This window comes from Uloborus diversus, chromosome 8 (assembly GCF_026930045.1).
Source record: "Uloborus diversus isolate 005 chromosome 8, Udiv.v.3.1, whole genome shotgun sequence".
Taxonomy (NCBI): domain Eukaryota; kingdom Metazoa; phylum Arthropoda; class Arachnida; order Araneae; family Uloboridae; genus Uloborus; species Uloborus diversus.
Window position 1 is genome coordinate 13,609,109 of NC_072738.1, and position 72,089 is coordinate 13,681,197.

At 34.4% G+C, this 72,089-nt stretch overlaps 2 protein-coding genes across 3 annotated transcripts; both read left to right on the top strand.

The window, feature by feature from the left end:
- Positions 1 to 6,876: 6,876 nt before the first annotated feature.
- LOC129227704 (uncharacterized) lies at positions 6,877 to 34,773 on the top strand. 2 transcript variants are annotated; one of them, XM_054862306.1, is made up of 5 exons: positions 6,877 to 7,034; positions 18,859 to 18,976; positions 25,376 to 25,521; positions 30,564 to 30,735; positions 34,446 to 34,773. In XM_054862306.1, the coding sequence occupies exons 1-5, from the start codon at positions 6,974 to 6,976 to the stop codon at positions 34,681 to 34,683; spliced, it is 735 nt and encodes a 244-aa protein (XP_054718281.1). In that variant the 5' UTR covers positions 6,877 to 6,973; the 3' UTR covers positions 34,684 to 34,773. The 2 variants fall into 2 exon arrangements, with proteins under 2 accessions (XP_054718281.1, XP_054718282.1); XM_054862307.1 differs by having other exon boundaries at positions 6,880 to 7,034; positions 18,868 to 18,976.
- An 11,687-nt stretch (positions 34,774 to 46,460) lies between these two features.
- Positions 46,461 to 55,898, top strand: LOC129227705 (uncharacterized). The gene is made up of 3 exons (XM_054862308.1): positions 46,461 to 46,600; positions 51,688 to 51,859; positions 55,571 to 55,898. Exons 1-3 carry the CDS (start codon positions 46,498 to 46,500, stop codon positions 55,806 to 55,808), a joined length of 513 nt encoding a protein of 170 aa, XP_054718283.1. The 5' UTR covers positions 46,461 to 46,497; the 3' UTR covers positions 55,809 to 55,898.
- Positions 55,899 to 72,089: the final 16,191 nt, after the last annotated feature.

A 72,089-nucleotide genomic window follows, 5' to 3' on the forward strand; every position in this document is an offset into this window, starting at 1 on the left:
TTTTTAACATCATTTTCTCTTGAGCAGGAGAGGTTTGTGTTTGATTTTTATTATTAATCCTTTGGTTTGAAATTTACTATAAACTTGCCTAAATTTAATCTTGTTCGTTTCTCTTATTCGTTTTCGTTTCCTTTTCGAAATTCTTTACAATTATAATTATGTAAATATCTGAAAATATGTTTCAAATGCATATGTTCAAAATCTATGCAAATTTTCAAGGCACCATATAATTTATAAATACTGTCTTGTCAGGTATAAAGCGAGACATGACAACAAACCAATACCGGTGACAACAAATTACCATATGTTTTACTAACAAGAAAAAGTTTTTTGCCAAAATTCAGTACAGTGGAGACAAATATTTAAAGAAAATATAACGTATTACTGCAACTGATGGTTGCAATAAATTTTTTATATCAGGGAAATAGAAAAAAAATAAAAACATGATGCACAAAAACGCGATTCATCTCTCCATCCAGTAATGAAAATATCATTTCCTTTACTTTTGATTTAATGTTATTCTATTGGTTCGTGCTTTGGAAGCCAAATTTTTACATCAATCGACTGAGTTTGGTTCTGCAGCATGAAAAAAGAAATATAAAATTAAAATATAAGTAGATATTTGATAAGTTAAATTGGAAGTTCTTTCATTGAAACTATTTATTATTTTCAGCTAATACCGAAAATACCGGTATTTTGCCTGAGCAAATACCGGTATTACGAAATTGCCAAATTACAATAAATACCGGTATTGTAATCACTAATTTTATTCATTATCTTTTTAGGGAAGTTGCTACCTATTAAATGTTCATATTTTGGCTATTGGATATTGTTAACTGACCCTCAAAACTAAAAAATTCACCATCGCCGAATTTTAAAACACCGTGATTGATTTTTAATGAATTTTTAAAAATCCACTTGCAAAAGTGCGCTCTTCTGAAACGTCACGAGCTTACGTCACAGGGTACTAATGGGCAGCCTTCCGCCGAAGATCCCTTGTTTCCGCTAGGGACATTTTGAGCGCGCTGATATTTTTATTTTTTAGAAATTCAATAATCCTTTTGAACACACTATGGAAGCCGGATTCGTAAAAGCACAATCTAATTAATCTTACTCAAGTAATATCAATGATGATACTCGAATGTTTCCGAGAGAATGAGAGGTTTAATGTTCCATAAACGCGAGGAGTTAAATGCGAGGAGATAAGATAAGCCTTTTACGTTTCTTCTTCGAAGTCGAATGCACGTCCTTTGGTTTCTCCCATAGACATGGGAACCGGTTCGCTAGCGTTTCTCCCCTATCGGAAGAGCGCATGACGTCACTTCCTATGCCATTTGACGGCACAAGCGCATGAACTTTAAAAATTAATTAAAAAAAAAAAAAACTACTTATCGTATCGCAAAAATTTTTTCACCTATGATGTTCATACATGTTACTATATAATATAAAAGTAAAATTGAAAAATCGAAAACTTCCCTATTGTTTTTGTGTTCTCATCGAAGTACTTATTAAATTTATAAATATCCTCACCTTGGGACTGATTTACTATTCCGCCGTGGGGAGGTAAAGCGCAGCATCTGCAGAAATGAGTTTTTGAAATATTTGAAGAAACGCGTTTTGGACAACAGACTAAAAATAAAAAAATGTTGGAAAATTTGACGTTTATTTATTTATTTATTTATTGTTTCGTGCTTTATTTTCAGCGGAAATCAAAGAATCTAGCTTGTACCAGGACCATAACGAGACTTGTGTTTTGGAAGGTGTTTTGCCAAACGCATTCTTTGAAACATTTATATGGTCTATCAAATTTGGTTTCGTATATGTATTCTATTTTTGTTGCAATAGATTATTGATAGACTATGGAAGGAGGGGATGTTCTTACAAAACGCCATATTGTTACAAAATAAATGAATTTCTCAACAACTACCATAAACACACACTGAGTTTGTACAATTTTTCAGTCATACTAATTTCATTTCACAAATAAAATTGAAATAATAATAACAAGAATATAATTTTTGTCACAAAAAATAAATAAATAAATAAAATAAATAATTTAATAATGGAAAGCATTTCTTTGAATGAAAAATTTCGGAGGGGGTTTGAGCTCTATAAACAACCCCCTTGCATACGGCCCTGGCTTGTACTATAAAATTCAAGTACAACAAATGACAAAAAAAAAAAAAAAAAAAAAAAAAAAAAAAGAAAAGAAAAGAAACAATTGCTGATGAAATTGACCCTCGTTTATCCGCCTTCCGTTCTTCCGGATAATCCTTGTCAAATTTGTAGTTTTGTACAAATTTTAAGTTCACACAGACAATTTAAAATTATGATAGCAAGAACTTAACTATGCTAAACATTCGCTTTCTATTTTCGATCTATTAATGATTACGCCGTTTGTGTGATCACGCTTCCCTCAAACGCCACAGTTAAGAAATTATGCGGGGAAAAAATCAATGTTTTTTAACGTGTTGTGAACAATTCTATAGCATTTCGTTACAAAACATGGTTTTTACTGCAACGAAAAGTTAATCTGCTTACCTAAGGATTTGTTAAAATTGGTCAAACGGTTTTTCATTTATTACTAGCTACCTCGCCCGGCTTTGCACGGTCCACCTCGAAAATAAAAGTTATGTCAAGTGATGCGTGTTCAACACTCAGACTTGAAAAAAAAAAAAAAAGTAAAATTTTGCAGCAGATTTCGGAAAAATAACCAAAAGGTAAACATTTTAAACCCCCCCGATTACAGGAGAAGCCTTTAAAACAAAACGCAGAATTTTATTCGCTCATATTCGAGACAAAACGAGCTGATGTGTGCATCACATGACTTCCTTTTACTCCAATTTAAAGATAATAGTGCCTCGGAGTGAGCAAAAAAACATTTTAAATACTTTCATTCCAAGTCTGTTGCGAACCGAAGCAAAGAAAATGTTTTATAGAGACAAATTTTCCCACTATTGACAGTTTTAATGTGATTCAATGGTTAACTCTCTAAATATGGCCATATTAAAACCGAATTAAAAAAAAAAATCGCCAGATTTGTCGCAAGTTGGCAACTTGGCGACAAAACTTGGTGACCAAAAGACTGGCGATGTATCGCCAAGTGTCCGACAAATTATAACACCACTTGAGTTTACATCGAAATTAATAATGATTCCCCCCCCCCCCATTTCTAAAAAAAGGGGCAAAAAACCCCCTTGTAGGAACATCCGAATGCAACCAAAATTGAAGGTGCACAACTAGGCCCCACTAGGGGGTCTACGTACCAAATTTCAACTTTCTAGGGCATACCGTTTTTGAGTTATGCGAGATACATACACACATACACACATACGCACATACATACGTACATACAGACGTCACGAGAAAATTCGTTGTAATTAACTCTGGGGTCGTTAAAATGGATATTTCGGGTGTCTGTAGGTTTCTAGGCATATATCCACGTGTGGTCGGGTCGAAAAGAAAACTCAACATTCATTCGGGGGTGAGAAAAATGGAAATTAAAGCCGATTTTTGAGTGAAAATTTTTTCGCGAATACAATACTTCCTTTTTCATTGTAAACGTAATATTTACGGCAACTTTGCTGCCGGTACTTTCTCCGTTATTTTCAGGAAATTTTTTTAACAGTGTACGTACATACAGACGTCACGAGAAAATTCGTTGTAATTAACTCGGGGGTCGTTAAAATGGATATTTCGGGTGTCTGTAGGTTTCTAGGCATATATCCACGTGTGGTCGGGTCGAAAAGAAAACTCAACATTCATTCGGGGGTGAGAAAAATGGAAATTAAAGCCGATTTTTGAGTGAAAATTTTTTCGCGAATACAATACTTCCTTTTTTGTAAAAGGAAGTAAAAATGGCAACAGATCTTTCTTTTCAATGATTTTCTTCACACTACAAATTCTAATAAAAGCATTGTTACAAAAAGTTAAGTTTAAGCACTGAATAATAATTTGAATGGATTAAAGCCTTCAGAAATTAGAGATTTTATGTCGAAACTCAAGCATCATAATTAATATATACATAGTTTTTAATTGATATTCCCGCTAATTATTATCGGAGGATTGTGTTAAATAGCCAAGCATGACGTCGGGAAGATTACGAATCCATCGATACCTGGTTCGATGGTCAGTTAACTGTCGTTCGGGAGAAGAAGCTTGGACATACATACATAGATAGATACATACGCTCAGTTTTTACTTATATACGATTGGGTAAGGCGATAAGGGGCTTTCAGATGAGTAAAAATTGGTCAAACATATTGTTTTTCATTTATTGTATTTCTAAACTCTAGACCTTTAGCTGAACTATTAAAAAGGAAAAAAAAAATGGAATCGGTGGAAAACTGACGAAGTTGTGACACATTTTGTGGGAGCCACACCCCTTTGTTTACTAAAAAATGCAAAGAAAAATGTATACAAAAAATGTATATAAAATGCATGAGTAAGAAATGCATACAATGTTTTAATTTTTAATACTAATACCATTCCGAATGAATCATAACACCTTATTTGTGGTGAATTTGCATTAAAAAATTAATTATTTATTCAATAATGAAATTTTTGCAACAGTAAAACAGAAAATGATGATTTTCTCAAAACCTAATTTTCGACATAATTACAAAATTCAAACTATTTTAGTGTAATGAATTATTTTTTAAATTTGCTGAAAATTATATGCCAAGTACTTAAGAAGTTTATTAACACTTTGTTGCGAAAGAGTTTTCTGTTTGGTTAGTTTTGGGGAATGTATTTGCTATATCTTATTGAAATATGGACATATTTTACCAAAAACGCCTAATTTTTGGTTTTTCCCCCCCCTATTATTTATCTTTACCACAAAATTTTGAAAAAGTACTTCCAACATTCTATTTCCAGTTGTTTTACGTATTATATTTAGCTAGTATTCCATAATTTTGAGGAAATTTCGTACACTAGGAGTAATATGAAAAAAGGGTTAAAAAATCAAAATTTAAATTAAAAAAAATAAATTTTAAAATTTTTCAATGAAATTTTACATTTGAGCTGGTATTAGCATCATATAAATATGTTGAAAATTTCAAAGAAATTCATTAGTACTTAAAAAAAAATTGAAACTCCCTTATCTCCTCAAGATCCGTATACTGTTTTTTGATTAATTAAATATCAGTATCCTTACATTTTTTAATAACGCAGGAAGCGATAGCGATCTCCGTTTTCTTTTCTTCTGCTCCGAGAAAAAGAATAACCCATTTCCCCGTCAGAAAAATAAAAAGACCGCTTCATGGGGGGGGGGAGGGAGATAATGAAAATAAATCTCATTGCGGTCAGAAAAGAAAAAAAAAAAACACAAACGCAAAACCACAAAATTACAACTTAGTGAAGACCCTACCAAACTTTCTACGAGACGCTACCGGAATGCTCCCAGCGTTTTCAGTTTTGGAAACAAAACGATAATTGCTATTCGGCAAAAGGGAAACTGATCTACGCCCTAACCTGTTTTTATGCGGTCTTTTTTTACGCGATTTGTTTTGTGCGAGTTTTTTTTTTTTTTTTTTTTTTTTGCGCAGTTCATTAAAATTTCAATCAGATTGGGATTTAATTGATGAAATTATTTTTAAAACAAGTGCGAGGTAGCAGGTAGCATCTTCAAGTGACGACATAGGCACCCCGATGGGAAGACTTTGCCTCCTAAAAATTTCCTTATTCGGGAAATTTTGTCCGAGTAATAATCGGCAAAAATTATCTAGTTCATTTTGATTTCGTTTAAAAATTACAATTTTGTAAGTTTTTGGGTTATTTTCTGTGTAAGTATTTTTTTATGCGGTTTCTATCCACCGTATAAAAGAAATATTTTTTAACCGTGTTGCGAAGACAACTTTTTAAAGCTACTCGTCAAGTTTCAAACAATTTTTTTTTATGCGGTCCCTATCTACCACATAAAAACAGGTGTGGGTGTACTTCGTCTCACTGCGCATTAAAAGTTTCCTGTGTAGAGATTTTTCTGCAACGTCGTAGGTTTTTTTAAAATAATTTTTTAAATTTCGATTTATTTACGTACTTCTGTGCTTGTTTATTTATTTATTTATTTATTTTGAGCAATCACGAATTGCTTATTGTTTTTACTTGACCGTTGAATGACGCCCGCGTCCTGTGATTTTTCTATTTCTATGCGTATAACACATGCGTGGCTCCGAATTGAATTATTTTATAAAGGACCTCTTTTCGACTTTACACAATCTTTTTTACGCGAAAACAGCATTCAGCACCCCAGGGCCGTATACATGGAGGTGGTTTATAGGGTTCAAACCCCCTCCGAAATTTTTCATCCGAAGAAATGTTTTCCATCATTTAATTAATTTTCTTATTTTTTGTGACAAAATTTTTTTTGATATTATTATTATTATTTCAATTTTATTTGTGAAATGAAATTAGTATGACTGAAAAATTGTACAAACTCATTTATTACGTAACAATATGGCGTTTTGTAAGAACATCCCCTCCTTCCATTTAGGTAATCTATTATAACAAAAATCAATAGAATACATATGAAACCAAGTTTGATAGACCATATAAATGTTTCAAAGAATGTTTGGTAAGACCCCCTCCGAAAAAAAAAGTCTGGTTACGGCCCTGTTCAGCACACAATATCCAGCACCTAACACCCATCATCCAGCCCCTATCATTCTTTTGAATTTTGACGTCTTGAATTTGAAAAAAAATCCTTTTTTTTTTTTCATTTCAAATGAAACGTCTTTGAATTGAACGGAAAATTGCAATCTTGTAGCAAGCATAAGCTCCGCTGGTGCTAGATGTAAGGAAAAAAAAGCCGGAATTCCGGTTCAAACATTTTAATGGTGACTTAAGCCTTAATTAGGGTAGATATCAAAACTGTTTCCGCACTGATATAATATCCTGGAATGCCAAACGTGAAATAAGATCTCTTTTTACATTCGCCGTTGAAGTTGAATTATTAGCAGAATAAACTGGAATTATGGGTCTGACAGGTCTCAGCATGTTGGCTTTGATTTTCATACTGTTTCTCGCTCAAAATGGTAAGTAATTTCTACTTGAATCTGCTTCTATAGCAATACGGGAGAGTGTTGTATCTTAGGACACTTTTTATATTTTAATTTTTCACGTCAAATATTTGAATCAAAATTTAAAGCCTAAAAGTCACATTAAAATTACCCGACATACTTCTATGCAATATATTTTTTAAAAATCAGACGGTTTGAAAATAAAATATTGCCGGCCATTTTTAAAGTAAAAGTTCCAAGCTGTCCCAATGGTACAATATCCTATTGTAGCTTGGGGCACATCCTGTTGTACTATGGGAAAGTCTTCATGATTCAGGAAACAGCCATACACTTGAACCAATTTTGCACCAGAAAACAAACAAACAAAAAAATTGTCTATGGTAGTGAATTAAATCATGAATAATTAATTATGAATAATGAATTATGAATAATGAAGTTTTATATAACACATTAAATGTGTTTAAAAGACTACATGAGATTAGAACTTTGTTCCATGTTCCTAAACATATCTTAATTATTAAGAACCACGCATAAGTTACACCTTGAGACGTGTTCAAAGGCACAATATGTTTTGCTGTCCCGAGGTACAATCACCACGTGGTTTAAGAAAAACCAAAATGGTGGTCAATGTAGATGCCCTATCATTTTATTTTCTCATAACCAAAATATTTCAAGTACTTCTCTTTAGTAACAAAATAAAATACAGTTGATTAATTTTCCAACACAAAGACAGAAAATGAAATAAAAATGAAGAAAAAATTTATTTTGGAGTCATTAAATTTTCTCTCACAAAATCGTCAATTTAACGCTTTTGATGCTGACTGTTACTATGGCACCATTTAGTGGTGAAGATTACTATTAAAGATTACAAAAACACGGCTACTAAAAATAGATTCTTAGAAATAAGCAATGTCCCAAGGTACAACACTCTCTCCTACAGCTACTATTTCAATATTTTACGAAAACTATTCACCTAATGAAGTGTGTTTTTGGACCATCTCAGGGCGACAACGATGGGAAGCATCATCGACACAGATCAGTTTACTACAATTTGGAGAAGATTTTCTACGAGTATTGTTTTTAAATTCATGAAATACGGTTTTCAAGCAATTTATATTATTTAATCAAGTTTTGAGATTTTCTTTTCGGCGAAGAGAAGATTAAAACTTCTGAAAAAGTCTTCTAAAATGATAAAACAAATCGAAACTCTGTAGTCGCCGATAACCAAGAAAATGATAGATAACCAAGAAAATAATGAAGATGCCATTAATTTAATTTTGAATTTTTAAATGCACTCTATAATATATATATATATATATATATATATATATATATATATATGTGTGTGTGTGTGTGTAAGCTTTTTTTTAGTGCGCTTGAAAATGTCTACGTCTTCTAATTCTATAACGAATAAAGTTTTACTACTACTACTTAAATAGAAAGGTATTTTCGCAATTTTTATCAATGCTTTGGGACATTTGATGGTAAGTTATTTGTTGTTTTTTCAGTTCAAGTCCGATGTTGCCAATCCCGTTGTTTAGTCATAAAACATACCTAAAAAAACTGATTTTTAAAGTATTTTTTATCATGTTTTACACAGAAGTTCCAAACCAAAAAGCATAGTTTAAAGTGTTTTTAAAAAAATTATGCATTTAAGTGTTAATGAGCAAAATGTGTTTGGGAAAAAAAAATCCATTCTAAAGCACAGTAACAATATAAAATGACGAAAGGGTTAGTAAAATTTTCATGAAAATGAAATAAATAAAATTGTCGATATTTCGACTCAACTATTCACTTCTGATGTGTACAAGACTAGGTAATGTGAAAGTTAAAATAATAATAATTAAACAGCTACGCGTATCTCTGAGATGCAATCAGCAGATGGGCAGACTGCTATTGATGCCAGAAAAATCCAAATGATTATCTAAAGTAGTTCTATTGGGGTAGAGGAAGGAATGGCTAAATGCATACGTGTTCGTAGAGCTAACTGGCGTAAATCTATAAAACGAAGTTACCTTTTATTAGTGTATCTCTCAGATACGCGCGCCCGCTGGACGGATAATACAGTAGAACTCCGGTTATCCGAATCAATTGGGACGGACTCTGTTCGGATAATAAAAAAATTCGGATAATTGGATTTTGTCCGAAAAAAAGGGTCCATTTATTTATTATTGAATGCATGTTATAAATGGGAGAACAAAACAATTTTTAAAGAAAGAAAGCTTTTAAATAATGAAATGAATAGGTTTTATCTGTTAAGCGTATTTAAAAGTACTGTGCATTTGGGGCATTCATTAATTACGTTATGGTCCCTTAGGAGGATTCGGGGGGGGGGGGGGATTACAAAAATTTCTATATAACCTTACTTGGGGGGGGGGGGGGTAATCAATGCTGACGTAATATTTTCCAAGTCAATATTTTACATTAGAAATCGCGCGGTCAAGTGGTTTGGAAGAGATATTTCATTTGCTTCTCGAAGGTAAAAAACGTTTTAGGATAAGCTGTTTTTTACTTGATTTACAAAGAATGAATAGTGTAAAATATAATTAAAGAATCGCCCTATTCACGCCATATTTTATTTTTAATTAGTATCGCATGATATAATATACTGAAAAATAAAAATCTTTGATTTACGTCAAACTGGGAATTTTATTGTCACTGATCCTTTCTCTAAGAACATTTCATTATTTTGAAAAACGAAATGAAATCTTACGTAGGAATAGGGGTGAGGGGTTTGAAAAATTTTATGTACCTTTGCATGAGGAGAGGGGGGGGTCAAAAATTGCCAAAATCATCCTTATGTAATTGATGAACGGCCCCTTAGTACTGTATATACGCATCGCAGATCAGCTGAATTTGCATAAAAGGGGCCATTCATTAGTTACGTAAGGGTCCCGAGGGGGAGAGGGCGGAAAAATCTCTACATATCCTTACTTTTTTTTGGGGGGGGGGGGAGGTCAAACCCATTCTTACGTAATATTTTCCAAGTCGATATTTTACATTAGAAATCGCGCGGTCAAGTAGTTTGGCAGGGATCCTATTTCATTTGCTTCTGAAAGGTAAAAAACGTATTATGATGAGCTGTTTTTTATTTGTTTTACGAAGAATGAATAAAATATAATAAAATAATCGCTGTATATGTATGGCATGTGTTATTTTCAATTAGTATCGCATCATATGCAAAAAAAAAAAAAAGTCAAAAAAGCATTCAGTCTAGATTTTAACTTTTTAGTAGGGTAACACCCCCAGAAATTGGCACGGCACCAGTGATTGGCACTTCCAACAAAAATGTCCTAAAAAAGACTCGTATCCAATTTTTTTAAAATAGAAGGTTATATACCAACTGAATGTACATTAACTCTAATGATTATAACTTCAATTCATGTTACTAATTGGCAGCAGTACATAGGAAAGAGAAACAATTGTGGCTTGTGTCAAATCAGCCATTTTTGTTGCTAAAGCTTCTTCTCTGGCTTAAGGGAAGCATGCACATAAATCCATTAAAATCTGACTTAATTTTTTTTTATTTAAATTTTCGTTGTCAAAAGTTTTGTTTAGTTGAAACGTGTTACTTTAATTGTGTAGAAGTATATTTTCGTCCGTATTTGGAATTTTAAAATAATGATGGGTGCCATTTACTGGTGCTTTGCTAGTCCCCAGTAATTGGCATGTGTGCCAAGTACTGGGGAAATAGCGTCATTTCCGCGAAAAAGCTGAGTGAGGTGTCATTATCTTCAGTTTTTTGCGTAGATTACGAATATGATAAAGCGGAAATTGAAATTGGTAGCTTTTGTACAGTAATTGTCAAAAAAAAGCATCAAAATCATCAATTTTTGAAGTTGCGGCTTTTTGTCAATTGGAATGACTTTCACAAGAAAAAAATCCAAATGAAAGTTACTCAGTAATTAATGTCATACTGGGGGCTCCGTCCTCTGCTCGATTCGCTCGCTAACCCCCGTTCGCCACCTACGGTATCTCAATGCCGCCTGCAGCGGGTGGTTTTTCAAGAGAAAGGAAACCGACTTGTTGCATTTGATAAATAAAAAAGAGGAAAACTTATGCAAAAAAGTATGCTATATGAGTTTTTAACTATACTTGGGGTAAACCTAACTTGGTAGCATTCGTAAAATCAAAACTGTAAACCGAAGCATGAAGCAGCATTAATTTCAATATCTTTTCCATAGAACATACCAAATTTATGTTTTTATTTCTCTAAAATACTTTTTCAACATGAAGAAGAGTGATTTAGCATTAATTTATATAAAACTAGTAGTACTCTCACGGTTTTACCCGTTATAGAAAAATTAAAAGGTCTTTTGGTTTGCCTGTGTGGCGAATTTTCTCTCCAATTGGCTTGTGCCCATGTTACGGTTCCACGTTATGATAATTTCGTAATTTACTCGTCCATCTTATGATAATTTTGTTCTTAAAATTGGAACAGAAAAAGAACCACATCGAATTTTCGAAAAGTCGCTTCGAGGTGCACACCCCCATGCTACAAACCAATTTTGTGCCAAATTTCATGAAAATCGGAGGAGCGGTCTAGGCGCTATGCTCGTCACAGATATCCAGACAGACAGAGAGAGATCCAGACAGAGAGACTTTTAGCTTTATTATTAGTAAAGATAAAGAAAACAAATTCCTCCCCATATTATCAAATTTATATGAAAAATGGGCTTAAAATTGGAATAGAAAAAGAACAAAATCGAATTTTCAAAAAATCGCTTCGAGGTGCACACCCCCATGCTATAAACTAATTCTGTGCCAAATTTCATGAAACTCGGCCAAACGGTCTAGGCGCTATGCGCCTCACAGAGATACTGACACACAGACAGAAATCCGGACAGATAGAGATCCAGACAGAGAAACTTCCAGGTTTATTATTAGTAAAGATAAAGAAGAAGAAAGATAAACACATTCTTCCCCATATTATCAACTTTATATGAAAAATGGGCTTAAAATTGGAATAGAAAAAGAACCTCATCGAATTTTTAAAAAATCGCTTCAAGGTGCACACCCCCATGCTACAAACTAACTTTCTGCCAAATTTCATGAAAATCGGCCGAACGGTCTAGGTGCTATGCGAGTCACAGAGATCCTGACAGACAGAGATCCCGACAGAGACTTTCTGCTTTATTATTAACTAGTGATACCTGCAAGGCTTTGCCCGTAATAGAAAAATCAAAAGGTCTTTTGGTTCGCCTGTATATTTACAAATAATGTATGGTGAATTTTCTCGCCAGTTGGCTTGTACCCATCTTACGGTTCCACGTTATGATAATTTCGTATCTCGCCAATTGGCTTCTGCCCACGTTACGGTTCCACGTTATGATAATTTCGTAATTTACTCGTCCATCTTATGATATTTTTTTTCTTAAAATTGGAATAGAAAAAGAACCACATCGAGTTTTCGAAAAATCGCTTCGAGGTGCACACCCCCATGCTGCATATTAACTTTGTGCCAAATTTCATGAAAATCGGCCGAACGGTTTAGGCGCTATGCGCGTCACAGACATCCTACAGACATCCAGACATCGTACAGACATCCAGACATCCTCCGGACAGAGAGACTTTCTGCCTTATTATTAGTAATTAGTGATACCCGCACGGCTTTGCCCGTAATAGAAAAATAAAAAGGTCTTTTGGTTCGCCTGTATATTTACAAATAATGTATGGTGAATTTTCTCGCCAGTTGGCTTGTACCCATCTTACGGTTCCACGTTATGATAATTTCGTATCTCGCCAATTGGCTTCTGCCCATGTTACGGTTCCACGTTATGATAATTTCGTAATTTACTCGTCCATCTTATGATATTTTTTTTTCTTAAAATTGGAATAGAAAAAGAACCACATCGAATTTTCGAAAAATCGCTTCAAGGAGCACACCCCCATGCTACATACTAACTTTGTGCCAAATTTCATGAAAATCGGCCGAACGGTCTAGGCGCTATGCGCGTCACAGAAATCCTCCAAACATCCTACAGACATCCAGACATCCTCCGGACAGAGAGACTTTCAGCTTTATTATTAGTAAAGAAAGAAGATTACCTACTTTACATTAACATTACTCATGTTTCTTATGATGATAAAATTTGTATGTTACTTAAAAGTAAAAAATAAAGTGATTTTCCACTTCTATTAACATGTGCTAATTACTGGACCACAAAGTGTCATACACTGGGGTATCAGGTGCCAATTACTGGTGATTTTGGTAACTTTTTCTATACATATTTTTATAAAAGTATCGATTCAAATATTTTAGATTTTAGTGAACCAAATAGATGCACAGATGTGCACTCTCTGATACAAAAATATTTGCAAGAGAGTATTTTTTTTTCTGAGTACTGAAAACAGAGATAAGTTTAAGGACAAACTCTTAAAGTGCCAATTATGGGGTCTTTACCCTAAATACGAGTATTTCTTTACACAAAAAGGTTATCTATAATAATGAATTTAATAACGATTCCAGTAATGAAAAATTAGTTATTTTATTATTTTGAAAAACGAGACGGAATCTTACGTAAGAAAAGGGGGGAGGGGCTTAAAAAATCTCACGTTCCCTTACATGGGGGACAGGGGGGGGGTCAAAAATTGCCAAAATCATCCTTACGTAAATAATGAATGACCCTTAAGCATAGAAAAATAAAATCATTCGAACATTAACTACGGTCAAGTAAAAACAAAAAGCAATCATGGCTGCTCAAAAAAGAAAAAGAAAAGAAATGGGCGAAAAAACAGCATTCTAAAACAACCCTTGGTTTTTTGCAAAACAACGGAGTATTGCGATTTTAATGAGACTTGGGTCGAAACCAGTACTGATCGTACCTTATTATTTGACTTTTTTCATGCGTGTCGAAGGAAGAATCACAGGAAATTTCAACACTTTCCATGAATTCCGTCTGGTATACTGAAAACGTTTGAATTAAACAAGTTTCTTATCTTTTGATTTCTCCCCTCCCCCAAGCTCTTTTCCCCGAAATTGTTGCGCTAAGCTCGTGTGGTAATGTTTGTGAATGTCTTGCTGAAATTTGATGGCTAAAACAGATTTAATAGTTGAGGAGTTATTTATTTAAAGGTAACATATCCACTTTTCATAAAAATTCATTTTATGATATTTTCTAATTCTTTCAGATGACCTTTATCAAATCACTTATTAGGGGCCATTCATTAATTACGCAAGGATGATTTTGGCAATTTTGCCCCCCCCCCCTGTGCTATTCTTACGTAAACTTCCATTTCATTTTCCAAAATAATAAAATAACGAATCCACTAATCTTGTGTCCCTGGAATTGTTATTAAATTCACTATTATTAAATTAAACCTTATTGTACCAACAAATATCTGCTAGAAAGTTGGAATCTAGACTAAATGTTTTTTTGACATTTTTTTTTTGTATATAATGCGATTTTAATTAAAAATAAAACATGCCATACATAGTGAGATGTTTTAATTTTATTTTACACCATTTATTTCATGTAAAACAAATAAAAAAAAACCTCATCCCAATAAGTTTTTTTTATTTTCGAGACGCAAATGAAATAGCATCCCTTACAGACCATTTGACCGCGCGATTTCTAATGTAAAATATCGACATGAAAAATATTACGTAAGAATGGGTTTGGACACCCCCCCTCCAAGTAAGGGTATGTAGAGATTTTTCCAACCCTCCTCCCCTCGGGACCCTTACGTTTTTAAGGAATGGTCCCTTACTTTCAAGAAGTCCAAACGGAAAAAATCTCCTATTTTATTTAAGAATAAAGATGGCTTTTTGATCAAAAGGTAACAAATCCGTCCTCTGCAAGCTTTTTTTGAACAAAAAGGGGACATATTATGAATGAATATGTAGTATGAAAACTTTTAGATTCAAAGGAACACATGTCCAAAATCCTCAAATTTTAATCCACTATTTTTAGGTTCAAGTACTACTCGATAAGAGAATATGAGAAGGTGAACTATTTGGGTTTTGGTGAAATTGGAATTTTCAACATTCAGGCTTTCGTTCAAAAGGGCACATATCCAAAATTAAGATGGTGATATCTCCTTGTTTTTTTTTTTTTTTTTTTTTTTTTTTTTTTTTAAACATAAACATTTATTACTCTGGGCCATGATTTGCTGTGCTTTCCTGCTTAATTCTGTATCCAGAGAAGTTGATAAAACTATTTTGCTCGTATCCTAATTCGTTTTTCTCACCTCCTGAACATTTTGGAAAAATGGATATGCCACCTTTTGATAAATTAGTCCTCAGTTATCCAGAAGTAGTCTTAAGGAGCGAATTTCAGTTACAGCAGAACGTCGAAAATTCGAACGTTAAATATCTGAAAGTTAATTCCAAACGTTAAATATCTGAAAGTTAATTCCAAACGTTAAATATCTGAACGTTAATTCCAAACGTTAAATATCTGAACGTTAATTCCGAACGTTAAATATCTGAACGTTAATTCCAAACATTAAATATCTGAACGTTAATTCCGAACGTTAAATATCTGAACGTTAATTCCAAACGTTAAATATCTGAACGTTAATTCCGAACGTTAAATATCTGAACGTAAATTCCAAACGTTAAATATCTGAACGTTAATTCCGAACGTTAAATATCTGAACGTTAATTCCGAACGTTAAGTATCTGAACGATAATTCCGAACGTTAAGTATTTGAAACGTCAAAAATTCCAAAAGTCAAAAACCCGAACGCACCCTCATTCGTTTTTCTTTATGAGAGTCAATTTTTGTCAATCAGAGAATAAGAGTAACTTTTGTCAAATTTAGCTAAAAAATGACAGATTGTAACGCTATGTAGAGGGAATGAGGGCCAGTGAGCAATTTTTGTTTTGAAAATTACAGTGTACAAAGAAAGAAATAAGTATTTTGTAATAAAACTCGCATTGAAACATTTTTTCTTAATTTTTGCCAGTAAATTTGTTTTTTCAAAAAAAAAAAGGATTTTTTTTTTGGATGGGGCAGAGTGAAAAAAGTTTTTAATGACATATTTTCTATTTGATTATAAAAAAAAATTTGATCGAATAGAATGCGTTGATACAAAAAATGAATGAATAAATGATTAGAAGCAATAAACGAGTAAATAAATAAATGCATTACTTAATATTATAAGAAAAAATAAGTGAATGAATATGAATAAATATGTTAATAGTTAAATGAAGGAATGTAAATGAGTGAATAAATACGAAAGTGATAAAAGGCTATCTTTGGAGATGTTAGGGAAGACAGATGGACTTTGGAATGTCCCTCGGAAATGTTACGCAACTGACATTTCCGAGTAATTTTTCAAAATTGGAGTGCTAAACACACATTTTAGACTATTTTTGATGACGTTAAAATAAATATAAGAATATACGAAGAAGAATTCGTGTGTGTGTGGGGGGGGGGGGGCACGCTAAGAAAAATTCGGGTGCTCACCACACAATTATATGGTTATATCCACCATTATATGCTGATAAATTAGGAGAGGAGGCAGGTGTTCTTCTAGCCCTTCTGCTGTTGAACCTAGAAACGCACCTATAGGCAACATTTTCTGACATTAAAGGGAGAGTAAGGGTGTGGGGAATCTCCCCTTCCTGAAACTTTTCACCATTGAGGCTCTAAAAACACAACTTTGAGCTAGTTTTGGAAATGGTAGAGAAGGGGCTGGAATATTCGTGAGATCGTGTATTGAGGTCAGTAGAGCTTCCCTCCAAAAAAACTTCATTTTAAAGTTGTCACCACGATATTAGCCCGGGGAGAGGAGGGGGGTTCTAGTAGAAGCATTTTGTAACTGAAGCCCCCCCCCCCCCCCCGAAAAAAAAGCCATTTAAGCCTCTTTCATGCAAGTTAAGGGCCAAAGGCTGCGTCGCTGCGTGAGTTACTTTCCACAGGATGTTTCGTTGAAATGTAGACCTAAAATTCAAATTTTAGTTATCTTTTGCGGCATTTGTGGAGGATCATGGGAATAGGGGGCTCTCCTCCAGAAAAATCTCGAAATTAATGTTATAAAAACGCAATTTTAGGCTCTCTTTGATCTCCTGAGCTCAAGTATACTTAAAGGAGAGTAGTATTTACTGATCGTACAATTTTCTAAGATTGGCATCAAGATATGATGTAAACGATGGAGTAAAAGTTAAGAAATAAAATGGCTCTGCTTCGAAAAGAGAGACACCAATTCCCTCTCAATGGAACCTTAAATTTCTTTCAAAGAAAAAGAGATCTGTTAAATTTTTCTCGTAATATATTCTCTCTTTTCTTTTTCTTCTTAAAAAAATCTCTATACTCACAAGATTTCAGGAGGGGCCATCGCCCCTCTAGATCCGCCCCTGCAACAATGAGAAGTCTGCAATCGTGAAACTTGTAATAATTCAGGAAACTTTTTGACAAAGATACGTAGTTTTCGCAGGAAATGTAAAAACCTGGGAAGTACTGAATCGTTTCACGGAACTAACCAGTGACGTTGCGGATTTTTTTTTTAGTGCACGTTAATAAAACCAAGTACTGAAAATATGATTTTTTAAGCTCTGCTCATTATTTTGTACTAACATTGCATTTTTCATTCGTATTTTGGTTTGAGAAAAAACAGAAAAAAGGTAACAATAAGTACTATTGGATTAAAGTCACAAGAAAACTCAAAGAACGGAAGCCGAAAATCGAAATCCTATTAGTGAAAGAAGCTAACGTTGAATGCTTTTATGCCTGGAAGAATTTTCAGGAAAATCGACTGAAAACGACAGTTTTTTCTAAGGGCGACGCATACGTCGCCCTTAGAAAAAACTGTCACTGATTTACAATCATGGAAGTGAATGAATTCAGCAGTGTCACATGGGCAAGCCGGTTAAAACAGTTTCATGAGAAAATCTGATGCTCAACGATGAATCACGGTTCTGTTCTGCTGGTGGTATTATGAACTATTAGTTTTAAAACACTTTAACATTTGTACGTAGCTCTAAAATTATTAATTAAGGGGACGTCCATAAATCGTGTCACTCCTTGAAGGGTGAGGCGTGAGGGGGGTTCGTGAAATTGTGACATAGGGTGGGAGGGTGTAGCAAGAAGTACGACATCACATAATTTAAAAAAAATATATGTAATATGGCGTGGCATATGACAAGAGGGGGAGGAAGTTAGGTGAAGTGTGACACTTTGTAACTAACGTATTGTGGGAAGGGATCAAATATGCCAAAAAAAGTGCGACATAATTTATGGACATCCCTTAATCTTATATAATTAAGAACTGAGTGTATGTATCTTTGTATGTATGTATGTATCTATGTTCAAGCTTCTTCTCCCGAACGACAGTGAACTGACCATCGAACCAGGTATCGATGGATTCGTAATCTTCCCGTCTTTATGTTTGGCTATTTAACATGATCCTCCGACAATAAATAGCGGAGATATCAATTAAAAACTATTAATTATGACACTTAGATTTCGACATTAAATCCCTGTTTTCCTCCACATTCAAATTATTATTCAGTGCTTCATCTCAACTTTCCGCAACACTGCTTTTATTAAAATTTGTAGCGTGAAGAAAATCACCGAGAAGAAAGATCTGTTGCCATTTTTTTTCTAGAATATGAAGAAATAAAATTCTGCCTTTTGTTTTGGGGCTTTTCCTGATATCAGAGGATTTAAAACGCTTCCTTTTTGGGGTTTTTTCCGCAATCTGCCGCAAAATTTCACAGATTTTTTTTTTCTTGTTCAAGCTTGGTTGTTAAACACGCTTCACTTGACATAACTTTCATTTTCGAGGTGGACCGTACAAAGCCGGGCGACGCAACTAGTTACTAATAAAAATTTGATAAATACATTTTTTTTCCTTCAAAATAACTTGAGTAAAAAGAAATACATACTATTAGTTCTTATAGGAGCGACTGAAAGTGGAGAGTGTGATAGAAGAGCTACCGAGGTTTGCCCCCAAATGAAAGTGAAATTAACTTTCCCCGGATCGGCGGAAGAGATAAACGCTTTATGTCCGTGAGTAATCTGAATCTTTTTTCAAATTAGAAAGTTTCAACTGTATGCAAACATAGTATATTTAATATTTAAGACGAATATAAAGTTTGAAAAGATTGATTAAATTTATGCAAAATTACAATTTCTAGGAACACAGAGTAATCAAATGCTGAGAAAACATGACTATGTAAAATCGAATTTCTTTTTTTATATTTTTTCATTGTTATTGTTATTTATTTATTTATCATTATTATTATTATTATTATTATTATTTTACAGCAGAAATAAAAAGCAGTCAGTATCACTGGATTGTAAGAAGATATCGTTACATATGAACTACATCAAATCGACTTAGTAAATGGCAAATCAAAAGATTAATTCATGTGTACTCAAAAAATCTAACACTAATTGAACTGAGAACTGTACAGTTGAGTCCTTACACGCGCAACAACCAGTTGAACCTTTCATGTAAAAAAATTAATTTTACTCAGTTTAACTGCATTGTTGCTACTGTAAATTGAACTGCTCGTTTGAAACTGCACGTGTGAGGCTGGTTTAAGAAATACACTGGTGTGCAAAAATTAAGGACGAAGTCGAAAAATTAGCATATCAGCTGAACGAAAAGGCAGAGCGGACAGAAAGACCAATCAGGAGATTAAGTAAGGTGATGTACGGTAGCACATGCGCAGATATGCAGGCAGACGTAATGGGGGAGTGTCTGAGTAGTATAAAGCATGTTGTCGGTGTAAGATCAGTATTTCTGGCAAAGAGAATGCACGCCGTTTAGCAGTTAAAATCACACCGAGTTGCTGCCTCAGCGAGAAATGGCGAATAATCAATCTGTTAGACGACATCTGGATGCTTTTACCCGAGGTCGAATCATTGGGAAGTTGGAGGAAGGCCGCAGTGTGACAAGTGTGGCTGCAAAGTTCGGAATTGCTCACAGCATCGTTTCACGACTTTGGAGACAATTTCAAACTACAGGAACAGCTATCTGGGGGTTCAGTAGTGGTCGTCCACGAGGAACCACACCCGCAGATGACCGGTATATTGTCTTACAGGCCAGAAAAAACAGGCGGCAGACAGCCGGAGAAATCGCTAGACACACGACACAGGCGACTGGACGACCGATATCGCGTTTTACCGTGGCCAGAAGACTGCACGGTGGTGGTCTGTTTGCACGACGCCCTATACGGTGTGTACCTCTAACGCCTGCCCATCGGAGAAGGCGTTCTCTGTGGTGCCGGGAACAGCGGAATTGGAAAGACAATAAATAGGGACGAGTAGTCTTTACAGATGAGAGCAGATTCAGTCTGAGTAGCGATTCTCATCGCATACTCATCTGAAGAGAGCGGGGAAGCCGCAATCATCCCTCGAACATCATTGAAAGGGACAGGTATGGAGGTCGCGGTGTTCTCGTTTGGGGAGGCATCATGCTTGGTAGTCGTACAGACCTTCACATCTTCGACGCAAATTCAGTCAACGGGACCCGTTATTGTAACGAGATTCTTCTTCCATATGTGCGTCTTTTTAGAGGCGCTATGGGTCCGCAGTTCCTTTTCATGGACGACAATGCACCATGTCATTGCACAGTAGCTGCCGAACAGCTCTTAGAGAGTGAGGATATTGAACGTATGGATTGGCCGGCACGATCTCCGGATCTCAATCCCATCGAGCATGTATGGGATTTTCTAGGCAGACGCTTGGCAGCTCGTACCTTACCACCAGTAACGATTCGGGAGCTTCGATTGGTGCTGCAAGACGATTGGGCAGCAATGCCTCAACAACTCATTGACACCCTCATTCTCAGCATGGGCAGACGCTGTGAAACCTGCCTAGTAGTCGGGGGAGATCATATCCCCTACTAAAGACCGGATGTTTCTTGCTGGACACCCATCACAGGGATGTTTCGGCCTTCAGTCGCATCGTGCTCCATGCTACTTTTTCAATAAAGCTTCTTTTTAACCGACTTCAAAAAGGAGGCAGTTATCAGTTCATACCGTATGTATGATTTTTTTTTTGTTTGTCCACTCAGGGGCGGCATTTCACCATTTCATTTGGGGGGGGGGGGGTCGAGTTTTTTAAATATGTATAACCCAAAGCGAAACCAAACACACATTAGCTAACAAGAAGTTGTCATAAAATCGGTTTAGTATAAATAAAATTAGTGTTTAGAAACAATTAAAATTTTGATTCATTGACTAAAAATTTATCATACAAAACATCTCGCTGCTAAAGATTTTATACCTTTTGGAAAAATTATAATGCATGATTTTTCGAATTCGGAAGAGCAGGGAATCGTGTTACTAATCTATCAGTGCCCAATGTCGTGCTGTTTTGCCAGTTCAGCTAAATAGAAAAGGTATTTTTCCCGCTTTGTGCCTCGAAAATATTTCTCTAACCTCCTGAGACACAAAAAAAATCTTTCTCTACTAGCTGAACCGATTGTAATAGTTAAAAAATAATTGAAGTAACACAAAGTTATGTATAAAAGCACTTTTTATATCTTGCTCTTCAAAATCGCCCATGCTACTTCTAAAACTGTGAGGGGCTTAAACTTTTCATCATTGAATAATCTAGTCATGTCGGTGCTCGCAGCTTCAATGAGATATCATCTGCCTCCAGCTCTGTTATTCACTATTCCAGACTGATGAGCCCATAATAAGGACGAAACTGCAGTCTGTATGTGAAAACCATTCTGTCGGTATATTGCTTGTAATTGTTCTTTCCTCATGCTAAAAATTTTACTCACAGTTGAAACATTTTATTTTTCGTTTTCAAAATCCAATCCAAATAACCATAATCCCAGCCAACCATACAGAAAAATAATTATCATCAAATTTTGTGTTAATTTCATTCGAAACTGAATGTATTAATTCATACAAAATATTCAAAAATCTATGTTTGACTTCACATCATCATGTGGATTTTTGTCAGTTTTTTTTTTTTTTTTTTTTTTTTGCGCCTCTTTAAAATTGGCTAGGAGGAAGAATTTTTTTTTTTGAAAAATTTCACGATTGATTGAAATGTACACACAGATCGATTGTAGATTGAACTATGGTTTGAATAGTCGAGTAGCGGATTGAAGATATAGATTTTGATAGAGTAAAGCATTTTTCAAAAACCTTTTCCCGATACAAACAAATTGGATAAAAATTCAAACGAAGTCATACATGCTAAAGGGCATGAGCTTTTTCATCATTGAAAGAATCGTTTTGCAATAATTCTTCGAGTCGTCAAATCACTGCTTTGAAGTTATAGAGAAATGGTTTTATCGTTTTAACTCTTGAAGATTATCTTGTGTCACTCCGCGATTGCATAATTATAGAGCCCCATAAAAGGTATTTGGTTAATATGTCTTTTTTTTTTTTCAATAATCACATGCATTTTGAAGAAGTTTCTATGAAAACATTATAGAGCAGCTGAAACGTGTTTCTAGCAGAAGAAAGCAATGAACACTCATTAAATAAACATACACTTAAAAAATGAGCGTAAAAGTGAATGTAAAATATCAAGGAAATTTCTTGTGAAAACCATGCTGCCACACCACTTTTCACGAGCCTCTCGTATTGGACATACCATCGTAACACTGGGCACACAAGTGTGAAATATTTAGCCTATATGAGGCAATGTCGTCTTTAGTTGAAATTAACCATGATTTTCTATCAGTTTTCTATGTTCTGAAGAAGCCGAAAATACTTCATGAATTTCTAAGTCATCATCCAAATAACGAAAAACACTTCTTCTAGTCTGAGAATGTGTCGGGTTTCATCAAATAGTTGCTGAGAACCAGCGAGATTTCCTTTAGTGAACATTTATTTCCGACTTAAGTAAATTGAATTCACCCATTTTCTATCATTCTGCTCAAAAAATTTGGGGGTGCAACCGCCCCCTCTTGACCCTCCTATTTGCCGCCCCTGTGTCCACTCACAGCGTCTCACCTAGTGAACCGATTTTGATGATTCTATTTTTAATGAATAGGGGATGGCTCAACTTAGGTCCCATTACTTTGTTTGACCATATTTCTTCTATAGAAAAAAGTTATGGGAAAAAAAACAGTAAATTTCATGTAATTTCCCTATTAAATGATTAAATATAAAACCGCTTATTTTAGTGGCAATCGCTTAAAGTTTTAAGGCATGTTTATAGTTTTTTTTAGTATGGAGCATTTTAATGAAAAAAATAATGTGAAGTTTCGTGATGGTAACTCTTACTATTTCTGAAATATTTACACTAAAAAGAATGAAATAAAAAATTTTGGAAAAAAAAAAATAGAACCGACTTCAAAATTGCTCTAAAAAGTGAAAAATAATTTTATTCTTTAAACACCATCGATAATATTTTTTAACATAATTTTTGAAGTTGGCGTAAAAAAGATAGACAAAATCATTCACAACCATAACTCAGCTAGAACTATACATTTAAACAGGCACATTTTTTTCTCTACCGATATACATTATGCACTGATAACAGCATATTTTAGTAACGATATAAATGTTTCGTTCCTAACTTTGGATGTTTTCTGAAAAAAAATATGAACGAAGCATATGGTTACAGTGGATTTTACTTTTTGTTTTTGCGCCAACTTCAAAAATTATGTTTAAAAATATTATCGATGGTGTTTAAAGAATAAAATTATTTTTCACTTTTTAGAGCAATTTTGAAGTCGGTTCTATTTTTTTTTCCAAAAATTTTTTTATCCCTCTGATTTCTCTTTTAGTAAGTGTTGCTTACATTACACATGTCCTTACGTATTGGGGATCTTACGGTATTAAATGTGTTGATTTGGAAAGCTTTTGTACAAAGTTATATTGAAAAAACCGTCTCGTCCTAAATTTTTGCACACCAGTGTACAAAAAAAAAAAAAAAAAAAAAAAAAAAAAACTAATGAATAGTAATATTTTTGAAGTTATACCTAGAAATGTAAAATTTATAGAAATTTTCAGGCGGCGAAAAAAAACTGTTTTTTCCGGAAAAATGTATTTTAAAAAAAAAAAGGAAAAATTGATTTTTCATACAGAAAAAAGTAGTTTTTTAATAGCTATATTTTCTTTGAGCACATGAATGTTAACTATTTGTGGTTTCAGCATCCAACCTGCAAATTCTCATTGTTTAGCTCTCACCAATTGGCTTTTATGATGTAGCACCGATATTTTTATTTTTAAGAAATTTAACAATCCTTTTCAACACACTATGGAGGCCGGATTCATTAAAGCACAATCTAATAATCTTCCTCAAGTAACATCAATGATGGTGTTCGAATATTTCCGAGAAGATGAGAGATTTAATGTTCCAGAAACGCGAGGAGTTAAACAAAGGTAAGCTAAGGTCGGCTTTTCCTTGTCAACTGAAGCGCGGCTGAAGAGCGAATGACGTCACTTATTTTAAGCCATTTGACGTCACATTCACTTGAACTTAAAAAAATTATTTAAAAAAAAAAAACTACTTATCGTGTCGCAAAATTTTCTTTTCACCGATGATGTTCATACATGTTATTCTATCATATAAAAATAAAATTGAAAAATCGAAAACTTCTCTATTTTGTTTCATGTTTAATACATGTTCGTGTTTCAAAGATAAGTTTGTCATTGTAGTATAAATCAACTACAATTTCCGAAAATGTACGCAAAGGGATTATTTTTCTTAACTGAGATATACATATTTTGCCGCAATTCGTCAGTCAATCATTATTTTGGGGAAAGTTCTGATATTTGTTATTGTTAAAACACTCTTTTTGACAGTAATTCGATGGAGTTTTTTTAAAAAATAGAATTTTTGAAAATAAAGTTGTTTTATTTTCCATTTCTTACATGCATTTATACACATGTGTGCACATGTATACACACTCATTAAAATTAAATGGACTATGTAAAACTTAATCATTCTCACTAATTGAAAAAAGTGATACAGTCGGACAATGATTTAACGAACCTCTATTTACGAATTTCACGAATTTTTATTTTCCCCCGGCTAAAATGAAGGCAGAAGCCCCTATTTGCCGAGTATTAAACCCAAAATAACAAATTATTTTTACAGCCGGGGGAAAAAAAAAAAAACTTTTTTTTTGGTGAATTTAAGTTTGGAAATATTGGATTGTTTTCCAAATGATGTACCCGAAGAAGAAAAAGACTTTTCTTGGAATCTGCAATTTTTGACGGGCGAGGAGGCAGCCAATGAATAGCGATCAATTTAATCGTTACTCTTTAGAATATCTAGTTAAATCGTTGCAATTCAATAATAATTTTTATACTTTTTAAACATGACTGTTATTTCATGAAATAGCTAGTTCTTCTTTCAAATAACGTATTTCACACTTTAAGGGAACCATATATAGTTTTTTTTACTGCACTTTCATGTTATATTTTTCAAGCTATCTTTAGCAAAAAAAAAAAAAGCTACAAATTTGTATGCCTTTTGCAGAGAAGTCATTAAAAGCCTGGACTGCCTTCATAAACATCACGAAATGTGCCCCGAGGCTCCGGGAGCACCACTCAACCCAGAACAAAACGAGGATGTCAATTCATTGATACGAGACATTTGCAACAGAGACTCCCTCTTGCATAAAGGTAAGCAAATAAGTAAATTTTACCTAACTTTCCCTTAGTCGTGCACACCTCATAAATATAACACTACAGTCTGCCCACGGATTGTATGGAGTTGGCAAACGTCCAGTTAAGACGAGTCTATCTGAATGAGAGGGAAAAGTAAAAATTTGATGCGCGTGTTCCTCTCATTTGAATGTAACTCTGCTCAACTTAGAGGCATACATCTGTAAAAGCTGACATCCCTGAAAACTATTAGATGAGTCCATTTCCGCCTGTAAACCGGATGTTTACCTTTCCATCTGGTTGGTGGTCAGCAAGGACGGATCTAGAAATTGTTCAAGGAGGGGGCGATTGATTTTTTAACTTACCTCCACTACGTATCTAATTTACGCATGTTTTTTTTTTTGGGGGGGGGGGGCACCATTTTTATCTAACACAACTCAATTGTTTAGATTTATCCAAGGAGGTCTGTCCCCGAATCTATTCCATTGTTTTTCCGTTGAAAGAGTTATTCTAAAAATGTGCTTTAGAACTTAAATTTCGTAATAATTCCTGGGCAATGTTTCCAAACCCCCTTCCTCTAACATAATCGACGGTCGTCTAAAATTGCCCTGTTTTGGAACTTCAGTTTCAAAAAAATTCTGATGTCAAATCACGGATCCCATTTCTTCCATTAACACTACCTGAAATGTTTACAGTCGTGTCATTAAGACTCAAATTTTGCAAAATACCGGGGGGAAGTCCCCCAAACTCGTCCTTATATCACAACCAAAGATCGTCTGGAATAGCCCTCTTAAAAATTCAATTCTAAAAAGCTTCCAGAAGAGAGATTCGAACCCCATTCCTTTAATAAAGGTCGTCTAAGATCGCCTGCACTTGCAATTTAGAACTTTAATTTTGAGAAATTGCCGATGCAGGATCCCTCAAGGGAGGAGCGATCGCCCCCATCGCCCTCCAAAAGGGTAAAGGAGCCATATTTAAGTTTAAATACACTCAACGAAATTTGTTTTCCATTTATAAAAAGTTTTTTTTTTTAAAGGCGCTTTTACCAGAAGTGAAAACTGTTGTCCTATTTTCGTTCCCCCTCCAGTATATTTTCTGAAAGAGTTAATAATAGGTTAAAAAACTCGTAATAATAATTATAATACGAATTGCATCAAAGAAAAGCATAAAAATTCTGCTTTAAAAAAAATACTTAATTAACACATTTTTAAGCCTCCAAACAAGCGTCACAAACAATTTTATTTTGTTCTTCTCTCTGGAGCACATTCTGTGTTTGCCTTGAGGTGCATTAAGAGCAACGTCCCTATATTTCTCTATGTTAGTCTTCTTAAAAACGTTTCTGGCACATAGGCTTCATCCACGTTTTTACTCAAATCCAGGCAGAACTGTAAACACAATTCAGAAACGTTCCTGGGAAATAATGGGCAGTTGATGTGCCCAATTTCTGTAAGTAACATGTCTTGAAAAAAGCAGGACTATTCTCCACTGAAACTCAGTAACCTTCCTGAAATTCTCCTGGAATCTTTCCTGAAGAATTCAGAAATTTCCCCGGTTAAAGCCAGTCGTGTCTCTGGACAATTCAGAGAAAACTTACTTAGGTTGGTTTAATATGATAGCTTGGCACACTCCTGACTTACCATGAAAGCTCCAACGGCATTATTGTAAACATGGCCTTATCTAACTCAGAATTGCAAGTAAGGATCAAGACTATATATCGCCTGCAATTCTTGCAAAGCTACGGAATCCAGAGCCTTATTTGCTCCCATTGGGAGCTTACTCACTATGGAAGGCTACTGTTAAACTGAAGCCAATGAATACGCTCGCAGTTAATCTTTAAACTGGAAGCTAAAACTATTTTTCACAATAATGAGAAGTCTACATTCATGCAAATTGTGTCAATTCAGGAAAAATTTTGACAAAAATACTTGATTTTAATAGGAAATGGATAAAAACCTGTGAAATCCCGAAACGTTCCACGGAAATAATCAGTAACGTTTCGGAATCTTTTTACAGTGAGGGGATGAAAATAGGAACATCATATTCGCCAATATGGCAGCATCCTGCTTAACGTGAAGTGAATCTAAACGCAGCAAAACGCTCAGAGCATTACAGCTTATCCAAAACGAATATGTCAGATGCAGCTAAATAAACACATTTTAATGAACACAAAAGAGCATTTACAAACGAAATAAATCAAGTTTTCAAAAATCAGGCTAAGTGCTCCCAAACAGCAACTCAGCAGACTGGACTCATGAAACTTCCACAAACTAATAGTGTTCTTAACCGCAACCAGAAAGAATATCACCGGTGTCGATACTTACTTTCAAATCAAAGAAACTTAGGGGGACGGAATATGAATACTTTACCCTACTGTGAAAATATAAAAAAATTCTTACCTATTTATAAAAAAAAAACAATTACTTATATTTATTATTCCCACTGCACACGTCGTAGTTTTAATATTTAGTACACTCAGAAAAATTAACTTCTTAAAATTGAATGTTTTTGAGGAAAAATTTAAAAGTAAAAAATTAAACGACAATAGTCAGACCAGCTACGATCCAGAATAGAATATACAGTTTATCATCAAGCAAATTGAAATGTCCAGCGGTAAACAAATGTATGGTACTGAATTCTCTATTCATAAGATTCAAAATTTCCTTCTCGATGCGCAATAGATCGTCTACTACCTTACAAAATGATGAGCGATTTCTAAAAATTAAAATAACTATATTCAATCACGAACATTTTTAGTGATCGAACTTAACAAACAAAATGTTCGGTTCAGCCGTAATTTTGTACAAAACGTGGTCGTAAAATGGAAGTTCAACTGTATATTCCACTTAGCTTTCAAAAAGCTGGAAAAAATCTTATAGTTGCAATGCAACTAAACCTTGTCAGGCATCAGAAGTGCGTGACTAATGAGGGGTTAAAAATTTTGTCTTTATGAATGTAAAATCAAATCCCATTGTACTGAAGTATAGAGGGCTGATGAAAAAGTTCATTGTAACCAAAAACTCACGATATTCCGTCAGTAAAAACATCCTTAAAATAATTGTTGTTCAGAAGCTTCATGAGGGTCATGACCCCGTGACTAATATCGCCACCAAAAAACAACCTAAAACTGCGTTTTGGAAATTCAACTTCGAGAAAGTGCCGGGGAATATTCCCAGACCTACAATATTGGCCCGGGTATTACTTATGCAACCTCTCAAAATTAAGTGTTCATATTTTAACTGCCCCTTCCAGAACCAGAAGCTGGTAGCTCCCCTGGAAATTTTCAAGGGGGAATGCCTCCATGAGAATGTTTTTTTTTTCGGTATGTTGTCCGCTTTTTCTCACGTTTACTCCAACTTTTACCCAAACTGACGTAACCCACTGCCACTATGAGAGATTTATGCATTATCTATCTGTATGTTAAATAATTATCACTTTAATTTTCTATTTGTCATTTTGTAGCAATTACCACTGTGACCTAGTGAGATTTTAACCGTCATTGAACCTGATTGCGGTTTTTTACTGAAAACTACTTGCTAAAAACATGCAAAGAAACGAGCAATAAAGTCTGACTCTGAATTTATATCTTATTACATTACACATGAAATTTATGTAGAATTATTTCAACTGAAACTAATAGTTCCTTCATTACACAGTCTCCCTTTAATGGTTTTAAATTCAGTTAATCAACTCTTGACAACAATTATCAAGAAATCTATTGCCGTTTTCTGAAAAGTGTGTTGAAAAACTGTTCTTTTCACTGTTAATCTAATTTTCCAAGGGATGTTTACAGAGTGCAGTCTGTGTAAGGGGCCAATTAGTTCCTCAACAGGTAAGGTAATAGCTTTTGAAAGAGCGAAGTTCGAGACAGAAGTTAGAATTTTTTTGCTCTTCGTGATCTCAATACGTATAATGGAAAATGGCGTTCTAATAATTGAATAAAATACCTGCGGTAAGAACATTTTAGTCAACTATAAACGGACATACCTTTCTCCAAGAAGTTAGTTCATAAACAGATATTCATTTCATCCGGAAATTACTGTATAAATGAAGATTCCTTTCATCAGAAAGTTACTGCCTCCACCCGGATATTCCGTACCTCAGGTAGTTACTAATATAGAGCGGATATTCCTGTCCTCAATAGTTCACTATAAACAAACATCCCACAAGAATGCACTACATAAAGTGGACATTTCTTTCCTCGGAAGCTTATTAAGTTTATAGTAAGCGGATTTTCGTTACCTCAAGAATGCACTACATAAAGTGGACAATTCTTTCCTCGTGGACAATTACTAAAGTGGACAATTCTTTCCTCGGAAGTTTATTAAGTTTAAGCGGATTTTCGTTACCTCAAGAATGCACTACATAAAGTGGACAATTCTTTCCTCGGAAGTTTATTAAGTTTATTGTAAGCGGATTTTCGTTACCTCAAGAATGCACTACATAAAGTGGGCAATTCTTTCCTCGGAAGTTTATTAAGTTTATTGTAAGAGGATTTTCTTTACCTCAAGAATGCACAATAAGCGAACATCTCTTTCTTTGAGAGTTCACTATAAGCGGTTTCTTTCCTCTTGAGATCACTACAAGCTCCCAGAATAGATTTCGTTACATATAGGAGTTAAGTGGGAAAAACACTAGTTGGAATTCATCAAGGTTCGTTATTCACAAAAGTTCACTACATCTTGGATTCTCCTCAGCAAAACTCGGCTGTGTCCTCAGACAGTACAGAAAATTTTTGAAAAGCTGAAGAACAAGCCTTAAATTAAATGAATGAACTACCAACGTTTTAATGCACAAAAATTGCAAATTACTGCAGACACGTGTTTCGGGGTTACAAGGAATAAAAGCAAGATAGCCTTCCTCGGATGACTTTTCATCCAAAAGCTCACACTTCTTTGCATTTAAATAGAGGTTCCTTGTAACCCCGAAACATGTGTCTGCAGTAATTTGCAATTTTTGTGCATCAAAACGTTGGTAATTCAATCATTTAAATTTTCTAGCACAAAGGTACTCTTTCGTTATTCGTTAAGCCTTGAATAATTTCCGAATAATTTTTCTTTTAGTTCTATCCAAAAGTGCGGGATGTATCAAGTCGACTGTCCTAAATATGAGAGAAGCTATCTTTGCACCTCGACTTCAACTTCGCCAAGCTTATATCAGATACAGAGAGTCAGCTGGTGAATCAACAGAGCTTGAAACTATGCCTATAGAAGAAAAAAATCGTTTTTATTGTCTGTAAGTAACAGGCTCATTGAAACACTACTACTTTACTTTTTCTAGCCTTCAATGCTCAGTAGTACAAATAAAAGCAGTGAGTAGAGTTAAAACTCAGAAAAGTGATCTATTGCTTTTATTTGTACTATTTATTAAGTTTTATGATTTTACTATACACCTGTTTTAGTACTAAGTTTCAACTGCTTCTACACAGTCCCACTTTTGTTATCATTCAGAAAAGGGGTTAAAATTCAAGTAAGCTTGTGCAATGATTAGGAATCTGTTTGATGTATATACAAAACGTCACATCCAGCACTCAACCTAGCCTGTCTAAAAAAGGGTTATTGATCGATTTAATTTCAAAAATTATAATCGAAATGAGCTAAAAGGATTTTGGCATATTCAAATAATAATTTTGAAAAATAAAAAATAATAATACTGTTTAGGGGTATGCAAAAAAATGCGTGTATGCACTGTGTACCCAATTCAAAAATTGATTCAACTTACGTGTCAATTGTCGAGGTAGAAAATACCCATATCCAAGATCGTTTATATCCAATCTTTTCATACGTAAAATGAAGGATTTTTTAAAACAGTAATTGCATACATGTGGCGTGGGCAATGGAGCATAGCATCTTAACGCATAAATATAACTAACATTGATAACGTCATAGAATATAAAACATTAGAAATAATATAATGTTAGAATAGTAGAGGAACATGGGGCAAAGTGAACTAGCGGGTCAAAATGAAAAGTTGAAATATTTACTCTGCTTTTAGCTCTACCTATCGAGTATTACTTTAACTATGTAGTACCATATGTAATCTATTCCAGTCAGGAAAAAAATACCGCCGAAGTTTAAAACATTTGGTAATACAGGCAATTTTAAAAAATTGATACTCATATTGTAACATTTTGTTGTAAGTCAAAAATTATTTTTGTTACTATAAAATGATAAAGTTCTTGTTAGTAACATTTTGAATATTAATTGAGACCTTCTTATGCTCTGCCAAATATTTATTTAGTTACTAGTGGTACCCGCACGACTTTGCCCGTAATAGAAAATTAAAAGGTCTTTTGGTTTGCCTGTATATTTACAAATAATGTATGGTGAATTTCCTCGCCAATTGGTTTGTGCTCTTGTTACGGTTCCACGTTATGATAATTTCGTAATTTACTAGTCCATCTTATGGCAATTTTGTTCCTAAAATTGGAATAGAAAAAGAACCACATCGAATTTTTGAAGTGCACACCCCCATGCTACAAACTATGTGCCAAGTTTCATGAAAATCGGCCGAACGGTCTATTCGCAAGACGCGTCACAGAGATCTGGACAGACAGACAGAGATCCTGACAGACAGAGAGACTTTCAGCTTTATTATTAGTAAAGAATATTAAGTTTATTTGTATTTTAAACAAATTGTACATTTAGTCAAGTACATAAGGAGCAAAGTGGATGGGGGGAAAAGTGAAATAGTTTGTTTCATTTACTCACTCAATCATTTAATATAAATCACTTACGTTTTCATTTATTAATTAATTCATTTGCATTCCTTCATTTAGTAATTCACTTATTATTTATTCATTCATTCATTCTTTTACTCGCTCGTTCATTTGTCTTCATATATTAATTGATTTATTCATTTAGTTTTTCATTTATTGCTTCATTATATTTTCATTTATTCATTCAACCTTGTATTTACTCATTCTTTTGAACAAAAATATGTTTTATAATCGAATAGAAGATATTTCATTAGAAAAAACTTTTATTTTTCACTTTGCCCCATTGGAAAAAAAAAGTGAAAAATTTCCCCTTTTCTTTGAAGACTCAAATTTACTGCCAAAAGTAAAAAATACTGTTTCGACGCAAGTTTCATTATAAAATACAATGTTCTTTCTTTATGTACTGTAATTTCCAAAACAAATTTCAGTTTTGTTCATTTTGAAAACACTCAGTCATCTTAACCAATTCACTTTGCCCCACATTCCCCTAATGAGTAAAATCAAATACTTTGAGCTGAAATTTTTAACACATGTGCAACATCAATAGTCTAATATCTCTACGGCCAATTGGAACTCAGCAAATGCCGAAACCTGATTGGTGTTAGATAAGGTTTTCAAGTACTCCTGCAAGGCTTTTCATTTCTCAAATAGGCCCTCACGTAATGTCCTTGAAGCCAGTCTACGTATTTTAACTGTTTTTCTTTGCGCCCATTGCCGTTGCTCTTATTTTAAAATTTGAATATATTATTCAAAAAATGAATAGAAGTCATGTCCCCCAAAGCTAAAAAAAATAAAAAATATGAATTTATTCTCCTATTTTGATACGATAAACTTAAGAATAATGACTCTGTACAACAAATTAGAATATTTTTCTTTTCGTACTATGGAATTCTGTATAAAAACAGCGTACTTCATTCAAATATCAAGGGAGGTGGGGATACAGTGCAATGCAGGGGTGAACTGGGGCACCAACCTTGACCTCCAAAGAGCGCAGAAAAAAGGTGAAAACAAGAAAAAAGTGAGGAAAAAAAAAGATGTTACACAGGTTTCCGAGTTTAAAGGAAAAAAAAGAGAAGTGAAGTCGCACAAGTTGGTTAGCACAGAAAAAAAAAATAAAAAAAATAAAAAAATAAATAAAAAATTAAAAAATAATAAAAAAAGTTGCACCAAAATAGAAAAAAAAATGATAAAAAAGGTGTTCAGGCTTAAAGGGCGCATAGGCTGGAGGGCGCATCGGCCTGGGGGCCAGCGGGCCAATCCACCCCTGGTGCAATGGGGTTCGGGAGGAAAAAAGAAAGCAAAACTAAATATTTTTATTTTTCACAAACTGGAACGGGCCCATGGTGTAATCCGGCAAAGGAAACGCTAATAAATGTAGGGTCCTTGCTGATGGTTCACGTCACCCATGCCTTCTTCCGCCGCCTACTGGGTAATATTACTATAGTGACCGCCGTTGATATGAGTCAAGTTTGTTCTGAACAGTTTTGATTCAATAAAGCGAAAATTAGCAAGCATATATTATTTTTAAAATGTGGAATCCTACATACAATTTAAGAGAAGTATATATTTGTCAAACAATATGAAATATTATAAGAAGTGTCCGTTTGTTCGAATATTCATTCCTTATTCAATAAATTACCGCCCTTAGCCAGGGATAAAGTTGAAATACATGAAATACTTGGCACTCTTGGCTTCCTTAAGTGGTTTTCCATCTCCAGCTCAGACACTTTCCTATGCCGGGCTGATGAGTGCTAATAAGCACGAAACTGCAGTTCTCGGCTGGAAATGACTGAGCTGGTGGTGTATTTCATGTATTCATTCCTTAGTTATTGAAAAAAAAAAAAAAAAAAAAAAAAAGGTAGAAGCTTCGTCTTCCAAGCCGGAGGTTGTGGGTTCGATTCCCGCCGGTGACCTGGGTGCTATTTCCTTCTATTGTATTGTAAATATTTCCTGTGCGTGTCCGGAGGGCTGTTTAGCTTCTGCATGGACAAATAAATAAATATTATTTTATGCAAAGAAAAGAAGAAGTTTTCAATTGGGGACTTCTTCTGGGAATCTTCCCGTGGGGAATGTTAAATTATATTCGTTTGATTCACTAAAGTGACGTGTTAGAAATATCCGCCCCCCCCCCCTCAAGGTAAATGTTGGATTTCGTTGTTTTGAGGATTTGATTCACGAAACTGGCTGACTCTACACTAACACAATCTTCTTTTTTTAATCCCCAAAGGAATCATTTTCAAGATATCTCATTGATGTTGGCGACGGTTGAGGACAAATGCGGAACGATGGCTAAATCAGCAGTTCGCGAAGTGGTCATCCGGTCGAAATTCCTGCAAGCACAGAAGTGCACCAAGGAACTTGTTCGCATCTTGCAGAGTTTGGTGGATAGCCTGGAGCTGTCCACAGAAATGAGGAGTCGGATGAGCGAATTGATGACTTCGTTTGTTTCTTGGGAAGATAATTGATTTATTATTCCAATGGCTCAGGTTCGCTAGTGTGGTGTATCTTTATCAAACATTTCTTTGTAATGCTTGTAATAAAATACTTTAACAATATGCTTATTTATCATTGCATTCAATATGTATATAAATATACATAGGGACTTAGGGTGGTTCAAAAATACAGGTAAAAAGTTTCTTCTGGATAACAGGACTCAATATTTTCAGACTTGTGGATAGTAATATACTGGAAGAATTGTAGCTTCCTATTTCAACTGAAGGAGGGTGCTCAATGCCATCCCCCAAACTTCATACGTATGGGGAGGGGGGTTGAGCACCCTCATTCAGTTGAAATAGGAAGCTATATATTATAATATACACGAGTAATATGCGTATACATTGCAATAAAATAATCATTTACAAAAAAAAAAAAAACAGCTGGGGAAATTAAATGTTTCTAACTTTACGACATTTTTTATGCCACGGCTAATGTTGAATTGAGGGGTCATTGAGCATCCTCTTAAAATTTGAGTAAGAAGCTAAAACTTTTACAGCTTAATACTATTAGTAAGTGTAAAAAAAATAGGGGGTATCCTGGACTCTAGCGGGAATTTTTTTTTTTTTTTTTTGAACCACTTTAAAGAGGGACGACCATCTCCATCTGTTCTCGATCACTACATACTGTCCAACCAGGGATTGTATGGAATTTTCAAATTTCCAGATGAGCCGAATCTACTGAATAAGGGGGGAAAGTAAAAATTTAATGTCGGTATTCCGCTCATTTGAATGAGACTCTGCTGCTGCAAAAGCTGGCATCGCTAAAAAAAATGATAGATTCGTCCATTTCCGGCTGTAAAACGGATGTTTGTCTTTCCATACAATCCGTGGTCAGACAGTAACTATGGCGAGATCCAAGCGTGGTTTTTATGCATAGTTGCATTATAGTTTTGCACGCGTGGGCTCAATATAGTATTCCAATAATAGCAATATATTCTGAGCACTAAACTCTTTCGGGTGATCCTGCACTGAATATTCGTAAAAATAGAGGATTTCACTTTTTTTTTTTTTTTGTAATTTTAATACTTTTGCTTCGATTACTTTTACCCCTTCTTTAAAAGTGCTACAGGACAAAAAAGTTTCAATGGATACAACTATTTTAGAAAAGTAATTGTTTTTATGCTTACAGATCCCCTTTCCATTCCCCAAATCCATGAAAGCTTGAGAAAAATACAATTTTTTCACATTTTTAGTAAAATTAAGACACATTTTTGTCAGTTAATAAGTACCCACAGTAACGTTAATATGTATTACGAGATATAATTCTTAAGAAGAATTTGTTTAAGAAATAGCTGACTCATAACTTGTTTGACCCGCAGTTTAATTAGAATATCATGACGGTATTTAAAAAAAATGATAATTGAGTTATCATTTATCACAACTTTTCTGCTTAAAGTGACTCGAAATTAAAAAATTCGTTTTCCTTCAACGATCCAATTTCTAGAATAAAACTTAGCTGTCCCCTCTGTTTCTTAAGCAGGAAGTTGGTCGCCAGAACTATTGTTATGCTAACATTATTGAGTATCCTTAAAAGTTAATGCAAATGTGCTTTAATATTTTACAAAAAATGCCAAAACAGAAAATGCATTCTTTGTTAATATGAATGGATTGTGGGAAAATAGTTTTGAGAATTATTTTTCTCACATAGTAGGACCCATTGCCAATTTTTCATCCAACTATTAAAGCAACATTTTATTAAAATTCACAAAAAAAAAAAAAAAAAAAAAAAAAAAAAAACATCCAGCATCCAGCCAGATGTATTGATTGCAACTGTTTTTCGCTATCACGAACTGTGATAGGACTCTAATCGTCTATTTTTTACTTCCTTTTACAAGAAAGGAAGTACTGTAGTCGCGAAAAAAATTTCACTCAAAAATCGACCTTAATTTCCATTTTGCTCACCCCCGAATGAATGTTGAGTTTTTTTCGACCCGACCACACGTGCATACGTACCTAACAACGTATAGACGCCCGAATTATCCATTCCCGAGTTAATTACAAGGAGTTTTCTCGTGACGTCTGTATGTACGTATATAGTGCGTATGTACGTATGTTTGTATGTACGTATGTATGTCGCATAACTCAAGAACGGTATGTCCTAGAAAGTTGAAATTTGGTAAGTAGACTCCTAGTGGGGTCTAGTTGTACACCTCCCTTTTTGGTTGCTTTCGTGTGTTTCTAAATGGGTCTTTTGCACTTTTTGTGGGGAAATCATTGTTAATTTCGATGCAAACTCAAGTGGTGTTATAATTTGGCGGACACTTGGCGATATATCGCCAGTCTTTTGGTCGCCAACTTGGAGACAAATTTTGCGATTTTTTTTTCTTTAATTTAAAATCTGGTTTCAATCTGGCCACTGTTGGTGATATTTAGAGAGTAAACTATTGAATCAAACATTAAAATTGCTAATAATGGGGAAATAACATTAAATTGGTGTAAAAGGAAGTCATGTGATGCACACATCAGCTCGTTTGTTTTCACAGTTATAATTGTAGCAGTGAAAAGCAAAGGGATGTGAGCGTACCTTTTTTGTGCTTCAAGAAAAACGCATTTGAAGTTCATTCAGATCCTAAGTAGGCTTTCATTGAGAAAATTTTCTAAATCATGTTGTACAGCAACTACATCATCGCCAGGGGCAGATACAAAAAACTATTTTAGGGGGGTCGTGCAAATAACCCTCCCCCCCCCGAACTTACCTACAAACGAACCTACGGGCACAAAATGTTTCAGAAATTGCTGTGGGGTTAATAAAAAGCACCAAATCGGACAGGAGTAAGGCAACGAATTGGTGATAAATGTTGCAAATTAATTTCATAAGTAATGAAATGAAATAGTAGTTCAAATATTTCCTTATAAAAAATAAATAAGGAATTGAAAAGATACTGTAAGCGTTTACATTTTATGCATAAAGTGTTCGAACACAATGTGGACGGATACTGTTAAAGACGGTTTGGGGGGGGGGCATGACCCCCCCACCCCTGTGTATCCACCACTAATCAACGCAGAGGAGAGGTTCTTCTACCATTTACACAGGTTATCTCACAATTTTTAATTTCGGGTCTTACATCCTTTTGCTTCTTACTGCCTCCATCGTGAAAAACATAATTTGAGTTCAAGACGACGAAATTCAAATGAATGCCACGGCTGGATGCTAGATGATGTGTGCTGGATGCTGTTTTTGTCTAGAGAGGATTGTGTGAAGTCTAGAGGGTCGGATATAAATCAAGTCGACTCCGGGGACATGGAAGGCCATCGCCCAGGCACAGGCTCGAAGAGGCACGTGAACCAGAGGAGTTTGCATTATAAGGACAGAAAAATAAAATCAAAGGAACACAACTACAGTCAAGTGAGAGCAATTACCTTTCCGTTTTTACAAAATTTGATGCACGTTGCGTAATTGAAGAAATATTATCCAACTCCGTATATCTTCTTTAAGTCCTCACCAATCGCAATTTTTCCGCGTTATATCGACTCCAAAACAATTAAAAAAAAAAGTTCCTCACAAATGGATATATGTATCAACATATACTAGGATTGCCAATGTCGCTTAAAACCAAGGATTCCTGCGTATAAGATCCTCTGCCCCTCTCACCTTTTCTTGGACCTCCGGGTAAAACAAGCATATTTTAGTTTGAAAAACGAGAATATGCTTGCTTATGCAGTAGAGTGGGGAGAAAAAAAAGAACATTTTTATTTTTGAGTCGCTATTCGCAACTCCGACAAACTATAGGGGGCACTGCAGCCACCGTCTAATGGCGGATGAAAAAGGTAAAACAAACGCACGTCGTAGCGTAAAAAATGCTAATAAGCCTAGTCATTTTTGTTTGTATGCATGACTTTTTTGTTTTTTTCTTTTTAAATTAATTTTTAAAGACTTGTGGATATTCTGGCCAACATAGAAAGGAATGAAAATTCAAGAAGCATCACTAAACGTTAGAAATTAATGCAAATTTCGTAGTTCGTAGTTGTAAGCAGCCATTTCCCCGATGTTGAATTCGATATTTATCAATTCCTGATGAAGCTGCATTTTCATTGTACCCATAAGTACACTATAATTATTTGATGTAACAAAACCTTTGTTTACCAGTATTATCAAAAGAGGAAGATGATACTTCTTTGTCTTGTTTGGCTACCGCTAATTGTTTTACATTTGTAGCTGAGTTATTTCTCAAATTGAAGAATCGGTTAATTTGAATTTTTACTGTTTCGTATGTTTCTGAAATATGATTTAATTATGTCATGCATCCTCAATAAATTCTCATGGATAGACGGTGGAAGTTTTCTTTTTAATTGATCTTTCATTATTTCTTTAAACTTATCGAATTCTGTTATCTTTCTACCATTTTAATCCACACATGATAAAAAATAAAAATGGTTTGCAACTGACATGCGAAATCTCGCCAAAGGTTCTTTGCCCGCATAATACTAAAACTATATCCTAAGCTAAAATCGCACTATTTTGGCGATGAAAATTCTCAGCGTTGGATAACCCATAAAAACCATATCCTTAGAAAGGATATGGAAAAACCATATCCTTACAAATTCACACAAAACAATAAAAAATATTTACCTGGTATATAACGTTATCCTCTTTCAAAAAAAAAAAAAAAAAAAAAAAAATGCATCGAGCAGACGAGCATACTCATGCAAATGCGAAGTTTGTTAATCCAGAGTTTTCTTGTGTTCACGCTTTCGCCATTTACGACAATAAACTCACTTTTTAGAGGGAAATAATGAAAACTAATATTATTTTGAGAAGCTCCAGAGTACCATTAAGGGGCAAAACAATTTCTGTTGCTGAAAGCAATCTAAGATACATCGAATGCGTTAATACGCATAACAAACTGCTTATGTTTACCAACAGACACACGTGGAACGCTATGTTTTACCTTTTTCTTTAATTTTATAAATCACGGCAAGGTAGCGTATTCGAGCGCTGGAGTTGCGCATAGCACGGAAAAGTTGCGATTGGGGAAGATTTAAGGAAGGAAAAAAAAAACATATTTCGTTTTTATCGGAATCGGATATCGTGAAACGAACAGGAAAATTTAGGTATGAAAACTATTTTCTCATCCTAAAGACTATTTCTACAAGCTTTGTTCGCTCTAAAAAGTACGAAAATAAAACAAGAACATGATTTCTTGGTTACAACGGTCAAAAATTGAAGTTAATTTCAATGTTGTTATGTTTATGTTAATTCCAAAGCAGTCAATATTAAAAATATCTCATCTTTTAATTTAAATTTTATTTGTTGTTTTAGAATTTACCATTATCTGCTTTAAATAATGCAATGCAAAAGAATATATATAGCGGAAAAGAAAAGGTTTAAAAAACGCTTTTAAATCGATGACTTGACTTGAATCAAAGAAAACTCAAAAATCTGCATTATTTGAAAATTTTGATGCCCAAAATTCAAATATGTGCATGCTTAAGTTCAGCCTTGAAGTTAATTTGTTAAATTCAGTAACCAAATTAACTTTATAATTACTATTATTTTTCATTGTTTTTGGCAACCGGAAGTAAAAACGCAGGCGATATGCCACGGAAATATAAGTTCGTTGCTTGAGGCACCTGGGGCCCCTCCCCCTTATCCTCTGGTGTGGTATGTTGAAAGTTCTCCGGTTGGGGACATGGCTTTATTTTGGCGCAGAAGATGGTTGCGTGGATGTACGAGAGATGTGGCTTCCTCTAACGGGAGTACCATAATGGTTAGCCGTAGGCTCTTCAAAGTAAATTTCAACTGAAGTTCTTCTTTATTTAAATAAGTTTAAGTTTTTTTTTTTCGCTTCCTACATATTTTTTTAAGTTTTATACTTTTTTCCCCCGTGGGGGATTTCTAGGCTATTTGAATGAATAAAAATAAAATAAAATTAAGACAATGATAAAATGTTGATAAGAAATTTAAAAAGAAAATAGTGAAATGAAAATAGATAGGAGCATGCTCCCAGCCAGAGTGTAGCACAATAACTAGAGTCGAAACGAGGTATGAACCCGATAAGGGATTCAACTCACCCCTTTTCGAATTTGAAACTAAGCCAGCAGAGCGCGAGGCCTGCGAGAATTTGCCGGATCCAATGGATCGTAATTTGGAAGGTTGTTAAGTAGTGGATTGCCAACACGTAAAAACGCAGGCGATATGACGGATAAATTAATTAAAATATTCTTTAAAATTGGTGAAGTTTAGTTTCTTTGCATTTTTCTTTTTTTACACTTTTGTTTCAAAATCTTCTCTGAAAAGCTACGGTTGTTGAAGACTTAAAAAAAACAACAACAACAAAAAAGTTTGTTGAAATCGGTTTAAATTGGTCGCCCAATTGGGCAAAAAGCCTGAAAATTCGAAAAAAGGGAGAAATACCGTTTTTTTTTTTAAAAATTCTTTGTTATTTTAAAAATATTTTGCTTGAATTTTTCTGTTAATGTAAAAGGGCAAAACATTCACATCGGAAAGTACTTTAAAAGAAAAATAATTAGTTTTCCTGGCTTACATATCATTTTTCAATTCCCCAAATACATTTAAAAAAATAATAATAAAAAAAAGTTGCAATTTTTTCCTTTTTCGTCAGTTTAAAAGACATTTTTGTCAATTTATTATGGATTCGCAGCGACGTTTATGGATTACGATGGATGGGAAAAATTACGATGGAAAACTTGTTTGAGAAAGTATGTGAAAAAGGCTCGTGTTGGTAAAGAAAGTTTTGCGTGGTTTCAAAATACGCTCATAAAATTGTACTCTAACTAAACCCCTCTAAATAACAGTACTGATTGCAGTAATGGATATTGAAACAATTTTAGCGCATAGCGCTTAAAAGAAAAAAAGAAAAGAAAATAGCCATCTCAGCAAAATGTGGGGTGGGGTGGGGGTCATAAAAATTTAAAAACATTGAAATAATTCTTTTTTTTTTTTTTTTTGAAAATATTCAAGCGCGTTGTGCAATCTGAAAATATTATCCGATTTCAAAAATATTTTCTTTTAGTTTAACAATCACTAATCAATTTTCCTGGCCCGAAAACAAAAATTTCGTTTTCTTTGCATGCCTCTACTAGACAGGCTAAAAAATTGAATAAACCACTGTTTCTGAAAAACAAGAAATTAGGTTTCCAAAACCAGGTGCGATCAAGCCATTGTTCAGGCCACGAGTTCAAGGCCTCATTCAGAGGAGGGTCAATGGGTTAGCTGTGTTCCCTGAACCACTTTTCATCAGAAAATAAACATTCCTCGAAATGCAACTTTCATTTGTACAACAACAAGAAATAAAATTGCGAGGAATTGATTGCAGAAAAACTACTGAAGTCTTTGCTCGGTGGGAGTTTTTTTTTTTTTTTTATTTACTCTACTTCAAGCTTAATCGTACAAGCTTGCTTATTTGGTGTCCGCGGAAAATAAAGCAAGAAAAAAGCGTCCATATCCAACATTTCCCTATTGTTAGTATTGAATCCGAAACACATTTCTTCGAATACCTCAAAAACTCATCAACTGAAATTGACCTCTTCACGGCAGTGTAAGAGAAAAACTTCTTTTTAATTTTATTTTCTTAGCTGGTGAACTTACCGATGCTGCATGGTCGAGAATTAAATATTGCCAGTTGATGTTGGGACATGAGTTTGAACAAAACCAAATGTAAGGTAGATTATTTATTTTTTTTAACTGTCTTTGAGTGGCAAAACTCAGTTGTTTAAGAATTAATAAGAATATTCGCAGTAATGTCACTATGTTTGGATTTCATAATTGTTTATTTGTAAATCTTTTTTTTTTTAAATACCAGTTTGCCTTCATCATTCTACAGTTTATAATCACTGTATACAAGGAATAGTTTGTAGGAAGCATTGTAGAAACTAGAAACGTAAGTGGTGATTGACTTTGCAGACCTAATTAAATGAAAATCGGTTTAAAAACTTAAATAATTCCGAGGGAAAAGTTACGCTCAAGTTTTGACCTGCGTAAAATTTTTAATGCAATAATGCCTTTCTTTCTTTTCTTTTTTTAACGAAAATTTTCCGAATCCATTAAATATAAACAATGTGTAAGTTCATTTATTGGAATTTAAGCATGAGCAGCATACTATACAGTTAAGTCAATTGCTATATATATTTCTCACGAAAATGATTTTTATTAGAATGCATAGATAGGTAATAAAAAACAATATCATAAAGAAATCAATTGATATGCAACATACCCTATAGCACGACGAGCTCCCAAACTTTTACAAGTCGTGGCATCCTTTGAAGATTTAAAATTTTCTCGTGACACCTTAGTCATGTATGGTATCTTTATTTTATATACATTAATTAATAAATTTATTTATATATAAACAGCGCTGTATATAGGTATATAGGGATGGATATTAGGGTGGTCGAAAAATATCGAAATTTGGCGGAGCACTTAAGCCTTAGTGCGGAAAATTTGTGAATCCCCAACACTAATTACTCTGCAAAATTTGAAGACTCTGAGTCAATGCCTTCTGTCCTGAGAAGAGACTTGAATTTTAGGGATTTTAAGAAAAAAATCAAATAAAGAGAAGATTTACAAAATATTTAAAATTCCACAGAACCCCGCACTAAGGCTTTAGTGCGACCCACAGCACTTAGTGCGACCACAGAATCCCGCACTAAGCCTTAGTGCGGGGGTTTTGTTACTTCCTAGCACAAACTACTATATAAAGTTTCAAGCCTGTCAGTTAGTTGTTTCTGTTCTAGCAAGGGGCCTGAATTTAATTTATCTCAAGTGCGAGTAACACATAACAAAGTAGCTACATACCTAATACTTTGAATCTTAAATCGCTCCTCGCCAAAGCAAAAATAACTAATTGACAGACTTGAAAATTTACATAGTAGTTTGTGCTAGGAAGTTATGAAATTCCTGCATTAAGCCTAAAAGTTTTGTGGGATTTAAAATATTTTGTGAACATTCTCTTTACTTTCAATATACCGCCAACTCAGTCATTCCAGCTGAGGATTGAAGTTTCGTGCTTAATAGCACTCCTCAGCCCGGCTTAGGAAGTGACTGAACTGGAGGTGGAAAACCTCTTAACGAAGCCAAGAGTGCCAAAAAAAAAAAAAAAAAAACTGGTACCTAATATAGAACTAGCACTGACCAGACGAGTGACCGAAGCAATGGTTCGGTTCAACTCGAAGCTTGAAGGCAAGGCCTAAGGCTGAAAACATTCTCTTTAGCTGATTTTTTTTTCTAAAAATCTCTAAAATTCAAGTCTCTTGTCAGAGCAGAAGACATAAAAACTGAGTCATGAAATTTTGTATAGAAATTAGTGTTAGGGTGTCACAAAATTCCCGCACTAAGGTATGCAGTAACAGTCTCCGTTTTCGCATATTGGAAAAGACCCAGTTAAGATTATTAATATAGAGGAACGATGTACTATCCTTTGTCATTTCACATCACAAAAAACTTTTAATCGCAATATCGCAGCAAACTGAAAAATGAAAGTAATCCATACATGTCATTTAGTAATGTATTTTGTTAATTAATACTTATTTTTTCTTACATACCTATTCTTGAAACATGGTTTAAAAATGACCAAAAATATAAAATAAAAGTTTTAAAAAATAATAATTTGATATCTGTTTTTATGAAAAGTGAATTAAACTTTGGGGCCCCCTAACTCCGGGGCCCTTCTGCCTGGGCTCAGTTGGTGCATGAGTTAATCAAGATCTGTCCAGAGCAATTGTTATACATACTAGAATCATTCCAGATTCTTAAAAGTTTACACAAATGTGAGTAAAAATTTAAGAAAAATTTAAAAACAGTAGCATTTTTGTTATATTAATGTATTTTAGAAATTTAAGGTTAATATGTAAACAAAGAAATCAATAAATGCTCTCATATAGTAGTACCAGTTGCAGCTTTTGCGTCCTATAGCATTAAAAAGAAAAGCAGTTTCACACACACAAAAAAAAAGATGAAATAGTCAATTTTTTCGAATTTTCAAGATTGTTGCGGGATTGGGAGATGTTTGCTATGTCAATAAATTCCTTCTTTTGCTTTTTAAGTCTTCATCAGTTGCTAATTTTCCACGCTATACCCACTCGATTTTTTTTTAATTATTTTTTTTTTAATTGCTCAACTCTATTATACAGCTTTTAGAAAAGCATCATATTTAGGGTCTGACAAATCCCGGGGGCCGAAAAAACTTACCTTGGCAACTAGTTTTTCAGAAAAAGGCTAAAAACACCCTTTAAAACTCCCAAGTAAAAGTATATCTGATCAGCAAAGTAATATTTACGCTTGTAAAAATTCAGATTTTTACTGCACCCAAACCTCTTTTTGTGCGGTGGATAGGGACCGCATAAAAAAATCGCAGAAAAAAGTTCGTTCGTTTTATAAAAAAGTTCACCCGTTTCATAAATACTATCGTCAATTGATTGAAATTTTCATACACCGCACGAAAAAAGTCGCAAAAAAAAAAAAAAAAATCATTTGAAACTTTGAACTCAAATTATGTTTTACGCAATCACGAGCTGCGGCAGGACTCGACTCATTGGAGTTATTGTTTCTAGAAACGGCTTCCCACAAGCCTTGCCCCTCCTCTTCGGCGGTTATGTGTGTATAGTTGTGTGTGCGTAAACCTGTGTGAATGCGCGTTGTAGTGTGTATGTGTGTGAATGTGTATGTGTATGAGCGTGCGTGCATGTAGGCCATGGACGCCACCGACAAGGAGGAAAATTCTTTTCGGTGTATAAAAGCCGTTAGCGATGGATAAACAGGGGAGTTTTCGATTCAGATTTCGAACTGAGAGCATTTTGCTCTGTTTATAGCGAGGCATTTCGCCGTGTTGTTTTCGTATTTGGAAGTAAATACGTGTGTAAACGTTGAGTTTACGGTGTTGTGTGATAATTGCTTAATTGCTGATGAATAATTTAGCAGTTGTTGACGATCTTTCCTGTACATAGTGTAAATAAATTTCCTGTGCTTTTATCAAGAACTGTGTTTTCATTTCAAGAAAGTGGAAGTCGCACCGAATCCGTTACAATATTTTGCCGCAATTCATCAGTCAATCATTATTTTGGGGAAAGTTCTGATATTTGTTATTGTTAAAACACTCTTTTTGACAGTAATTCGATGGAGTTTTTGTAAAAAATAGAATTTTTGAAAATAAAGTTGTTTTATTTTCCATTTGTTACATGCATTTATACACATGTGTGCACATGTATACACACTCATTAAAATTAAATGGACTATGTAAAACTTAATCATTCTCACTAATTGAAAAAAGTGATACAGTCGGACAATGATTTAACGAACCTCTATTTACGAATTTCACGAATTTTTATTTTCCCCCGGCTAAAATGAAGGCAGAAGCCCCTATTTGCCGAGTATTAAACCCAAAATAACAAATTATTTTTACAGCCGGGGGGGGGACTTTTTTTTTTTTTTTGGTGAATTTAAGTTTGGAAATATTGGATTGTTTTCCAAATGATGTATTACCCGAAGAAGAAAAAGACTTTTCTTGGAATCTGCAATTTTTGACGGGCGAGGAGGCAGCCAATGAATAGCGATCAATTAATCGTTATTCTTTAGAATATCTAGTTAAATCGTTGGAATTCAATAATAATTTTTATACTTTTTAAACATGACTGTTATTTCATGAAATAGCTAGTTCTTCTATGAAATAACGTATTTCACACTTTAAGGGAAGCATATATACTTTTTTTTACTGCACTTTCATGTTATATTTTTCAAGCTATCTTTAGCAAAAAAAAAAAGCTACAAATTTGTATGTCTTTTGCAGAGAAGTCATTAAAAGCCTGGACTGCCTTCATAAACATCACGAAATGTGCCCCGAGGCTCCGGGAGCACCACTCAACCCAGAACAAAACGAGGATGTCAATTCATTGATACGAGACATTTGCAACAGAGACTCCCTCTTGCATAAAGGTAAGCAAATAAGTAAATTTTACCTAACTTTCCCTTAGTCGTGCACACCTCATAAATATAACACTACAGTCTGTCCACGGATTGTATGGAGTTGGCAAACGTCCAGTTAAGACGAGTCTATCTGAATGAGAGGGAAAAGTAAAAATTTGATGCGCGTGTTCCTCTCATTTGAATGTAACTCTGCTCAACTTAGAGGCATACATCTGTAAAAGCTGACATCCCCGAAAACTATTAGATGAGTCCATTTCCGCCTGTAAACCGGATGTTTACCTTTCCATCTGGTTGGTGGTCAGCAAGGACGGATCTAGAAATTGTTCAAGGAGGGGGCGATTGATTTTTTTAACTTACCTCCACTACGTATCTAATTTACGCATGTTTTTTTGGGGGGGGGGGCACACCATTTTTATCTAACACAACTCAATTGTTTAGATTTATCCAAGGAGGTCTGTCCCCGAATCTATTCCATTGTTTTTCCGTTGAAAGAGTTATTCTAAAAATGTGCTTTAGAACTTAAATTTCGTAATAATTCCTGGGCAATGTTTCCAAACCCCCTTCCTCTAACATGATCGACGGTCGTCTAAAATTGCCCTGTTTTGGAACTTCAGTTTCAAAAAAATTCTGATGTCAAATCACGGAACCCATTTCTTCCATTAACACTACCTGAAATGTTTACAGTCGTGTCATTAAGACTCAAATTTTGCAAAATACCGGGGGGAAGTCCCCCAAACTCGTCCTTATATCACAACCAAAGATCGTCTGGAATAGCCCTCTTAAAAATTCAATTCTAAAAAGCTTCCGGAAGAGAGATTCGAACCCCATTCCTTTAATAAAGGTCGTCTAAGATCGCCTGCACTTGCAATTTAGAACTTTAATTTTGAGAAATTGCCGATGCAGGATCCCTCAAGGGAGGAGCGATCGCCCCCATCGCCCTCCAAAAGGGTAAAGGAGCCATATTTAAGTTTAAATACACTCAACGAAATTTGTTTTCCATTTATAAAAAGTTTTTTTTTTTAAAAGGCGCTTTTACCAGAAGTGAAAACTGTTGTCCTATTTTCGTTCCCCCTCCAGTATATTTTCTAAAAGAGGTAATAATAGGTTAAAAAACTCGTAATAATAATTATAATACGAATTGCATCAAAGAAAAGCATAAAAATTCTGCTTTAAAAAAAATACTTAACACATTTTTAAGCCTGCAAACAAGCGTCACAAACAATTTTATTTTGTTCTTCTCTCTTGAGCACATTCTGTGTTTGCCTTGAGGTGCATTAAGAGCTACGTCCCTATATTTCTCTATGTTAGTCTTCTTAAAAACGTTTCTGGCACATAGGCTTCATCCACGTTTTTACTCAAATCCAGGCAGAACTGTAAACACAATTCAGAAACGTTCCTGGGAAATAATGGGCAGCTGATGTGCCCAATTTCTGTAAGTAACATGTCTTGAAAAAAGCAGGACTATTCTCCACTGAAACTCAGTAACCTTCCTGAAATTCTCCTGGAATCTTTCCTGAAGAATTCAGAAATTTCCCCGGTTAAAGCCAGTCGTGTCTCTGGACAATTCAGAGAAAACTTACTTAGGTTGGTTTAATATGATAGCTTGGCACACTCCTGACTTACCAAGAAAGCTCCAACGGCATTATTGTAAACATGGCCTTATCTAACTCAGAATTGCAAGTAAGGATCAAGACTATATATCGCCTGCAATTCTTGCAAAGCTACGGAATCCAGAGCCTTATTTGCTCCCATTGGGAGCTTACTCACTATGGAAGGCTACTGTTAAACTGAAGCCAATGCGCTTAATGAATACGCTCAGTTAATCTTTAAACTGGGAGCTAAAACTATTTTTCACAATAATGAGAAGTCTGCATTCATGCAAATTGTGTCAATTCAGGAAAAATTTTGACAAAAATACTTGATTTTCATAGGAAATGGATAAAAACCTGTGAAATCCCGAAACGTTCCACGGAAATAATTAGTAACGTTTCGGAATCTTTTTACAGTGAGGGGATGAAAATAGGAACATCATATTCGCCAATATGGCAGCATCCTGCTTAACGTGAAGTGAATCTAAACGCAGCAAAACGCTCAGAGCATTACAGCTTATCCAAAACGAATATGTCAGATGCAGCTAAATAAACACATTTTAATGAACACAAAAGAGCATTTACAAATGAAATAAATCAAGTTTTCAAAAATCAGGCTAAGTGCTCCCAAACAGCAACTCAGCAGACTGGACTCATGAAACTTCCACAAACTAATCGTGTTCTTAACCGCAACCAGAAAAAATATCACCGGTGTCGATACTTACTTTCAAATCAAAGAAACTTAGGGGGACGGAATATGAATACTTTACCCTACTGTGAAAATATAAAAAAATTCTTACCTATTTATAAAAAAAAAACAATTAATTATATTTATTATTCCCACTGCACACGTCGTAGTTTTAATATTTAGTACACTCAGAAAAATTAACTTCTTAAAATTGAATGTTTTTGAGGAAAAATTTAAAAGTAAAAAATTAAACGACAATAGTCAGACCAGCTACGATCCAGAATAGAATATACAGTTTATCATCAAGCAAATTGAAATGTCCAGCGGTAAACAAATGTATGGTACTGAATTCTCTATTCATAAGATTCAAAATTTTCTTCTCGATGCGCAATAGATCTTCTACTACCTCACAAAATGATGAGCGATTTCTAAAAATTAAAATAACTATATTCAATCACGAACATTTTTAGTGATCGAACTTAACAAACAAAATGTTCGGTTCAGCCGTAATTTTGTACAAAACGTGGTCGTAAAATGGAAGTTCAACTGTATATTCCACTTAGCTTTCAAAAAGCTGGAAAAATCTTATAGTTGCAATGCAACTAAACCTTGTCAGGCATCAGAAGTGCGTGACTAATGAGGGGTTAAAAATTTTGTCTTTATGAATGTAAAATCAAATCCCATTGTACTGAAGTATAGAGGGCTGATGAAAAAGTTCATTGTAACCAAAAACTCACGATATTCCGTCAGTAAAAACATCCTTAAAATAATTGTTGTTCAGAAGCTTCATGAGGGTCATGACCCCGTGACTAATATCGCCACCAAAAAACAACCTAAAACTGCGTTTTGGAAATTCAACTTCGAGAAAGTGCCGGGGAATATTCCCAGACCTACAATATTGGCCCGGGTATTACTTATGCAACCTCTCAAAATTAAGTGTTCATATTTTAACTGCCCCTTCCAGAACCAGAAGCTGGTAGCTCCCCTGGAAATTTTCAAGGGGGAATGCCTCCATGAGAATGTTTTTTTTTTCGGTATGTTGTCCGCTTTTTCTCACGTTTACTCCAACTTTTACCCAAACTGACGTAACCCACTGCCACTATGAGAGATTTATGCATTATCTATCTGTATGTTAAATAATTATCACTTTAATTTTCTATTTGTCATTTTGTAGCAATTACCACTGTGACCTAGTGAGATTTTAACCGTCATTGAACCTGATTGCGGTTTTTTACTGAAAACTACTTGCTAAAAACATGCAAAGAAACGAGCAATAAAGTCTGACTCTGAATTTATATCTTATTACATTACACATGAAATTTATGTAGAATTATTTCAACTGAAACTAATAGTTCCTTCATTACACAGTCTCCCTTTAATGGTTTTAAATTCAGTTAATCAACTCTTGACAACAATTATCAAGAAATCTATTGCCGTTTTCTGAAAAGTGTGTTGAAAAACTGTTCTTTTCACTGTTAATCTAATTTTCCAAGGGATGTTTACAGAGTGCAGTCTGTGTAAGGGGCCAATTAGTTCCTCAACAGGTAAGGTAATAGCTTTTGAAAGAGCGAAGTTCGAGACAGAAGTTAGAATTTTTTTGCTCTTCGTGATCTCAATACGTATAATGGAAAATGGCGTTCTAATAATTGAATAAAATACCTGCGGTAAGAACATTTTAGTCAACTATAAACGGACATACCTTTCTCCAAGAAGTTAGTTCATAAACAGATATTCATTTCATCCGGAAATTACTGTATAAATGAACATTCCTTTCATCAGAAAGTTACTGCCTCTACCCGGATATTCCGTACCTCAGGTAGTTACTAATATATGAGCGGATATTCCTGTCCTCAATAGTTCACTATAAACAAACATCCCACAAGAATGCACTACATAAAGTGGACATTTCTTTCCTCGGAAGCTTATTAAGTTTATAGTAAGCGGATTTTCGTTACCTCAAGAATGCACTACATAAAGTGGACAATTCTTTCCTCGGAAGTTTATAGTAAGCGGATTTTCGTTACCTCAAGAATGCACTACATAAAGTGGACAATTCTTTCCTCGGAAGTTTATTAAGTTTATTGTAAGCGGATTTTCGTTACCTCAAGAATGCACTACTATATAAAGTGGACAATTCTTTCCTCGGAAGTTTATTAAGTTTATTGTAAGCGGATTTTCGTTACCTCAAGAATGCACTACATAAAGTGGGCAATTCTTTCCTCGGAAGTTTATTAAGTTTATTGTAAGAGGATTTTCTTTACCTCAAGAATGCACAATAAGCGAACATCTCTTTCTTTGAGAGTTCACTATAAGCGGTTTCTTTCCTCTTGAGATCACTACAAGCTCCCAGAATAGATTTCGTTACATATAGGAGTTAAGTGGGAAAAACACTAGTTGGAATTCATCAAGGTTCGTTATTCACAAAAGTTCACTACATCTTGGATTCTCCTCAGCAAAACTCGGCTGTGTCCTCAGACAGTACAGAAAATTTTTGAAAAGCTGAAGAACAAGCCTTAAATTAAATGAATGAACTACCAACGTTTTAATGCACAAAAATTGCAAATTACTGCAGACACGTGTTTCGGGGTTACAAGGAATAAAAGCAAGATAGCCTTCCTCGGATGACTTTTCATCCAAAAGCTCACACTTCTTTGCATTTAAATAGAGGTTCCTTGTAACCCCGAAACATGTGTCTGCAGTAATTTGCAATTTTTGTGCATCAAAACGTTGGTAATTCAATCATTTAAATTTTCTAGCACAAAGGTACTCTTTCGTTATTCGTTAAGCCTTGAATAATTTCCGAATAATTTTTCTTTTAGTTCTATCCAAAAGTGCGGGATGTATCAAGTCGACTGTCCTAAATATGAGAGAAGCTATCTTTGCACCTCGACTTCAACTTCGCCAAGCTTATATCAGATACAGAGAGTCAGCTGGTGAATCAACAGAGCTTGAAACTATGCCTATAGAAGAAAAAAATCGTTTTTATTGTCTGTAAGTAACAGGCTCATTGAAACACTACTACTTTACTTTTTCTAGCCTTCAATGCTCAGTAGTACAAATAAAAGCAGTGAGTAGAGTTAAAACTCAGAAAAGTGATCTATTGCTTTTATTTGTACTATTTATTAAGTTTTATGATTTTACTATACACCTGTTTTAGTACTAAGTTTCAACTGCTTCTACACAGTCCCACTTTTGTTATCATTCAGAAAAGGGGTTAAAATTCAAGTAAGCTTGTGCAATGATTAGGAATCTGTTTGATGTATATACAAAACGTCACATCCAGCACTCAACCTAGCCTGTCTAAAAAAGGGTTATTGATCGATTTAATTTCAAAAATTATAATCGAAATGAGCTAAAAGGATTTTGGCATATTCAAATAATAATTTTGAAAAATAAAAAATAATAATACTGTTTAGGGGTATGCAAAAAAATGCGTGTATGCACTGTGTACCCAATTCAAAAATTGATTCAACTTACGTGTCAATTGTCGAGGTAGAAAATACCCATATCCAAGATCGTTTATATCCAATCTTTTCATACGTAAAATGAAGGATTTTTTAAAACAGTAATTGCATACATGTGGCGTGGGCAATGGAGCATAGCATCTTAACGCATAAATATAACTAACATTGATAACGTCATAGAATATAAAACATTAGAAATAATATAATGTTAGAATAGTAGAGGAACATGGGGCAAAGTGAACTAGCGGGTCAAAATGAAAAGTTGAAATATTTACTCTGCTTTTAGCTCTACCTATCGAGTATTACTTTAACTATGTAGTACCATATGTAATCTATTCCAGTCAGGAAAAAAATACCGCCGAAGTTTAAAACATTTGGTAATACAGGCAATTTTAAAAAATTGATACTCATATTGTAACATTTTGTTGTAAGTCAAAAATTATTTTTGTTACTATAAAATGATAAAGTTCTTGTTAGTAACATTTTGAATATTAATTGAGACCTTCTTATGCTCTGCCAAATATTTATTTAGTTACTAGTGGTACCCGCACGACTTTGCCCGTAATAGAAAATTAAAAGGTCTTTTGGTTTGCCTGTATATTTACAAATAATGTATGGTGAATTTCCTCGCCAATTGGTTTGTGCTCTTGTTACGGTTCCACGTTATGATAATTTCGTAATTTACTAGTCCATCTTATGGCAATTTTGTTCCTAAAATTGGAATAGAAAAAGAACCACATCGAATTTTTGAAGTGCACACCCCCATGCTACAAACTATGTGCCAAGTTTCATGAAAATCGGCCGAACGGTCTATTCGCAAGACGCGTCACAGAGATCTGGACAGACAGACAGAGATCCTGACAGACAGAGAGACTTTCAGCTTTATTATTAGTAAAGAATATTAAGTTTATTTGTATTTTAAACAAATTGTACATTTAGTCAAGTACATAAGGAGCAAAGTGGATGGGGGGAAAAGTGAAATAGTTTGTTTCATTTACTCACTCAATCATTTAATATAAATCACTTACGTTTTCATTTATTAATTAATTCATTTGCATTCCTTCATTTAGTAATTCACTTATTATTTATTCATTCATTCATTCTTTTACTCGCTCGTTCATTTGTCTTCATATATTAATTGATTTATTCATTTAGTTTTTCATTTATTGCTTCATTATATTTTCATTTATTCATTCAACCTTGTATTTACTCATTCTTTTGAACAAAAATATGTTTTATAATCGAATAGAAGATATTTCATTAGAAAAAACTTTTATTTTTCACTTTGCCCCATTGGAAAAAAAAAGTGAAAAATTTCCCCTTTTCTTTGAAGACTCAAATTTACTGCCAAAAGTAAAAAATACTGTTTCGACGCAAGTTTCATTATAAAATACAATGTTCTTTCTTTATGTACTGTAATTTCCAAAACAAATTTCAGTTTTGTTCATTTTGAAAACACTCAGTCATCTTAACCAATTCACTTTGCCCCACATTCCCCTAATGAGTAAAATCAAATACTTTGAGCTGAAATTTTTAACACATGTGCAACATCAATAGTCTAATATCTCTACGGCCAATTGGAACTCAGCAAATGCCGAAACCTGATTGGTGTTAGATAAGGTTTTCAAGTACTCCTGCAAGGCTTTTCATTTCTCAAATAGGCCCTCACGTAATGTCCTTGAAGCCAGTCTACGTATTTTAACTGTTTTTCTTTGCGCCCATTGCCGTTGCTCTTATTTTAAAATTTGAATATATTATTCAAAAAATGAATAGAAGTCATGTCCCCCAAAGCTAAAAAAAATAAAAAATATGAATTTATTCTCCTATTTTGATACGATAAACTTAAGAATAATGACTCTGTACAACAAATTAGAATATTTTTCTTTTCGTACTATGGAATTCTGTATAAAAACAGCGTACTTCATTCAAATATCAAGGGAGGTGGGGATACAGTGCAATGCAGGGGTGAACTGGGGCACCAACCTTGACCTCCAAAGAGCGCAGAAAAAAGGTGAAAACAAGAAAAAAGTGAGGAAAAAAAAAGATGTTACACAGGTTTCCGAGTTTAAAGGAAAAAAAAGAGAAGTGAAGTCGCACAAGTTGGTTAGCACAGAAAAAAAAAAATAAAAAAAATAAAAAAATAAATAAAAAATTAAAAAATAATAAAAAAAGTTGCACCAAAATAGAAAAAAAAATGATAAAAAAGGTGTTCAGGCTTAAAGGGCGCATAGGCTGGAGGGCGCATCGGCCTGGGGGCCAGCGGGCCAATCCACCCCTGGTGCAATGGGGTTCGGGAGGAAAAAAGAAAGCAAAACTAAATATTTTTATTTTTCACAAACTGGAACGGGCCCATGGTGTAATCCGGCAAAGGAAACGCTAATAAATGTAGGGTCCTTGCTGATGGTTCACGTCACCCATGCCTTCTTCCGCCGCCTACTGGGTAATATTACTATAGTGACCGCCGTTGATATGAGTCAAGTTTGTTCTGAACAGTTTTGATTCAATAAAGCGAAAATTAGCAAGCATATATTATTTTTAAAATGTGGAATCCTACATACAATTTAAGAGAAGTATATATTTGTCAAACAATATGAAATATTATAAGAAGTGTCCGTTTGTTCGAATATTCATTCCTTATTCAATAAATTACCGCCCTTAGCCAGGGATAAAGTTGAAATACATGAAATACTTGGCACTCTTGGCTTCCTTAAGTGGTTTTCCATCTCCAGCTCAGACACTTTCCTATGCCGGGCTGATGAGTGCTAATAAGCACGAAACTGCAGTTCTCGGCTGGAAATGACTGAGCTGGTGGTGTATTTCATGTATTCATTCCTTAGTTATTGAAAAAAAAAAAAAAAAAAAAAAAAAGGTAGAAGCTTCGTCTTCCAAGCCGGAGGTTGTGGGTTCGATTCCCGCCGGTGACCTGGGTGCTATTTCCTTCTATTGTATTGTAAATATTTCCTGTGCGTGTCCGGAGGGCTGTTTAGCTTCTGCATGGACAAATAAATAAATATTATTTTATGCAAAGAAAAGAAGAAGTTTTCAATTGGGGACTTCTTCTGGGAATCTTCCCGTGGGGAATGTTAAATTATATTCGTTTGATTCACTAAAGTGACGTGTTAGAAATATCCGCCCCCCCCCCCTCAAGGTAAATGTTGGATTTCGTTGTTTTGAGGATTTGATTCACGAAACTGGCTGACTCTACACTAACACAATCTTCTTTTTTTAATCCCCAAAGGAATCATTTTCAAGATATCTCATTGATGTTGGCGACGGTTGAGGACAAATGCGGAACGATGGCTAAATCAGCAGTTCGCGAAGTGGTCATCCGGTCGAAATTCCTGCAAGCACAGAAGTGCACCAAGGAACTTGTTCGCATCTTGCAGAGTTTGGTGGATAGCCTGGAGCTGTCCACAGAAATGAGGAGTCGGATGAGCGAATTGATGACTTCGTTTGTTTCTTGGGAAGATAATTGATTTATTATTCCAATGGCTCAGGTTCGCTAGTGTGGTGTATCTTTATCAAACATTTCTTTGTAATGCTTGTAATAAAATACTTTAACAATATGCTTATTTATCATTGCATTCAATATGTATATAAATATACATAGGGACTTAGGGTGGTTCAAAAATACAGGTAAAAAGTTTCTTCTGGATAACAGGACTCAATATTTTCAGACTTGTGGATAGTAATATACTGGAAGAATTGTAGCTTCCTATTTCAACTGAAGGAGGGTGCTCAATGCCATCCCCCAAACTTCATACGTATGGGGAGGGGGGTTGAGCACCCTCATTCAGTTGAAATAGGAAGCTATATATTATAATATACACGAGTAATATGCGTATACATTGCAATAAAATAATCATTTACAAAAAAAAAAAAAACAGCTGGGGAAATTAAATGTTTCTAACTTTACGACATTTTTTATGCCACGGCTAATGTTGAATTGAGGGGTCATTGAGCATCCTCTTAAAATTTGAGTAAGAAGCTAAAACTTTTACAGCTTAATACTATTAGTAAGTGTAAAAAAAATAGGGGGTATCCTGGACTCTAGCGGGAATTTTTTTTTTTTTTTTTTGAACCACTTTAAAGAGGGACGACCATCTCCATCTGTTCTCGATCACTACATACTGTCCAACCAGGGATTGTATGGAATTTTCAAATTTCCAGATGAGCCGAATCTACCTGAATAAGGGGGGAAAGTAAAAATTTAATGTCGGTATTCCGCTCATTTGAATGAGACTCTGCTGCTGCAAAAGCTGGCATCGCTAAAAAAAATGATAGATTCGTCCATTTCCGGCTGTAAAACGGATGTTTGTCTTTCCATACAATCCGTGGTCAGACAGTAACTATGGCGAGATCCAAGCGTGGTTTTTATGCATAGTTGCATTATAGTTTTGCACGCGTGGGCTCAATATAGTATTCCAATAATAGCAATATATTCTGAGCACTAAACTCTTTCGGGTGATCCTGCACTGAATATTCGTAAAAATAGAGGATTTCACTTTTTTTTTTTTTTTGTAATTTTAATACTTTTGCTTCGATTACTTTTACCCCTTCTTTAAAAGTGCTACAGGACAAAAAAGTTTCAATGGATACAACTATTTTAGAAAAGTAATTGTTTTTATGCTTACAGATCCCCTTTCCATTCCCCAAATCCATGAAAGCTTGAGAAAAATACAATTTTTTCACATTTTTAGTAAAATTAAGACACATTTTTGTCAGTTAATAAGTACCCACAGTAACGTTAATATGTATTACGAGATATAATTCTTAAGAAGAATTTGTTTAAGAAATAGCTGACTCATAACTTGTTTGACCCGCAGTTTAATTAGAATATCATGACGGTATTTAAAAAAAATGATAATTGAGTTATCATTTATCACAACTTTTCTGCTTAAAGTGACTCGAAATTAAAAAATTCGTTTTCCTTCAACGATCCAATTTCTAGAATAAAACTTAGCTGTCCCCTCTGTTTCTTAAGCAGGAAGTTGGTCGCCAGAACTATTGTTATGCTAACATTATTGAGTATCCTTAAAAGTTAATGCAAATGTGCTTTAATATTTTACAAAAAATGCCAAAACAGAAAATGCATTCTTTGTTAATATGAATGGATTGTGGGAAAATAGTTTTGAGAATTATTTTTCTCACATAGTAGGACCCATTGCCAATTTTTCATCCAACTATTAAAGCAACATTTTATTAAAATTCACAAAAAAAAAAAAAAAAAAAAAAAAAAAAAAACATCCAGCATCCAGCCAGATGTATTGATTGCAACTGTTTTTCGCTATCACGAACTGTGATAGGACTCTAATCGTCTATTTTTTACTTCCTTTTACAAGAAAGGAAGTACTGTAGTCGCGAAAAAAATTTCACTCAAAAATCGACCTTAATTTCCATTTTGCTCACCCCCGAATGAATGTTGAGTTTTTTTCGACCCGACCACACGTGCATACGTACCTAACAACGTATAGACGCCCGAATTATCCATTCCCGAGTTAATTACAAGGAGTTTTCTCGTGACGTCTGTATGTACGTATATAGTGCGTATGTACGTATGTTTGTATGTACGTATGTATGTCGCATAACTCAAGAACGGTATGTCCTAGAAAGTTGAAATTTGGTAAGTAGACTCCTAGTGGGGTCTAGTTGTACACCTCCCTTTTTGGTTGCTTTCGTGTGTTTCTAAATGGGTCTTTTGCACTTTTTGTGGGGAAATCATTGTTAATTTCGATGCAAACTCAAGTGGTGTTATAATTTGGCGGACACTTGGCGATATATCGCCAGTCTTTTGGTCGCCAACTTGGAGACAAATTTTGCGATTTTTTTTTCTTTAATTTAAAATCTGGTTTCAATCTGGCCACTGTTGGTGATATTTAGAGAGTAAACTATTGAATCAAACATTAAAATTGCTAATAATGGGGAAATAACATTAAATTGGTGTAAAAGGAAGTCATGTGATGCACACATCAGCTCGTTTGTTTTCACAGTTATAATTGTAGCAGTGAAAAGCAAAGGGATGTGAGCGTACCTTTTTTGTGCTTCAAGAAAAACGCATTTGAAGTTCATTCAGATCCTAAGTAGGCTTTCATTGAGAAAATTTTCTAAATCATGTTGTACAGCAACTACATCATCGCCAGGGGCAGATACAAAAAACTATTTTAGGGGGGTCGTGCAAATAACCCTCCCCCCCCCGAACTTACCTACAAACGAACCTACGGGCACAAAATGTTTCAGAAATTGCTGTGGGGTTAATAAAAAGCACCAAATCGGACAGGAGTAAGGCAACGAATTGGTGATAAATGTTGCAAATTAATTTCATAAGTAATGAAATGAAATAGTAGTTCAAATATTTCCTTATAAAAAATAAATAAGGAATTGAAAAGATACTGTAAGCGTTTACATTTTATGCATAAAGTGTTCGAACACAATGTGGACGGATACTGTTAAAGACGGTTTGGGGGGGGGGCATGACCCCCCCACCCCTGTGTATCCACCACTAATCAACGCAGAGGAGAGGTTCTTCTACCATTTACACAGGTTATCTCACAATTTTTAATTTCGGGTCTTACATCCTTTTGCTTCTTACTGCCTCCATCGTGAAAAACATAATTTGAGTTCAAGACGACGAAATTCAAATGAATGCCACGGCTGGATGCTAGATGATGTGTGCTGGATGCTGTTTTTGTCTAGAGAGGATTGTGTGAAGTCTAGAGGGTCGGATATAAATCAAGTCGACTCCGGGGACATGGAAGGCCATCGCCCAGGCACAGGCTCGAAGAGGCACGTGAACCAGAGGAGTTTGCATTATAAGGACAGAAAAATAAAATCAAAGGAACACAACTACAGTCAAGTGAGAGCAATTACCTTTCCGTTTTTACAAAATTTGATGCACGTTGCGTAATTGAAGAAATATTATCCAACTCCGTATATCTTCTTTAAGTCCTCACCAATCGCAATTTTTCCGCGTTATATCGACTCCAAAACAATTAAAAAAAAAAGTTCCTCACAAATGGATATATGTATCAACATATACTAGGATTGCCAATGTCGCTTAAAACCAAGGATTCCTGCGTATAAGATCCTCTGCCCCTCTCACCTTTTCTTGGACCTCCGGGTAAAACAAGCATATTTTAGTTTGAAAAACGAGAATATGCTTGCTTATGCAGTAGAGTGGGGAGAAAAAAAAGAACATTTTTATTTTTGAGTCGCTATTCGCAACTCCGACAAACTATAGGGGGCACTGCAGCCACCGTCTAATGGCGGATGAAAAAGGTAAAACAAACGCACGTCGTAGCGTAGAAAATGCTAATAAGCCTAGTCATTTTTGTTTGTATGCATGACTTTTTTGTTTTTTTCTTTTTAAATTAATTTTTAAAGACTTGTGGATATTCTGGCCAACATAGAAAGGAATGAAAATTCAAGAAGCATCACTAAACGTTAGAAATTAATGCAAATTTCGTAGTTCGTAGTTGTAAGCAGCCATTTCCCCGATGTTGAATTCGATATTTATCAATTCCTGATGAAGCTGCATTTTCATTGTACCCATAAGTACACTATAATTATTTGATGTAACAAAACCTTTGTTTACCAGTATTATCAAAAGAGGAAGATGATACTTCTTTGTCTTGTTTGGCTAGCGCTAATTGTTTTACATTTGTAGCTGAGTTATTTCTCAAATTGAAGAATCGGTTAATTTGAATTTTTACTGTTTCGTATGTTTCTGAAATATGATTTAATTATGTCATGCATCCTCAATAAATTCTCATGGATAGACGGTGGAAGTTTTCTTTTTAATTGATCTTTCATTATTTCTTTAAACTTATCGAATTCTGTTATCTTTCTACCATTTTAATCCACACATGATAAAAAATAAAAATGGTTTGCAACTGACATGCGAAATCTCGCCAAAGGTTCTTTGCCCGCATAATACTAAAACTATATCCTAAGCTAAAATCGCACTATTTTGGCGATGAAAATTCTCAGCGTTGGATAACCCATAAAAACCATATCCTTAGAAAGGATATGGAAAAACCATATCCTTACAAATTCACACAAAACAATAAAAAATATTTACCTGGCATATAACGTTATCCTCTTTCAAAAAAAAAAAAAATGCATCGAGCAGACGAGCATACTCATGCAAATGCGAAGTTTGTTAATCCAGAGTTTTCTTGTGTTCACGCTTTCGCCATTTACGACAATAAACTCACTTTTTAGAGGGAAATAATGAAAACTAATATTATTTTGAGAAGCTCGAGAGTACCATTAAGGGGCAAAACAATTTCTGTTGCTGAAAGCAATCTAAGATACATCGAATGCGTTAATACGCATAACAAACTGCTTATGCGTATAACAACAGACACACGTGGAACGCAATGTTTTACCTTTTTCTTTAATTTTATAAATCACGGCAAGGTAGCGTATTCGAGCGCTGGAGTTGCGCATAGCACGGAAAAGTTGCGATTGGGGAAGATTTAAAGAAGGAAAAAAAAAACATATTTCGTTTTTATCGGAATCGGATATCGTGAAACGAACAGGAAAATTTAGGTATGAAAATTATTTTCTCATCCTAAAGACTATTTCTACAAGCTTTGTTCGCTCTAAAAAGTACGAAAATAAAACAAGAACATGATTTCTTGGTTACAACGGTCAAAAATTGAAGTTAATTTCAATGTCGTTATGTTTATGTTAATTCCAAAGCAGTCAATATTAAAAATATCTCATCTTTTAATTTAAATTTTATTCGTTGTTTTAGAATTTACCATTATCTGCTTTAAATAATGCAATGCAAAAGAATATATATAGCGGAAAAGAAAAGGTTTAAAAAACGCTTTTAAATCGATGACTTGACTTGAATCAAAGAAAACTCAAAAATCTGCATTATTTGAAAATTTTGATGCCCAAAATTCAAATATGTGCATGCTTAAGTTCAGCCTTGAAGTTAATTTGTTAAATTCAGTAACCAAATTAACTTTATAATTACTATTATTTTTCATTGTTTTTGGCAACCGGAAGTAAAAACGCAGGCGATATGCCACGGAAATATAAGTTCGTTGCTTGAGGCACCTGGGGCCCCTCCCCCTTATCCTCTGGTGTGGTATGTTGAAAGTTCTCCGGTTGGGGACATGGCTTTATTTTGGCGCAGAAGATGGTTGCGTGGATGTACGAGAGATGTGGCTTCCTCTAACGGGAGTACCATAATGGTTAGCCGTAGGCTCTTCAAAGTAAATTTCAACTGAAGTTCTTCTTTATTTAAATAAGTTTAAGTTTTTTTTTTTCGCTTCCTACATATTTTTTTAAGTTTTATACTTTTTTCCCCCGTGGGGGATTTCTAGGCTATTTGAATGAATAAAAATAAAATAAAATTAAGACAATGATAAAATGTTGATAAGAAATTTAAAAAGAAAATAGTGAAATGAAAATAGATAGGAGCATGCTCCCAGCCAAAGTGTAGCACAATAACTAGAGTCGAAACGAGGTATGAACCCGATAAGGGATTCAACTCACCCCTTTTCGAATTTGAAACTAAGCCAGCAGAGCGCGAGGCCTGCGAGAATTTGCCGGATCCAATGGATCGTAATTTGGAAGGTTGTTAAGTAGTGGATTGCCAACACGTAAAAACGCAGGCGATATGACGGATAAATTAATTAAAATATTCTTTAAAATTGGTGAAGTTTAGTTTCTTTGCATTTTTCTTTTTTTACACTTTTGTTTCAAAATCTTCTCTGAAAAGCTACGGTTGTTGAAGACTTAAAAAAAACAACAACAACAAAAAAGTTTGTTGAAATCGGTTTAAATTGGTCGCCCAATTGGGCAAAAAGCCTGAAAATTCGAAAAAAGGGAGAAATACCGTTTTTTTTTAAAAAATTCTTTGTTATTTTAAAAATATTTTGCTTGAATTTTTCTGTTAATGTAAAAGGGCAAAACATTCACATCGGAAAGTACTTTAAAAGAAAAATAATTAGTTTTCCTGGCTTACATATCATTTTTCAATTCCCCAAATACATTTAAAAAAATAATAATAAAAAAAAGTTGCAATTTTTTCCTTTTTCGTCAGTTTAAAAGACATTTTTGTCAATTTATTATGGATTCGCAGCGACGTTTATGGATTACGATGGATGGGAAAAATTACGATGGAAAACTTGTTTGAGAAAGTATGTGAAAAAGGCTCGTGTTGGTAAAGAAAGTTTTGCGTGGTTTCAAAATACGCTCATAAAATTGTACTCTAACTAAACCCCTCTAAATAACAGTACTGATTGCAGTAATGGATATTGAAACAATTTTAGCGCATAGCGCTTAAAAGAAAAAAAGAAAAGAAAATAGCCATCTCAGCAAAATGTGGGGTGGGGTGGGGGTCATAAAAATTTAAAAACATTGAAATAATTCTTTTTTTTTTTTGAAAATATTCAAGCGCGTTGTGCAATCTGAAAATATTATCCGATTTCAAAAATATTTTCTTTTAGTTTAACAATCACTAATCAATTTTCCTGGCCCGAAAACAAAAATTTCGTTTTCTTTGCATGCCTCTACTAGACAGGCTAAAAAATTGAATAAACCACTGTTTCTGAAAAACAAGAAATTAGGTTTCCAAAACCAGGTGCGATCAAGCCATTGTTCAGGCCACGAGTTCAAGGCCTCATTCAGAGGAGGGTCAATGGGTTAGCTGTGTTCCCTGAACCACTTTTCATCAGAAAATAAACATTCCTCGAAATGCAACTTTCATTTGTACAACAACAAGAAATAAAATTGCGAGGAATTGATTGCAGAAAAACTACTGAAGTCTTTGCTCGGTGGGAGTTTTTTTTTTTTTTTTTTTTATTTACTCTACTTCAAGCTTAATCGTACAAGCTTGCTTATTTGGTGTCCGCGGAAAATAAAGCAAGAAAAAAGCGTCCATATCCAACATTTCCCTATTGTTAGTATTGAATCCGAAACACATTTCTTCGAATACCTCAAAAACTCATCAACTGAAATTGACCTCTTCACGGCAGTGTAAGAGAAAAACTTCTTTTTAATTTTATTTTCTTAGCTGGTGAACTTACCGATGCTGCATGGTCGAGAATTAAATATTGCCAGTTGATGTTGGGACATGAGTTTGAACAAAACCAAATGTAAGGTAGATTATTTATTTTTTTTAACTGTCTTTGAGTGGCAAAACTCAGTTGTTTAAGAATTAATAAGAATATTCGCAGTAATGTCACTATGTTTGGATTTCATAATTGTTTATTTGTAAATCTTTTTTTTTTAAATACCAGTTTGCCTTCATCATTCTACAGTTTATAATCACTGTATACAAGGAATAGTTTGTAGGAAGCATTGTAGAAACTAGAAACGTAAGTGGTGATTGACTTTGCAGACCTAATTAAATGAAAATCGGTTTAAAAACTTAAATAATTCCGAGGGAAAAGTTACGCTCAAGTTTTGACCTGCGTAAAATTTTTAATGCAATAATGCCTTTCTTTCTTTTCTTTTTTTAACGAAAATTTTCCGAATCCATTAAATATAAACAATGTGTAAGTTCATTTATTGGAATTTAAGCATGAGCAGCATACTATACAGTTAAGTCAATTGCTATATATATTTCTCACGAAAATGATTTTTATTAGAATGCATAGATAGGTAATAAAAAACAATATCATAAAGAAATCAATTGATATGCAACATACCCTATAGCACGACGAGCTCCCAAACTTTTACAAGTCGTGGCATCCTTTGAAGATTTAAAATTTTCTCGTGACACCTTAGTCATGTATGGTATCTTTATTTTATATACATTAATTAATAAATTTATTTATATATAAACAGCGCTGTATATAGGTATATAGGGATGGATATTAGGGTGGTCGAAAAATATCGAAATTTGGCGGAGCACTTAAGCCTTAGTGCGGAAAATTTGTGAATCCCCAACACTAATTACTCTGCAAAATTTGAAGACTCTGAGTCAATGCCTTCTGTCCTGAGAAGAGACTTGAATTTTAGGGATTTTAAGAAAAAAATCAAATAAAGAGAAGATTTACAAAATATTTAAAATTCCACAGAACCCCGCACTAAGGCTTTAGTGCGACCCACAGCACTTAGTGCGACCACAGAATCCCGCACTAAGCCTTAGTGCGGGGGTTTTGTTACTTCCTAGCACAAACTACTATATAAAGTTTCAAGCCTGTCAGTTAGTTGTTTCTGTTCTAGCAAGGGGCCTGAATTTAATTTATCTCAAGTGCGAGTAACACATAACAAAGTAGCTACATACCTAATACTTTGAATCTTAAATCGCTCCTCGCCAAAGCAAAAATAACTAATTGACAGACTTGAAAATTTACATAGTAGTTTGTGCTAGGAAGTTATGAAATTCCTGCATTAAGCCTAAAAGTTTTGTGGGATTTAAAATATTTTGTGAACATTCTCTTTACTTTCAATATACCGCCAACTCAGTCATTCCAGCTGAGGATTGAAGTTTCGTGCTTAATAGCACTCCTCAGCCCGGCTTAGGAAGTGACTGAACTGGAGGTGGAAAACCTCTTAACGAAGCCAAGAGTGCCAAAAAAAAAAAAAAAAAACTGGTACCTAATATAGAACTAGCACTGACCAGACGAGTGACCGAAGCAATGGTTCGGTTCAACTCGAAGCTTGAAGGCAAGGCCTAAGGCTGAAAACATTCTCTTTAGCTGATTTTTTTTTCTAAAAATCTCTAAAATTCAAGTCTCTTGTCAGAGCAGAAGACATAAAAACTGAGTCATGAAATTTTGTATAGAAATTAGTGTTAGGGTGTCACAAAATTCCCGCACTAAGGTATGCAGTAACAGTCTCCGTTTTCGCATATTGGAAAAGACCCAGTTAAGATTATTAATATAGAGGAACGATGTACTATCCTTTGTCATTTCACATCACAAAAAACTTTTAATCGCAATATCGCAGCAAACTGAAAAATGAAAGTAATCCATACATGTCATTTAGTAATGTATTTTGTTAATTAATACTTATTTTTTCTTACATACCTATTCTTGAAACATGGTTTAAAAATGACCAAAAATATAAAATAAAAGTTTTAAAAAATAATAATTTGATATCTGTTTTTATGAAAAGTGAATTAAACTTTGGGGCCCCCTAACTCCGGGGCCCTTCTGCCTGGGCTCAGTTGGTGCATGAGTTAATCAAGATCTGTCCAGAGCAATTGTTATACATACTAGAATCATTCCAGATTCTTAAAAGTTTACACAAATGTGAGTAAAAATTTAAGAAAAATTTAAAAACAGTAGCATTTTTGTTATATTAATGTATTTTAGAAATTTAAGGTTAATATGTAAACAAAGAAATCAATAAATGCTCTCATATAGTAGTACCAGTTGCAGCTTTTGCGTCCTATAGCATTAAAAAGAAAAGCAGTTTCACACACAAAAAAAAAAAGATGAAATAGTCAATTTTTTCGAATTTTCAAGATTGTTGCGGGATTGGGAGATGTTTGCTATGTCAATAAATTCCTTCTTTTGCTTTTTAAGTCTTCATCAGTTGCTAATTTTCCACGCTATACCCACTCGATTTTTTTTTAATTATTTTTTTTTTTAATTGCTCAACTCTATTATACAGCTTTTAGAAAAGCATCATATTTAGGGTCTGACAAATCCCGGGGGCCGAAAAAACTTACCTTGGCAACTAGTTTTTCAGAAAAAGGCTAAAAACACCCTTTAAAACTCCCAAGTAAAAGTATATCTGATCAGCAAAGTAATATTTACGCTTGTAAAAATTCAGATTTTTACTGCACCCAAACCTCTTTTTGTGCGGTGGATAGGGACCGCATAAAAAAATCGCAGAAAAAAGTTCGTTCGTTTTATAAAAAAGTTCACCCGTTTCATAAATACTATCGTCAATTGATTGAAATTTTCATACACCGCACGAAAAAAGTCGCAAAAAAAAAAAAAAAAAAAAAAAAAAAATCATTTGAAACTTTGAACTCAAATTATGTTTTACGCAATCACGAGCTGCGGCAGGACTCGACTCATTGGAGTTATTGTTTCTAGAAACGGCTTCCCACAAGCCTTGCCCCTCCTCTTCGGCGGTTATGTGTGTATAGTTGTGTGTGCGTAAACCTGTGTGAATGCGCGTTGTAGTGTGTATGTGTGTGAATGTGTATGTGTATGAGCGTGCGTGCATGTAGGCCATGGACGCCACCGACAAGGAGAAGCGGATTCCGGGGGACAGTGCTCAGGACCGGAGGACCCGCGCCTGCAGAGGACGGTGGGGTTGAAAAAGGAACCAGACGCCAAGGACAGTCAAGTGAAAACAATTAGCAATCGTGATTGCTCCCCCCCCCCCCCAAAAAAAAAGACCGCCCAAAAAAGGGTTTGGGCGTATTTTCTAATTTTCTTCTAAGTAACATATTATTAATGTCCGACGAATGTACGTACGGCGCCTATCTGCGCAGGGTATCTTATACCTCTCAAAAGCAACCTAAATTAAACAAAGCATATTTATTGAAGGTTTGGCTTTTTTTTTTAAATTTATTTATTTATTCATTCCAGATCTTAGAAGAAACATTTTTAATGAACGTTTCAAAGCAGTTTTATAGCTTTAATGCTTTTAAGCTTCAGCTCATCGCAAAGTAATGTTTGTACCAGCCGTGAAACACCGAAAAAATCTCTAAAACTGGTAAACTTTGAAAAAAAAAATTGTCAGGTGCTTGGCTTAAAGAAGTGATGATCAACCTAGGGCCTGCAGGCCACATCCGGCCCGCGAAGCTGATCCCTGTGGTCCGTTGCTTTGTTTAATGTTATAAATAGAAAAGCACGATTAGTGACAATGCCATAAATTTAGAGCCAAATATTCAGAAATTGTTTTCTGAAAAGCATGCATTTAATAAAATAAGCATTAAGTAATTGACAACCACAATTACTGGTTTGTAATTAGCTTCCTTGTCCATATTTTCCCATGATATTTAGAAAAGAATGAATATTTTGAAATTTTATATGTGTTCTGGCCCTTGTAAATAATTTTAATATGAGTCCTGCCCCCGAGCAGAAAGAGGTTGGGCACCATTGGCCTAAAGAATTTCCTGTCTTCTGAGATTTCTCCCCCTTTTTTTTTCTTTCGCAGTCTGATCAAATTATTTTTTATTGCTTCGGATTCAAAACAATGCGCAAAGAAGCCGAGACAAAATGAGACTAACCAATTTTTTTTTTTCAATATAAAGTTAGAAACTGCTTGGTCTTGGATAAATTATAGGTTAGAATGGAATTGCTATCTTCCGGTGGGAATCGCTACCAAATGTGGGCGGGTAGTGAAATTTCCAAGAATCAGCGTTGGACTTGTTTACAATTGCTCGACGGCCCATGGAAGAAAGTGTTGGACCCATCAAGACGGGAGTCGTATTTTTCTTCCGTGCGTCCTAATGTACCTAGCAAATGAGTTTTTTTTTTATTGTAAAATTCTTAGCCAATGGCAGTTTTGTAAGAAGAGATTTTCTTTTATTTTTAATCATTTCTGAATTCAAAGTTTTCTTCTTCGGAGGTGGTCGCAAGTCAGACCTTCAGATGGACAAAGATCGCCTCAGAGGAAAGAGCAATCTCGCAATACTTGGATACTTGCGGAGGTCTACGAAGAAGCAGTGGTTAAAAGTGGTAAGCTGTATTTTTCATTCAATCTTTTGAAGGTGGCGTAATTAGTAATAATTAAAATAATATTTTTAAATGGTAAAGATGAATTTGAATTTTCTAAAAATAGCGTAACTGACTTGAATGAATTTGAGTTCTGAAAATAAAACTTTTTAAACGTATTACTCATCGACGGCAATTGTGGCACATCTCAAAAAGTGGGGAAATGTGAAATAATGCAATCATTATCGGCTACAATGCGGTTGTTTCCATCAGCCAAAAGTACTACTTTTGGTCACTAAAGTTGATAAAGTGAGCCAAAAAAAAAAAAAAAGCATTGAGCGAAGAAAAACTTCTGTTTTTTCAAAACAGAAGTTTTTAATTTTTAATTGATTTTTTTATATGTCCGACTTTTAGCTTTATTATTAGCAAAGAAAAACAATATTACTATTTGAGAAGCGTTATCTTGATTTTGTACAAATAAAGGGTGTCCCAAAATTAAAGCAAGATTTGAATTTGCCGCCATTTTTGCAGTTAATTGTTGGCAACCCTGAAAGAAGAACAATTTGACAACTGAGAGTTTAAGGTTATTAAAAATGGAGCGCTTATCGATACGGTAGAGCTTTTTCATTATTGAGCAATTATTTCAAAAATAATGAAAGTTGAGACTTTTCAAGCAGTTACTGTTATTGGCACTGGTATATTGCAACACGGTAATGCACGGGTGGTTGTGGGCTTGTTGACATGGACCTTTGACTTCAAATCACCCCATAGAAGAAATCTAATGATGTTAAATCACACGATCTAGGGTGCCAATTCTGATCACCGAAGCGAGAGAGTACACAACTAGTAAATGCCTCTGTAAAATGTATGTAAAAATAGGTAGAAGTTGAATTGTTTCACTGGCTGTATGGTAGCACAACATTCCATTTTTACTAACCCTGAACTCTCGGCTGTCAAATTGTTCTTTTTTGATGGCTGCCACCAATTTACGGAAAAAATGGTGGCAAATTCAAATCTTGCGTTAGTTTTGAGACACCCTTTATATGTATACTAGCTGCGTGCCCGGCGTTGCACGGGCTACCTAAAAAATGAAAGTTATATCAAGTGACGCGAGTTCAACACTCAGGCTTGAACCAAAAAAAAAAAAAAGTCACTGAAATTTTGCGGCAGATTGCGGAAAACCCCAAAAAGTAAACATTTTAAATCCCCTGATTACAGGAAAAGCCTCAAAATAAAAACAAGAAATTTACCTGTTCATATTCGAGAAAAAAATGGCAACAGATCTTTCATCTCAATGATTTTCTTCACCCGCTATACATTTTAATAAAAGCATTGTTGTGGAAAGTTGAGATGAAGCACTGAATAATAATTTGAATGGAGGAAAGCCTTCGAAAAATAGGGATTTGATTTTGAAATCTAAGAGTCATAATTAATAGTTTTTAATTGATATCTCCGCTAATTATTATCGGAGGATTATGTTAAATAGCCAAACATGAAGACGGGAAGATGACGAATCCATCGATACCTGGTTCGATGGTCAGTTCACTGTCGTTCGGGAGAAGAAGCTTGGACATAGATAGATAGATACTCAGATTTTATATGTATAAGACTAGCTCCGTGCCCGGCGTTGCACGGGCTACCTAAAAAATGTAAGAGCAGTCCAGTTGATGCTTTTGTAGTACACTGACACTAGTTTCTAACGCGTTAAGGAATAAATAAATGCGCGTAAAGCAAGGTTTGCAAAACACCAGTAAAACATATTTTTGCCAAAACACCTCATCAACGTTAATAATCGTTATCAATGATACAAGTTATGAGTACATTTTCAGTCAGCACAAAAGGGGAAAATATATGCATTATCAACTATAATCTTTACTCACGTTAAACTGAATTACATCTGATAGACTATATCGGAAATATTTATGCACAATAACAATCCGCTTTTTACATAAAATAGTCTACTACCCGGCGTTGCCCGGGTGTTTATTAATGCAACACAGATAAATATTTGGATGGATTCTATCCACATGGTCGTACAAGAATTACATCAATCCGTTTTCCAGGTACAAACCTTCAAAGAACTCAAATAACTTGTAAATCACTCATTTACTTTACGACGTGCACGGTCCTCCTCGAAAATGAAAGTTATGTCATGTGACGCATATTTAACAATCAGGCTTGAACAAAAAAAAAAAAAAAAAACAGCAAAATTTTGCTGCAGATTACGGCAAAATAATCGAAAAGTAAACAACTTAAACACCCTGATTACAGGAAAAGCCTTAAAACAAAAGCCTAATTTTATTTCTTTATATTCGAGAAAAAAAATTGCAACAGATGTTTCTTTTCAATGATTTTCTTCACGCTGTAAATTTTAATAAAAGCGTTCATCCGGAAAGTTGAGTTGAAGCACTGAATAATAATTTGAATGGAGGAAAGCCTTCGAAAAATATGGATTTTATTTTGAAATCTAAGAGTCATAATTAATAATTTTTAATTGATATCACCGCTAATTATTATCGGAGGATTATGTTAAATAGCCAAACATGAAGACGGGAAGATGACGAATCCATCGATACCTGGTTCGATGGTCAGTTCACTGTCGTTCGGGAGAAGAAGCTTGGACATAGATAGATAGATACTCAGATTTTATATGTATAAGATTTTTTCGTTGTTCATTTTAGACCGAATATTTTCAATTAAAGTAACAAAATCAATTATTCCTGACGTTCTTACATTTTCTCGTGTTTAAAAGTAGTCCGTTTTCACGATTGGGATATTTATTGCGTTTACGACCTTTTACAATAGGGACGTTTCCGAAATTTTTAAAAGTATATTTTTTTTCTGAAAAAGCATGCTTAAAAACATAGGATCTGACCATTTTTTAAATAATTTGTTTAAGTTTCATATTTTTAAAAAAATTACTTAAATCGGTGCGATTTCATTGTTTATGTTTCTGCCGATGACATCACAAATGAAGAAATGCCATCCAGTGTTGCCATTCACTGAACAAAATATTTATTTCGCATATTTACTCACGTGTATTGGCAACGATATGGTTGATAGCAAGCGCAGAGCGCAATTTTAATTCGCTTCTTGATTATCATAACGTGGAAACCCGATAGAAAGATACGCCAAAATGCATCATTTGTGACGTCATAAAAACCACGCCTATTTTGAAAAATCGGATATTTTGAAAAATTAATTGAAAAATAACTGTTGGGAAAAAATGAAAGGATTTTACTGGTTCCATGTTTTTTTTTTTTTTTTTTTTTGCTTATTCTAACAATTTCAGCGACAAAAAGTACTACTTTTGACTAAAGGAAACAACCTCATTCTAAATTTCTTGAAAAATAATCGTGTCAGGAGATAAACATTTTCTGACAAATAAATAAACCAAAGCCTTATCAGTTGCTTTCATTTTTAACCCCCGACACACAAAGGAAGTGGATCGGTTTTGGAAAAAAAAAATGTTCGAAAGATCGAGAGTGTTCTTAGCTAGGTTGCGTCTTTGGATGACATTAATTAACGTAGATCTTAATTAAAAACCTCTAAAAAGTTTTTCGCGATTTTTGCAGTGAAAACATATTTAAAAATTTAGTACCAAAATAAAGAGTATTTTTTTCTGCATCTGATAGAATGTGTTTGGAACTTCAATGCTTTATAGAATTCGAATTATAATGTTTTTTAAGTAGATTTCAAATACGGTTTAGCCTTTCTTCACGCGATTGGTAACGTTATTCATTGTTGGCCGACAAGGAAACAAAATGTAATGATTAAAAATATATATATATATATATATGTTGCCAGTTTCTATTTCTTAACGAATAAAATACTTGCAATTGAGTTTTAATGGTATAAGGCTTTGAAAAGGATTTTCAATTTTCCTTCTTGATTCTACATTTGCGACTCAGTCGGTTTTTTTTTTTCTTTTTACTTTTAGTTATGTTACACATTGTTTACATTTGTATTACATTTAAACATTTGTAAAATATTTCCTTTTGTTATATGCTTATATCTGTACGTTAAAAAACGTATTCAATGAATATTTTTCTTTTCTTTTCTTTTTTGTAGAGTTTCATAATCAAAGGATTATGCTGTTAATATTACTAATACTGAATAGGTTGTTTGCTGTTTAGGCTTTGTGGATATTTTTTTAAACATGGCCACCAA

Excerpts from the sequence above, each read along its gene's own strand:
- LOC129227704 (XM_054862306.1), top strand. The coding sequence starts at position 6,974 with ATGGGTCTGACAGGTCTCAGCATGTTGGCTTTGATTTTCATACTGTTT. Across the intron at positions 25,522-30,563 it reads AGACTCCCTCTTGCATAAAG|TTCTATCCAAAAGTGCGGGA; the intron begins GTAAGCAAATAA and ends TTTTTCTTTTAG. Across the intron at positions 30,736-34,445 it reads AAAAATCGTTTTTATTGTCT|GAATCATTTTCAAGATATCT; the intron begins GTAAGTAACAGG and ends TAATCCCCAAAG.
- LOC129227705 (XM_054862308.1), top strand. The coding sequence starts at position 46,498 with ATGTGCCCCGAGGCTCCGGGAGCACCACTCAACCCAGAACAAAACGAG. Across the intron at positions 46,601-51,687 it reads AGACTCCCTCTTGCATAAAG|TTCTATCCAAAAGTGCGGGA; the intron begins GTAAGCAAATAA and ends TTTTTCTTTTAG. Across the intron at positions 51,860-55,570 it reads AAAAATCGTTTTTATTGTCT|GAATCATTTTCAAGATATCT; the intron begins GTAAGTAACAGG and ends TAATCCCCAAAG.